This window comes from Cebus imitator, unplaced genomic scaffold, assembly GCF_001604975.1.
Source record: "Cebus imitator isolate Cc_AM_T3 unplaced genomic scaffold, Cebus_imitator-1.0 Scaffold112, whole genome shotgun sequence".
Classification (NCBI taxonomy): Eukaryota; Metazoa; Chordata; class Mammalia; order Primates; family Cebidae; genus Cebus; species Cebus imitator.
The window spans coordinates 2,409,948-2,465,169 of record NW_016107427.1 but is presented as its reverse complement, the minus strand read 5'-3'; the positions used below and the strand labels follow the sequence as shown (position 1 = coordinate 2,465,169).

The 55,222-nt window shown below is 59.7% G+C and overlaps 3 protein-coding genes across 4 annotated transcripts in view; 2 read left to right on the top strand and 1 right to left on the bottom strand.

Annotated features, from left to right (window-relative positions):
* AIRE (autoimmune regulator) overlaps positions 1-4,620 on the top strand; it is a 14,028-nt gene extending 9,408 nt beyond the window's left edge. Inside the window, exons 11-13 of the mRNA XM_037741989.1 lie at positions 304-406; positions 2,945-3,007; positions 4,278-4,620. Of these exons, the coding sequence (XP_037597917.1) occupies positions 304-406; positions 2,945-3,007; positions 4,278-4,358 (247 nt within the window). The 3' untranslated portion in view covers positions 4,359-4,620. The remainder of the gene's footprint in view (positions 1-303; positions 407-2,944; positions 3,008-4,277) is intronic.
* Positions 4,621-7,208: 2,588 nt separating this feature from the next.
* PFKL (phosphofructokinase, liver type) lies at positions 7,209-35,287 on the top strand. Of its 2 annotated transcripts, XM_017538650.2 has the most exons (22): positions 7,262-7,346; positions 13,507-13,580; positions 17,932-18,009; positions 19,305-19,494; positions 20,146-20,311; positions 20,813-20,857; positions 21,086-21,194; positions 23,338-23,433; positions 23,528-23,620; positions 26,420-26,545; positions 27,206-27,270; positions 28,081-28,144; positions 29,753-29,899; positions 30,156-30,226; positions 30,982-31,069; positions 31,705-31,857; positions 32,419-32,583; positions 32,762-32,823; positions 33,067-33,178; positions 33,879-33,978; positions 34,075-34,180; positions 34,643-35,287. In XM_017538650.2, the coding sequence occupies exons 1-22, from the start codon at positions 7,262-7,264 to the stop codon at positions 34,788-34,790; spliced, it is 2,343 nt and encodes a 780-aa protein (XP_017394139.1). In that variant the 3' UTR covers positions 34,791-35,287. The 2 variants fall into 2 exon arrangements, with proteins under 2 accessions (XP_017394141.1, XP_017394139.1); XM_017538652.2 differs by lacking the exon at positions 13,507-13,580 and having other exon boundaries at positions 7,209-7,346.
* Positions 35,288-37,836: 2,549 nt separating this feature from the next.
* On the bottom strand, positions 37,837-48,180 carry CFAP410 (cilia and flagella associated protein 410). The gene is made up of 7 exons (XM_017538683.2): positions 47,884-48,180; positions 46,041-46,059; positions 43,644-43,690; positions 40,996-41,225; positions 39,863-40,034; positions 38,613-38,706; positions 37,837-38,184 (listed from the first exon to the last, which is right to left on the bottom strand). The coding sequence occupies exons 1-7, from the start codon at positions 47,958-47,960 to the stop codon at positions 37,921-37,923; spliced, it is 903 nt and encodes a 300-aa protein (XP_017394172.1). The 5' UTR covers positions 47,961-48,180; the 3' UTR covers positions 37,837-37,920.
* Between the last annotated feature and the right edge of the window lie 7,042 nt (positions 48,181-55,222).

The window sequence follows — 55,222 nt, the reverse complement described above, 5'->3', positions numbered from 1 at the left end:
CTCTACACCCCATCCACACCCTACACCCAACACCCCCACCCTACACCGCACCCCACACCTCATCCACACCCACACCCAAGCCCTAAACCCCATCCACACCCTACACCCCACACCCCCACCCCCACCCTACACCCCACCCCACACCACAGCCCCATCTACAGCCCTCCCCATACCCCAGAACTCCTATCCCCCACTCACCAACCATGCCCACACCCTACACCTCCCACCAGCACCCACCCCTGTACCCCTGAGGGGGCACTCCTGCTCCCCACAAGCCTGGCAGCCCCTCCTCCTCTGCCTCAGGACAGGCCTTCGCTGCAGATCCTGCTCAGGAGACGTGACCCCGGCCCCTGTGGAGGGGGTGCTGGCCCCCAGTCCTGCCCACCTGGGCCCCGGGCCCGCCAAGGTCAGTGCCACAGGGACCCTCCACGTGTGCCGGTGGGGCGGGGGTGGGGATCCCTTGGGCTGCAAGTGGGGAGAGCACATCTCAGGGCAGACCCTGGGTGCCAGCTTCGAGGGTTTGTGCCACACCCATGTGCTCATTATTTGTAGAAAATATTTTCCCTTCTTGGCCCTGCAAGGTGGCTCACGCCTGTAATCCCAGCACTTTGGGAGGCTGACATGAGCAGATCGTGAGGTCAGGAGTTCAAGACCAGCCTGGCCAACACGGTGAAACCCCGTCTCTACTAAAAATACAAAAATTAGCCGGGCGTGGTGGCTAAATTTACAGGCGTCTGTAATCCCAGCTACTCGGGAGGCTGACGCAGGAGAATCGCTTGAACCCAGGATGCGGAGGTTGCAGTGAGCCGAGATTGTGCCACTGCACTTCAGCCTGGGCAACAAGAGTAAAACTCCATCTCAAAACATATTTATATATATTTTCCATCAAATGAGCTCTTTTTGGCAGCTTAAATGTAGTTAAAAAAGAAGCTCCCCCCGAGGGTTGGTGACGGTGAGATCATGGTTGGCTGTGAGGCCCTCACAGCACGGGCCTGAGAGTCTGCCAGGGCACCCTGGGTGGGGTGAGGGGAGAGCAGGAGCACCCGGCCTGCAGGAGCAAACCCCCACCCTGCATGACCCCTCCAGGCTGTCTCACCCGCAGTCCTCCCTGGGGCCAGGACCCACCCCATTTTGTGGCCGGAGCCCTCCCAGAGAGGCAAAGTGACGCCAGGTCCAGCCAGTAGCTCTTCCTGTCCTCCCGCTCTGGTGTCAGAGAAGGCCCGGGTGGTGGGGAGACCCGTGACGGCTGGGGTGGCCAGGCTTGCCCTGGAGCTGGGTGTGGGGGAGGCCCGAGTCCCTGCTGCACGACCCTCCAGGGGTGCTGGCCTCTTGCCTTGACTGTCCCTAGCAGAGGCCTCCTGAGCACGTCCCAGCCGCCGTGGAAACTTTAGGGATCCTGGGTGATTACATGTCCCACCCGCTGCATGTGGCTCCTGCTCCTTCCCAGCTGTGCCTCCACCCTGTATACACTGTGGGTGACAGGCCACCCGGCATGGTACTCTCCAGGAGGGTGACAGGCCACCCTGGCATGGTACTCCCCAGGAGGGTGACAGGCCACCCGGCATGGTACTCCCCAGGAGGGTGACAGGCCACCCGGCATGGTGCTCTCCAGGAGGGTGACAGCCCACCCGGGCATGGTACTCCCCAGGAGGGTGACAGGCCACCGGCATGGTATTCCCCAGGAGGGTGACAGCCCACCCGGGCATGGTACCCCCAGGAGGGTGACAGGCCACCCTGGCATGGTACTCCCCAGGAGGGTGACAGGCCACCCGGGCATGGTACTCCCCAGGAAGTTGACAGCCCACCCGGGCACGGTACCCCCAGGAGGGTGACAGGCCACCCGTCATTGTACTCCCCAGGAGGGTGACAGCCCACCCGGGCATGCTACTCTCCAGGAGGGTGACAGCCCACCCAGGCATGGTACTCCCCAGGAGGATGACATCCTGCCCCAGCATGCAGGCTCTGGCCTGGCATGGCCAAGCCTCAGACTAAGCCCTGCCCTTTGGGGCTCATGTGGAATACTGTCCCCTTCCTTCTGGAAGCCTCCCTCCGTGTGTCTGGGGGCCCAGCCAGGCCTAAAGCAGATGCCCCTCCCCTGCCCAGGTAGTCTTCCTGCGGCTGCTCAAGCAGCGGTCCTGGTCATTGACCTCCTGGGCTCTGTCTCTGAAGGGCAGAGGCCTCTTTCTCTTCACTGCGATGTGAAATGTGGTGCCATGTTAGAGGAAACGTCCTGCTGGCCTCGGCCCCTCCGCAGCCTGCGCCCTTCCCTGGGGAAGGTTGTGTGTAGCCCCGACCCCGTCTTGAGTAGGTCTCCCACCCCCTGACAGCATCCCTAGGACCAGGGAGCATCCAGGGACTTTCCCTCCAGACCCAGCAGCCACCCCGCAGCCAGGCAGGGCGGCAGAGCCTTGCACTGCCAGTGTTCACCGGAGTGGAGGAGCTGACATTTGGCTGTTTTGGGTTACAAATGGGTGATTCCATTAATAGAGTCTCTCTGCAGGGGATGCCCGCCTGGGGACCTCCCCCACTCTGACCGCTAACCCAGGGCATGGCTGGCCCTGGTGGTACCTGCTGGGGGTGGGGCTGGCATGAACCAGGCACTTTCCTCTCTGGGCCTCAGGCTTCCGCCTCAGAGTGGGGGGTCCTTGCTGGTTCCCTGAGTCCCCTCGTTTTCCCCAGGAAGCCGCGCCGTATGGAGGCTGTCTGGGGGCCTTGGGTAGCTGGTTTCCCAGTGGGCAGGACCCTGGGCAGGCATCCCCAGCCCCCTCATGCCCACGCCACCTGATGCCCCTGCCCCCAAAGGAGCTGGGTGTAAGAATTCCCATCTCAGTGGGGGAAAGCACCCCTGAGGCCCTAGGCCCTGTGGCCTCTGTGGGGAGTCCTGCTTCTGTGTCCCCTGAGGGCTGTGGAGTTGGGTTGACCTCTTCTCTTTCCTGGGTTCCAGGACGACACTGCGAGTCAGGAGCCCACTCCGAACAGGGATGACCTGGAGTCCCTCCTGAGCGAGGTAACTGATGCCTCCCCTGGCCTCCGAGGTACCTGCCATTCCTCCATTCCCCTCTCCTACCTCAGCCGCCACCCAGGCTCTCCACTCTGGGCACGCTGAAGACTGCAGGCCCCTGCCCCTCCTGAGCCACGGAAACTCAGGCTGTCTCTGCTCCACCCACCACCAGGAGCCCAGTGCTGCTGAGCCCCCAGCACCCCCCACAGGTGCCCCCCAGCCCCCCACAGGAGCTCCAGTGCTGCTGAGCCCCCAGCACCCCCTACAGGCACCCCACAGGAGCCCAGTGCTGCTGAGCCCCCGGCACCCCCCACAGGTGCCCCCAGCCCCCCTCACAGGAGCCCCAGTGCTGCTGAGCCCCTGGCACCCCCCATGGGTGCCCCCCAGTCCCATCCACAGGAGCCTCCCCGTCCCCTCCCCCTGCAGGAGCCCAGTACTGCTGAGCCCCCCGCGGCCCCTCCCCTGAGCACCTGGACACTGGCAGGCAGAGGCTGGAGCACCAGGCCAGCTCAAGATCCACTTTCCCTGGGGAGGGTGCGGTGTGGAGCAGTGGGGAGGGCCCAGCCCAGACCCTGTCCCTCCATCCCTCAGAGGGGTTCTTGCCCCTCCCTCTCCGGCCTCTCTAAGCTGCGATGGGGAGGTAGAATCTGGGGAAATGTGACTTTTTAAAGGGCTCTGTTTTTGACAAGAGGACGAGCTCCTCCCGCCTCCACGTGTTCCCCTCAGTGTCTGGCGTGGTGTCTGGGGGTCCTAGCCGACCATGGGGTGGGGGTCCTGCCCTGTGCAGTGGCGTGCCCCACACACCCTGATGGTTCCGGTGTTGAGAGAGCCCCAGGGCCCGGGAGTGGGCGAGGGGACCCGGTGCCGGGTAAGAGTGCTGCCTCTCTGGACGGGGTCCCCGGATATACCTGGAGAGAGGAGGGGTGGGCTCACAGCCTCCCTGGGGCTTATTCTGCTGGCACCGTGGGCTCTGTGGCCCCATCCTGTGGCAGCATCGGGCTCCTGAGCAGAACGAGAAGCAGCTGGCCCTGACCCCCCACCCTGAAGGAGCCACCCGAGGAGGCAGAATTGCCACGGGGTAGTGCCACGGGTTACTGGGTGCGGTGAAATCCACAGGATGGGTTCTCCCCAGACTGGCCTGTGCCGTGGGGCCTCGGGCCTGTTTCCCCACCTTTGAATTAGAGGGAAGGTTGGACGGTGACTTCTAATGAAAGCCATGATCCTGTGGCCATGGCAGGGGCACACCTGGAGTTCTCGCTGTTGCTCTGTTCCGCAGCACGCCTTTGACGGCATCCTGCAGTGGGCCATCCAGAGCATGGCCCGCCCGCTGGTGGAGGCGGCTCCCTTCCCCTCCTGACCCCGGACGGCCAGGATAGCCGGCGGCCTGGAGCTGCCCTCCCTCCCAGGGGCAGCAGACGGCGCTGAGCTCCCCCTCACGCCACGCATCTCTGATCAGAGGGCGCCGAGAAGGATACCTCCTCCCTTAGCCCTGGAAGCCGGCCGGCTGGGACCAACAAGAAGGGGCAGCACCACGTCTTGTCCTCGGCTGCAAACACAGCCCTGTGTTTTGCAGACAGCAGCCATCACGCCTGGAAATTAAAACCTGTGGTTTCGAGTTACTTGTTGGGGGGGCATTTGTTTGGGGCGTTCCTACACCTGGTGCCTGAAGTGTTGGCCATGCCGGCTGGAAGGGAACCTGCCTAAGAGAAGAGCAGTGCCCATGGGCAGGAGTCACACCCACAAGCCCACAGGCTCTGTCCCCTGCCTCCCTCTGCTCCCCAGCAACATCCAAGCCCTCGCTGTGGCCCTAAGACGCTGCATGATTCAGCCCCACCCCACCCCAGCCTCCACCCCTGGCTGTGCTCTTGGCCTCCCTCTGTTCCTCAAGCAGCCAGGCTCGTTCCTACCTGCCGGCCTCCACAGGGGTGTTCCCTCTGCCTGCACGTTCCTTCCCCTGGGGCTCTGAGTCCGGCTTCTCATCATTGACATCTCAGCTCCAATGTCATCTCCTCATTCATTCATTCATTCATTTAAGAAACCTTTTTTTTTTTTTTTAAGAGACAGGGTTTTACCATGTTGGCCAGGATGGTCTCGATCTCCTGACCTGGTGATCCACCTGCCTCAGCTCCCCAAAGTGCTGGGATTACAAGCATGGGCCACCACGCCCAGCCTAAGAAAACTTTATTATACAACTTCTGTACCCTGGGCATTTTCCTGGGACTTGGGGGATGCCTGAGGGACATTCTGGTGGGAGAGGTGGATCATGGAAAGAAGGAGGGTGACCTTGGACTGGGTGACTTCTGCAAAGCAGGAAACGGGCACGGCAGGCTGTGCGTGTGCTGGGGTTGCAGGGATCCCATGGAGGAAGAAAGGAGCTGGAGGTGTGCCGGCCAGTGCAAAGGCTGAGTGAGGGAGCCCGCATGGCAGGAGTGCAGGTGGATGCCAGGGATTAGGGCACAGCGGCCACGGTGGGGGAGGCGTGGACAGTGCTGTGCCTTACCCTGTTCACGGCACCTGCCACAGCTTGCAGCCTCTGCACCGGCAGAGGGACCAAGGACTGTGAGTCCTCGCCACCACCCCAGTCACTGCTCCTTCCTGTGCAGGGTCTCACACTGGCACCCATTCGAGGAGAGATCTTCGGCCACTCCCTGACGCCAGGTCTCAGAATTCTCACCTGGGGAGGCTGCGCCAGGAGCCCTGTGGGTGGGGAAGTTATGACAGCTCCGCCATCTCCTTCCACCGACGCTGACTGACCAGCTGAGCTGGCCTTCAGGTTGTGGCCGAGAACTGGACAGGGTCTTCCTCTCCCAGCTGCTGTCCTTAGGGAGATGGAAGCTGGTGCAGAGGCTGTGAGCCGTGGCAGGTGCTGTGAACAGGGTAAGGCACAGAGCTCGTTCTGTCGCCCAGGCTGGAGTGCAGTGGTGTGATCTTGGCTCACTGCAACCTCTGCCTCCCGGGTTCAAGCGATTCTCTTGCCTCAGCCTCCTGAGTAGTTGAGAATACAGGCATGCGCCACCACATCCAGCTAATTTTTGTATTTTTAGTAGAGACAGGGTTTCACCATGTTGGCCAGGCTGGTCTCTACCTCCTGACCTCAGGTGGTCATCCCCCTCAGCCTCCCAAAGTGCTGGGACTACAGGCATGAGCCACTGTGCCCGGCTTGTTTTTCTTTTATAGTAGCCATCCAACGAGTATGAGGTGGTATCTCATTGCGGCTAAACCACATAGGTTTAAGAATTTATGTGTGCGACACCCCCACACCCCACGATGAAGCTGTAAGAAAAGGGAGAGAACAATGACCCAAAATGTCAGCACCTGGCTGCCTCGGGGTAGACGCGGGTGTCTTCTTAGCACTTTTTGGCCCACACACATGTGCTTATGCAGTCTTTTGGGGTGTTTCCTAACATTTCACGATTAAATAAGGAGCAGTGGGTATTGGCAGCCACCATTTCCCGAAAATAGCATATGTAGAGAAAAACGCACAAACCCTAGTGATCAGCCCGCTGAGCTTTCACACAGCAGCCAGGCCTCATCCCAATACCCCAGGTGTGCCTGAGGGCCTGGCCCCAACACCCCAGATGTGCCCGAGGGCCTCGTCCCAACACCCCAGGTGTGCCCGAGGGCAGGGCCCACTGTGTGGCCCACGAGGGAGGCGGCTCTCACGTCCACCTGCTCTGCACTTCCAGGGCTCAGGGCCCGAGACCTTCCCAGGGGCCCAGCAAATGTGAGGGAGGAAGGGAGGGAGGGAGGAATGCGGGCTGCTTCCCGCCAGCGCCCCGTTTGGGCTCGGCCTCCGCTGAGGCCTGAAGGCAGCCCAACGGCCCCTGGGTGGCAGGAGGGCGGTGGCTGTGGCCGACGGCGAACCTCCGGAGAAGCGAAGCTGGGCCTGACGCGCCACCGGGGCCTCAGCGCCGGCGAAGGGACGCCTCGGGCCAGCCCCGCCCCGGGCCCCGGCGCACCTCGAGGCCGCGGGGTGGGGGCTGCCCGGGACTCGCTGCTCGGGGCCCGCGTTCCATGGCCCAGCTTTAGGAACGCAGAGCGGAAAGGCGCCCCGTTGGGCCCAGACCAGGATCCCCGCGCGCCCGGTCCAGGGAAGTCCTGCGAGGAGGCGCCGCGACGAGGCCGGGGCAGGCAGGGGCGGGGTCCGGGGCGGGTCCGGGGGGGCGGGCAGGGGGGCGGGTCCGGGGCGGAGTGGGGCGGGGACGGCGACGCGGCGCGGGCGGCTGGAGCGCGAGCTGAGTTCGGGTCTCGGCCGCCGCCATGGCCGCGGTGGACCTGGAGAAGCTGCGGGCGTCGGGCGCGGGAAAGGCCATCGGCGTCCTGACCAGCGGCGGCGACGCGCAAGGTGGGCGGGGGTCCCGGCGCGTCGCGGTGCAGCGGATGGGGGGCGCCCGGCCCCGGCCCCTCCCGAGCGCCCGCCGAGCCCTGGGACCCGGGCCTCCCTCCCGCCCCGGCCTCCCTCTCGCCCCGGCCTCCCTCTTTCCCCGGCCTCCCTCTTTCCCCGGCCTCCCTTCCGCTCCGGCCTCCCGCCCCGGGTCCAGTCCCCGGCTCCGGCTCGCGCGCTCTCAGGCCTACGTGCGGCTGGCCACGTTCCCGACCTCCGCCTGGGTCTTGGCGCCACCCGCGCCCTGCCCCGGGGGGTGTGTCCGACTCCGGGCCGCGGAGCAGGACCCCCGAGGATTCCTAGAGGCCACGCTGGGCGGTGGGCGTCTGTCCCGCGCCCCAGAACCCGGCCCTTCCTGGTCCTGAAGCGACCTGGGGACCCGGTGCTTCCCGAGGGCCGGCGCCAGGCTTCGGGCTTCCGGGACCTCCCCCGGCAGCGCAGGGCGGGCTCACCCCGGGACCGCGCCGCCTCCTCTGGCCCTCGCGGCGCCTTCCGTGCGAGTCTAGCTGGCGAAGAAGGCGGGTGGGGAGATGACCTGCCTGGGCCTTGAGCGCAGCATCGCTGTCCTCCTTTTTCTAGGGGTCCTGGGGGAGGCCCCAGGTGGTGGGGACTGGGACTTGGCAGGCCTGGGTGGGGGTCCGGCCTGGGGAATGACATGTTCTCGCAGTCTCCCTCCTGGAGGCCTGGTCCTGCCTACTGTCAGCCTCCAGGGTCTCTGGCCTGACATGTCCAGTGTGGCACCTGTGGCTCAGGATGCCACCTACCCTAACCCTCAGGGGGAGAGGGGAGAGGACTTAGGAACCCAGAAGGGAGGTCCTGCGCTGGGGAGGTGACCAGCCAGCAACCCCAGTCTGTGTAGCGTGGCTTGGTGTGTCTCTTTTCGGGTCCAGAAAATGGTTGAGAAAATGCAGACACACCCCACTCAGCTTCAGGCACCTGACCCTCCTTTCCCTATCTGGAAGCCAGGAAGAGGGAGGAGGAAGCAGGCCTTGATGGGGACAGAGCCAGGGAGTGGCCCACAGCTGTTTGAACTGCAGCCTTCGGAGGGGCTCCTTCAGACCTGGCTGAGCTGGGCCCGTGGTGGCAGCTGCCGGCCCTTCTCTGGGCTGTGGCAAGAGCAGGAGCTGCTGCTTGTTGCTGGCCACAGGCAGTGTCCTGGAGTGTGGCCTGGTGGGCGTGGGCCCAGGTGGGAGAGGAGGCCCATGGCCTTGGAGGGTGAACTCAGGAAGCCCCATCCCATGAGAAAGGCCCAGGTCAGGAGGCCAGACACCGAAGCAGGGCTGACCCCCCTGCCTACCAGGGAGGTGCTTTCTTGGTGAGGCTGGTGAAGCCCCAAAGCCCACCCTGTGAATCCCAGAAACACAGAGGGTCCTCAGCCTGCTTCCTTGTCTACAAAGTGGGGGGATGCCAGCAGCAGAGGTTTGGGAAGGTTCAGAGCCCAGCCTGCACCCCTCCCCCCTGCTGCCCTGTGTACAGGCTAAACAGAAGGGGGGCCCACCGGAGGTTGCTGAAAGGCCAGCTTGGCAGGTGGGTCTTGGGCCAGTTGGGAGGGGCACCCAGGGTGACAGACAGGCGGTTCTGGATGGTGGTGGAGGGTCTGGAGATGAAAGGCCCCTCCTGGCCCCCTGGGCCGGCTGGCCAGCCAGCCTGTCGGCTGGGTGGGCCTCCCATCTCTGCCTGAGCTGGGGGTTCCCACTGGCTAGCCTGGCCCAATTGCCTGACGTGGGGTGGGCAGCGCTTCCTGGCTACAGCTGGGAGGGTGTCCACAGTGCACCTGCTGGCCTGTCATGCCATCCCAGCTGGGCCCATTCCTTCCTCTATAAATGTCCTCCCTTACCAAGTCCAGAGGCAGCTGCAGTGTCTCTGTGTGGGGCCTCCCACGCGTGGACAGGGAACAGGTGGTTTTCTGCGAGGGAGGAGGACTCCACACACTTCCCTAGTTCAGGGCTGGGGCTGATGTGAGGAGGACAATCGGGGGCCAGTAGGATGCGGGAGCTGGCATTCTGGGCAGAACCAGAGCCCTTCTGTCTCATGAGTTCTGAAAGGCAGTCTACGGGGCTCTCCCTGGCCCCCACTGCTGCTGCAATGCAGCTCCCCGTGATGGATGCTCCGTTTTCCTTCTTGAGCCTCCACTGCCTTCCAAGAAAGGCCGACCCTGGGTGAGGGAAACCCATGGCCTAGTGTGCCCTTCTCTGTGCCCCCTGTGTCAGCCAGGCAGCAGGAGAGCAGGGACTGGGAGGTGCTTTCTGCCCCGATGGGGAAGCCTGCGTTTATTAGATGTGTGGGAACAGCCAGCCTCACCACTCCGCTGGTGTTGCCCAGTCCTGGGACTTCTCGGTTTCCCCTTCTGTGAAAAGGGGTGTTGGAACAAGACAGGCCACCTCGAGAGTTCCTTCCATCCAGCCCAGAAGTCCTGTCCTGTGTGGCTCTGGGTCATGCCCTTCCTGTTGGCAGGGGTCCGTGCTGTCGAGCAGTGGGAGGCATTGTTCAAGGATGTCTGTTGCACAACAGCCTGTGCAAAGGTAGCTAGAAGACGAAACAGGCCGGGCGCGGTGGCTCACGCCTGTCATCCCAGCACTTTGGGAGGCTGAGGCAGGTGGATCACCTGAGGTCGGGAGTTTGAGACCAGCCTGGCCAACATGATGAAACCCCGTCTCTACTAAAAATACAAAAATTAGCCAGGTGTAGTGGCATGTTCCTGTAATCCCAGTTACTGGGGAGGCTGAGACAGGAGAATCGCTTGAACCCAGGAGGCGGAGGTGGCAGTGAGCTGAGGTGGAGCCACTGTACTCCAGCCTGGGTGACAGAGCAAGATTCTGTCCTAAAAAAAAAGGGGAGGGGGCTTGAAATAAAAGACAGCCCAAGGCCGGGTGCGGTGGCTCACGCCTATAATCCCAGCACTTTGGGAGGCCGAGGCGGGTGGATCATGAGGTCAAGAGATCAAGACCACCCTGGTCAACATGGTGAAACCCAGTCTCTACTAAAAATACAAAAATTAGCTGGGCATGGTGGCACATACCTGTAATCCCAGCTACTTGGGAGGCTGAGGCAGGAGAATTGTTTGAACCTAGGAGGCGGAGGTTGAGGTGAGCCGAGATCGTGCCATTGCACTCCAGCCTGGGTAACAAGAGCGAAACTCCATCTCAAAAAAAGAAAAAAAAGAAAAAATAAAACAGCCCAGCCTGCCTGTGCCCACCTTCATCTCACCCTGGCCTGGGCACTTTTAATTCTCTGGGCCGTTTGTCAAGCACCCCCTTCCTGGCCCTGCGGAATACGGCACCCCGTCTTTCCCTGGCCAGTGCGGACACTGGTTTCCTGTCGCTGCAGGTGAGGACTTAGCTCCCTGGCCTGCCACACCTCCTGACTTACTCCGTGTTTGGAGCCTTCAGGCTCATGCTTACATCCTTAGCTGATCATTAAACTTTGTGACTTTTGAGCCTGGAACCATTTCATGATCACTGCTTTCTTGCCCGGGAGCTAATGGTGAGGAAAGGTCACCACGGGAACCAGCGCCCCAAACTCAGACATTGATTTCATTCCAGCCTTTTTTCCTGGGCAGGGTGTCCATCACCAGCTGGTAGGCAGCAGCAGGATCACCGTCCTTCCTGCCCTCTGACTGCGGGTGCTGGAGACTGCTGCCTGGGGTTTATTTTGAGAAGGGAAAGCCGATTAAAGGGCCATTCAAGAGCCCTGTTGAAGATTACAGCTTCCAATGAGGTTGACAGAAACCGCTCCTTCAGGCCATAGCCAGTCCTGTTCTAAGGCCAGTTTCCTATAACGGGCACTTTGTTCTTCTGAGGGCTCAGCACAAAGCTGGTTTTGGCAGCTTCATTGTCTCTGAGCGTCAAAGCATGTTTTATTTTGCAGAGTGCCTGAAGACATTTGGAAGCCAGGGAGACAGTGCCAGTGTCACCCTGACCCTGGGGCCCCTTTGCTGTTCCCAGGCCTCCTGACAAGCCCACCAGGCCGGCTGCTGAGATGGCTGTGACCCTGGGCTGGCCCGCCCAGCGGCACCCGGAGTCCACCCAGAGCTGGGGAGACAGAGAGGCTTGTGGTTGGATAGCGGCCTGGGCGTGCTGCTCCTGCCCTCTCTCCTTGCCCTGCCAGAGCTGCTGGCTGCCAGAGCTGGGCTTGGACCTGTGCTGGGACCAGCTGCGAAGGGAGGGCGAGGGAGCCACAGAAGCTTCGGCAGGCTGCGGCTGAGCCGATCTTCACTGTCCCCAACTCTCGCGAGGGTGGGATCAGGGAGCCTGCAGCTGAAGCACCTCCTTGGACGCCCAGCCTCAGGCAGCAGGACTTGGCTGTTCTGGGTGTTTCTGGTTGTCGGGTGCCTGGGGTGCTCGGCTCTCTGGTATGTGGGGGATGCTGGCTGGGCTCCCACCTGGTTTCAGCCGAAGCAGCCCTGCTGCCATCTGTGTGGATGTGAGGCAGGCACTGTTCCTTTAGAGATGGGGGTGCTTGCTCAATTGGGGAAGCTGCCAGTGTGGGCAGCTCCAGCTGCCTGCAGGTTCTGTGCTCTGCCCATCCTGATGTCTCTGCCCCTTCCTCCCAGATGCCTGCTGGGGCTCAGTATCCCCTGGTTCCTGGGTGGGGGATGGCTGCCTGCTGAACCCGAGGATGGGTCTGGGTGAGTCCTGGCTCTGCTGTCACCTGCTGGGCTCTGGAAGGTCCCTTACCCTCCCTCTGAGACTTCGGTGGGTCCCTGTAGTGTGGATGGGGGGAGATGCCCAGGCTGCTGCGTGGGAACCCTGCGCAGTGTGCCAGTCCCTGGGGCTTCTCCAGGCTTGAGGCCTCACCTCACACCTGCCCCCTCCCACCAAGCCCCTGCCCAAGCTGGAAAGTGGCTGGGAGGCTTGTGTAACCAGGGTGGAGGGCGAGAGTCCTCTGGGGGGTTCTCCATGTTCAAGGGCGCTGCGGAGGCTCGTGCAGGAGGCCTCAGCAAGTCAGCACCTTCACCCTCCGTGAGTGCAGAGGCGTGGGAGGGCAGGTGCTTTTGAGGGGCACATGGCTTGGGCCAGCTGACCTGCATCTTTGGGACGGGCATCATGGTGCGGGTACTGGGAGGGAGGCAGGAATAGCAGGGCCGGTCCCAGAAGCAAGCCCAAGCTGAGCACCATCTGTGACCCAGCCCGGCCCTGCTCAGCCTGGGGACGCTGGCCGCTGGCCTGGGATTCTTGCTTCCTCTCTGAGGATGGTGGTCTCGGGTGCCCCTTTTGTATGAAATCATGGCTGTCCTTTGAGATGGGGGCTCTCGGGAAGGAGGTGTGGGGTCCGTCAGCACCAGCCTTTCCTGTGTGCCACCTCCCCGTCAGTGTCGGCTTTGCAGGGCCCCCCTGCTGGGACGTGCTAATTCTTTCACTGTAGTCCCAGGTGCCCAGGACAAGGGGACAGGAAAGAGGAGGTGACCGCAGAGCCTGGTGACACCAGCGTCCCGTCCAGGCTGGGGGGCGAGGGTGCCTGAGGCCCTGGGGCAGGGCAGTTCTGTTTCCTGGGTGGCTGGGCCTGGAGGGGCTCTGTTCTCAATCTCCCATCTCATTGTGGGGGTAGGAGCCTGTGCCCAGTCCAGTGGGCACTTTCCTCAGTGCCCGGGGTGTTTCCTAGGCACCTCCACCCTGATGCTGTGGCCTGAACATCTGGGGCAGGGGCCGGTGTGGGAGGCACCGCCCTCTTTTCCACCTGCCACTTTTTACTGGTCTGTGGTAAAGGCCTGGCTCTGTGGCCTGTGAGGGTGGGGGCTCCGTGGCAGAGGTTGGGGCAGTGGGGCGTGGAGTTTAGGACGTGTGCACATGCCTGGTGGGCACGCCCCACGTGGGATGCTCCCAGTTTATCTCTGGGCACCACGAAGCCGATGTCTGGAGCCTGCTGGGTTCACCCGAAGCTCCACCCAGAGGCCCAGGGCTGTCTGCAAGAAGTTTCCTGCCTGGTGCCTTCTGAGATGGGGAGGGTGTCCAGGCCTCCCCCTGCCGTCTGAGATGGGGTGGGTATCCAGCCTCCCCAAACCCCTGCCCTCTAAGATGGGGAGGGCGTCCAGGCCTCCCCAACCCCCTGCCCTCTGAGCTGGGGAGGGTGTCCATGCCTTGCATCTCAGGTTGGACTGACAGGTCTGCCCTGACCTCTGCAGGCATGAACGCTGCCGTCCGGGCTGTGACGCGCATGGGCATTTATGTGGGCGCCAAAGTCTTCCTCATCTACGAGGTAAGGCCAAGGTGGGCTGCGTGTGTGCAGGGAGTGGGGCCTCCTGGGGCGTGGGCCGAGGTGTGTTCTTTGTGGGTCCCCCTGGAAGGCTGGGTGGTCCTGGCTGGGGGGAGCTGATGGGTACATGGTCTTGGGGAGTGCATGGGGGAGCGTGGGGCCCAGCCAGAGGCATCTGCAGAAAGAAGAGAAGACCTCATCCCCTGGGCTGGAGGCTTAGAGGCTGCAGGGGCTGGGCCTGGGGGCAGGGAAGGAGCCGGGTGGAGACAGAGCCCAGGCTCTGCCTGCAGTGATGGCTGGTCAGCGTTCAACCAGGGGCCTCCATCTGGGGGTTGGTCGGACATGATCTGTGCCAGGGGCCAGACCCCACCCACCACACCCCTGCCTGGTGTCCCTCAGCCTGGGCCCTTGTCCCGTCCTGAGACCTCTGTTAGTGGGGTCAGAGACCTTACCGCCTCTGCCCTCGTCTTCCGCAGCTTCCTGCCTCACCACCCAAGCCTGGGGAACAGCCGCCACCAGCCCCTGGCAGCAGCTCTGTGATGTCCACGTTTAGGGTGTTCCCGTAGGAGCAGCCAGTGCCCCCCTGCCTCAGCCCCAGCTCCCTGTGGGAGATTTGAGGCTCGCCCTCCATCTGGGCATTTATACACACACACACACACACACACACATACACACACTTGCACACACAGGGCATTCACACACTTGGGCCACACCAGGTTCTCTCAGCCTGTGCGGTCTGGCCTTGTGGTTTTCTGGTAGCCTTTTGTTATTTTGTTGTCACTTTTTACATAAAATGTAGCTGTTTACATAAAATGTAGCAACTTCAGCTCTGCCTCTGGTGCTGAACCCCATCTGCTCACTGCTGACCGCCCTGGATCTCAGTTCCCTCACCTTGGCCCCAGGGAGCAGCTGCCACTCAGCCCTCCCTCTACAGGGCTATGTGAATGAATGAGTGGGCGAAGGAAAGAATGAGTAAGCGGTCTGTGCGGGCTCCTCCGCTCCCTGTGGCCAGGCTGGGGTGCTGCTGGGGCCCTGGCAGTATGGGATTAGGAAGCAGGTCTCAGAGCCCCAGGGACCTGGGTGTGGGGGGAGCTGGATGTGGGGAGAGCTGGGTTTGGGGGGAGCTGGTTGTGAGGGGAGCTGGTTGTGGGGGGAGCTGGGTTTGGGGGGAGCTGGGTTTGGGGGGAGCTGGGTTTGGGGGCCAAGGCCTCCAGGCAGGATGGGCTGTGTCCCTACAAGCCCCTCCCACCACCTGCTCGACCTTCAGTTTCTTCTTCTAAGTGGCGAGGGAGAGAAATTAGGGTTTTCCTGAACCCCCATACATTCGTGGTTGGGACAGACTCCTGCAGCAAAGATAGAAAACAGGTTCACAGTGCAGGGTGTGTCCTGGAAAATCGAGGAAGAAGCGCTGAGCCGTGCCTGGAGTCCTGGCTTCTACAGAGCCCCAGCAGAGACCAGTGCGCTGGAGAAGCTGTGGGGCACAGGGGCGCAGTGTGAGGCTCTGGGAGGTGGGGAGATACAGGAGGGTGAGTTTAGGGAGGAAGGAATGAAACGGGGTGGGCTCAGGTCCTCAGGGCTGTCTCTGGGTGGGAAGAGTTGTGAGGGCATTTACGTCCTGCCCAGGAGCAGGAGGAGCCTTAGTCTGGGCATGCTCTGTCCTGCTTTTCTACGGAAGGGAAGCAAGGCTGAGCGCCTCTCTGCACCTGCTGCCTGGTGGGCTTAGCTCTGAAACATCCACATCCAAGAGGCATCTTTGGAGGTGAGATATTCGCTGTAGGAGCCACGGGAAGACTTCCCCTCCGTCCTGTGGAGGTTCTTGGAAAAACCCACTTGCGAAAGTCAGATTACTAGGGAGAAGGTGCTGGCACTGGCTGTGAACAAGCGTGGGGAGGTGGGGCGAAGATGCTGACCTGCCCTCCTCCCAGGGGAAAGGGGCATGGGTAGCCTGGTTGATTCTAGGGGGTTAGTAAGTGTTTTTCTTCCTCTTTTTTTCTTTTTTGAGACAGAGTCTCACTCTGTTGCCCAGGCTGGAGAGTGTAGTGGCAAGATCTCAGGTCATTACAACCTCCGCCTCCTGGGTTTAAGCAATTCGCCTGCCTCAGCCTCCTGAGTAGCTGGGATTACAGGCACCCACCACCATGCCCGGCTAATTTTTGTATTTTTAGTAGAGATGGGGTTTCACCATGTTGGCCAGGCTGGCCTTGAACTCCTGGCCTCTGCTTAATGACCTACCTCTGCTTCCCAAAGTGCTGAGATTAGAGGCGTGAGCCACTGCACCTGGTCATCAAGGATTTTTCGGGGATTCAGTGGACTTGGCCAGCATCTGTTGGCCCTGGTGACACCTGCCCAGGTGTGCTGGCACACACGAGTCTTTCTTCCTGTGATGACCTCAGCGCATGGAAACGCAGGGAAGGAACTGACTGCCATCATGCTTTGCCCAGCAGCTGTGGGCTTGAGGCAGATGTGGGGGCTTCAGGGAGCAGCTGTATCCCCAGCTTGGAGGAGGCGGAGGGTCGAGTGGATAGGCAGGAGGGGGAGGTTGGGGACACCTGTGCTGCGTCAGTTCACATCAGACTCTGCATTCTGGGTCTCATTTGAGACCCAGCACTGGTTTCCTTCAACAGGGAGATCGATCCCTTCCTCTTGGGGCTGTCGGGGCAGAAAGAGGGTGGTCTTGCAGGTGAAAACCCTTCTCAATTCTGACACAAAGGAGGGCTCGGGCTGGGGCTGCTCTTATCGTCCCAGGTGGAGCCCAGAGGCGGAAGGTGAGCTGGGCCTGGGAGGACAGATACAGAGGCAAAGTGAGTGGAGCGGGGGCAAACCTAGAGCTTCCAGAAGGTTCCAAGAGGAGGAGGAGGTTGTGTCTGAGACTGATTCCAGCAGACCGGGCCCCTGGCCTTGTGGGGTCTGTGGGGACTGCTGGGCTGGCCATGCCTGCCCTCTTCTCCACCCAGTGGGGCAGGAGCCTGGTTGGCGCCTGGGCTGCATGTTGGGTCCTGAGTTTTGCAGGCAGCTGTGTGTGGTGCCTCCTGCTCAGATGGGGCTGTGGGTTTGGAATTATTTTCCGGTTTTCCTTGTGCCTGGCTGGGGGCTGGTACGACCAGAGGGGGCCAGGCTGGCCTGGCCTGAGCCAGAGGAAGTAGATCTGTGGTCCCTCAGATAACCCCTGAGATGCGGCGGGGGCACCTGTCCCCCCAACCCAGCTGGTGAGGGAGGGAGGCTGTCAGGCTGCGAGCCCGCCACGGCCAGAGTGGAGCCACTCTTGCGCCCCTCGGCATGCACTATCCCTTGACCTGCTGCCTGGTTGAGGCACTTCCCTCCTGGCCCCCAGAGCCCTGACACCTGGTTGGGGAGGAGGCAGAGGGAGGAGCAGAGGCACAGAGTGGAGCTGGCATCGCCCCGGGCTCAGAGTGGTGCCTCCAGTGCTGCATCTCTCGGCCAAGAAGCTGCTGCTCTCATGAGGGGCTGGGGGCTGCACGGAGGAGGCCGCCCTTCTCCTCTCCGCACCCTTAGTGCAACAGCCATGAGAGCCTCTCTCCTTAAACAATGAGAGACAGCGAGCCCTGCGGCAGGAAATGGGCATGTGGCATGGAGGCTGTGCAGGCGCCATCTGGGAAATCCCGGGCAGAGCCGCATGAGAGGTGGGTCCACAGCCATGGGGTGGGTGGCCCTGTGTGGCCAGTGTGGTGGGACGCAGAGCCTGGAGCCCTGCCTGGGGTGTGGCCGGCCCTATGGACGGTGGCCACTTGGTCTACTGGATCCATGACACCCCTCAGGCGGGGCCGTGGCTGAAAATGGGCGCACCCCTGCAGGGAGGTGTGTGTTCTCAGCCGCCCGCTCTGGTGCGCACATGGGAGCCTGTGCTGTTCATGTGGTCGCCACACAGCAGGAGCCCGCACCATGCACCTTGCCGGTCGCATGTGCAGGAGGACTCCAGGGGCACAGAAGGAGCCAGACACAGAGGTCTCTGAGGCGCCATTTCTGCAAAGCTCAGAGCAGGCGGACCTAGGCTGCACTCCCAGGAGCCAGAGGGCACGTTCCGCTGGGGGCTTTGGGGTGCTGGTCTTGCCTGTGTGGATCTGGGGGTTGAGGGAGCTCAACCAGGCTCCTGCACCAGAGCGCTCAGGAGCCATACCCTGGACACACAGACTTGCCGGCCGTGCAGAGGGTGTCTGGAGCCCCATGTGGGGTACCCGGTCCCCTTTACCCCAAGCCCTGGGAGCGGTGGGGCCTCAGTCAGCACCCCCACCCCCGACCTGCTTTTTGCTGGTGGGGTGACAGTCCTGCTGCTGGACTACCTGCTGCCGGCTGCCACAGGGCTGCCTGTCTCATGCCTGCCCCTCTCTGATTTCAGGGCTACGAGGGCCTCGTGGAGGGAGGTGAGAACATCAAGCAGGCCAACTGGCTGAGCGTCTCCAACATCATCCAGCTGGTGAGGCCGGGGAGCTCGGATGCGTGCGTGCATACGGACTCGCACATGGACAGACACACAGAGACAGATGTGCACATAAAGACACACACAGACGTGTGCATGCAGATAGACATGCACACACACACAGACGTGCACACAGATACACAGACAGGCACACAAAGATGTGCACACAGACGCACACAGACCACATGTGCGCACACAGACACAGAAACCTGCACACACACACAGACATGCACACACACAGACAAACACAGAGACAGACACATGCACACACACACACAGAGACAGACATGTGAACACAGACACACACAGACACATACCCACACATAGACATGCGCACATACACGGACAAACAAACCCAGAGACAGATGCATATACACACAGACACAGACACGAACACACACCCATAGACATGCACACACACACACAGACACACAAACCCGGAGACAGACGCACACACACAGACACAGAGACAGACTCATGCATACACACAGACACACATACATACACACCCCCAGACACAGACACGCACATACAGATATGCATACGGACATGTACAGACACAGAGTCACACAGTGCCGTGCACACACACATATACAAAGAGAGACATACACCCAGGGATAGACACATGCAGACAAATATAGAGATACACACATAGACGTACAGAGATGCACACACAGGTACACATACAGACACATTACAGACACATGTACTTGGAGTCACACGCACACATACCCCATCCCACAGGGGCTGAGGTTCAGGCCAGCCATGTCATCCGCTGCCATGGAGTGGTTGGGTCATAGGGTCATGGGGTTGCCAGGGGCCAGGAGAGCCTGGAGATGTGGCTGTGCTGGGTTCTGGGGACACCCCAGCAGAGGCTGGCGGTGAGGGCCGTGTGAGCGCACCTGGAGCTGCTAAGGCTCCTGCCCTGGGGGCCCCAGCCAGTTCCTGGAGTTGGTGCAGGGCCTGTGTGTGCAGTGTGCGTGCACGTGTGTGGGGGCCTGCTCATGCAGTATGCACGCAAATGTGTACTGCGCTGTCCATCTCAACGCCTTCCACTCCATTACCGTGGGCTTCCAGAGCCCAGGACCAGATGTCGTCCTCCTCTTGCTATCCAAGGAGTGGGGCACAGGGAGGTGGGGCCCCGTCAGGTTTCTGGAGATCCCTGGGCCTCTCCGTCTCCCTCTCAGGCCTGCCCATCCTTTTGTTGCCAAGTCCTGGGGTCCCTCTGCTGACCCACAGGACCTGCCTGCTGCCGGCCGTCCCTCCTGAGGTTTCCGGCCTCTTCCATGCAGGGCGGCACTGTCATTGGCAGCGCCCGATGCAAGGCCTTTACCACCCGGGAGGGCCGCCGGGCAGCGGCCTACAACCTGGTCCAGCGTGGCATCACCAACCTGTGCGTCATTGGTGGGGACGGCAGCCTCACGGGCGCCAACATCTTCCGCAGCGAGTGGGGCAGCCTGCTGGAGGAGCTGGTGGCGGAAGGTGGGTCTGTGCCCGGGCCCGCTGAAGGCCCCGGGTTGTTTTGCCACTGCTTGCAGGCATGGGAATGGGCAGGACAGAGGGAGGAGGGAGCCCTGGGTGCCCTGACGCAGATGAGGGGCTGTGTGGCTGCTGGCCGGGGAGGTGTGGTGCATGCCAGCCCGAGCTCGGACGTCTCCCAGAGAGGAGGTCAGTACGTAAGCCTCAGGGAGGAACCCGGGCAGTGCCTGGCCTGGTGGAGGCTGGCGTGGGTCACCCATGTGGCTCACCCTGTGTGGCGCAGACAAGTCTCTGTGATTGATCCCAGAGAGATTCTGGACAGGCATGGTCAGAGTTCGCAGAACAGAGTTAAAAGTTCTGGTAACAGGGAACACGGAGTCCTGAGGCCACTGCTTGGAAAGTGGCCTCTTGGAACCTTGTCTGTTCCATGTCCCTGGTGTGGGGGACCCTGAGGTGAGGCCGCGGCCACTCTGCAGGGCAGCCCACAGGTCCCCGTCTGCCCTCGGCCCCAGCAGGTCCAGCCGTGCTGCTGCAGGGTTCGGGCAGGAGGAGGCTGCATGCCTGGGATGGGGAAGGGCGGCAGGAGAGGGGTCTCTGGCCCTGCGGTGGGGCCCCTGGAGCCTCAGCCAAACCCTCCCACTGCTCCTGGCCCAGGTAAGATCTCCGAGTCCACGGCCCAGACCTACTCACACCTGAACATCGCCGGCCTGGTGGGCTCCATCGACAACGACTTCTGCGGCACCGACATGACCATCGGCACGGACTCGGCCCTGCACCGCATCATGGAGGTCATCGATGCCATCACCACCACTGCCCAGAGGTGAGCGAGGCTGGCGCCAGCCGGCCAACTCAGTCCCGTCCTCCCTGCTTGGCGAGGTGGCCTCGGGGTGATGGCCATCAGAAGGGCAGTGGACTCTGGTGGCCCCAGCATCCAAGCCATCCGCCCTCAGCCCCCAGATGGGGGGATGCACAGTGGGGTCCACGTCCACTCTCCCAGGCTGCCAGGGGCCTTTGTGAAGCCCCCTCTGTGGGGCAGCTGCTTGCCCTGGGGTTTGATGGCCCCAGAGGGAGTCCTGGTCTGGGCTGGCCTGGGCTGTGCTTGGCGAATGACCTTCAGCCTTGGAGCAGATCAGTGGAAACCAGCCCAACGGCTGGAAGAAGCCCAAGGTGTCTTAGCTCAGAGCCTGAGCAGCCCTGTTGTGAGAAGGGGCTGTCTGCTGCCTGCTTCTCCATCTGCTGAGTCCCTTGGGCACCCCACAGGGTATGGGGCTGGCAGGGCCGCGTGGCTGGCACTGATGCCTACTCCTGTTTGTCTCTGCAGCCACCAGAGGACCTTCGTGCTGGAGGTGATGGGCCGGCACTGTGGGTGAGGAGGGGCTTCCTGGCCCGCTGGGGTGGGCTGGGCGCTGCTGGGGACTGCAGTGATGGGTGTGGCATTTTCTAGGGTTCAGTTAACACTACGGATGTGAGAGAGCTGGGGGGTGCCGAGAGAGATCAAGAAGCTGTGGCCCAGAGTTGGGCCTGCGGGGGGCAGGGATGCTCCCCCCAGCGACTCCCCGCAGGGTCCTGAGCCGGCAGGTGCCCACCCCTCCAGGTACCTGGCGCTGGTGTCTGCGCTGGCCTCGGGAGCCGACTGGCTGTTCATCCCTGAGTCCCCGCCTGAGGATGGCTGGGAGAACTTCATGTGCGAGAGGCTGGGTGAGGTGGGTGCCGTCGTCCACAGGGGCGCAGGTGTCCTGGGGTACTGGGTGGCGCCCTGGGGTTTGGGGACCAGCTTTGGCCAACTGATCCGTCACTCCTTGGTTCAACAGCAGCTGCAGGTGCCCCTTAGAGTGGGACGTATAGCCCGGGGCTACAGGCTTGACCTCCTCGAGGCACTTGTGGTCCTGCCCCCAGTGGGCAGGAGGTGGAGAGGGTCACTCAGGCCGCCGTCCCAGGCTCAGTGTGGGGAGCGTGGTGAGGCTGCTTACTGTTGGGGGGACTGCTGGGCCTGGGCCGGTGGGAGGTGGCTGATTGTGAGGATGAGTGGCCCCAGTGAGGTTCAGATGGCGGGGCCCTGGGGTGGTGGGGTCAGGAGCTGGGCAGGTGGGGAGCAGGGACTTCCCCTGAGGGTGGTCAGTGCCTGGGGGTGGGTTCTAAACTGGGGATATGTGCCTGAAAGTGCCTGTAGCCCCTGAATGGACAGGAGGTCCTGGAGGCAGGAGAGGGTGGAGAGGCTGCTGGGAGGCCAAGACCTGCCCTGGGAAAGGTGGGGGATGCTTGGCGGGGAGGGGTGTGCCTGGAGTGGGTTGCTGGAGTGCTGCCCTCTGGTTCCCTTGGGGCAGGGTTGACACTCTGCCCTGTGGACCCTGAGACCCTCAAATAGGGGCCCCTCAACTAGGCAGGCTGGCCCCTCTGTGGGCTGGGGTCAATGGTGGAGCAGAGGCGTGGTCCGTGCAGGCTGTCCTGGCCCACGCCCCGCCACGAAGGGCAAGCCCAGGGGCCCCATGGCTCTGTCCTCTGTGCTCTGAGGCTGAGGCAGGACCACCGGCACCAGTCCTGGGGCAGAGGGTAGGTCTGGGCTGACAGGGTGTGCCCGTCCCCATGTGAAGGTGGCAGCATCACTCCCATCTGTATGGATTCTAGTTCTACCTCTGCCTGGCGGAGGGCAGTGGGTGAGGCCAGGGGTCATGACCTGGCTTCTGGAACCTTCCTCAGTGGAGCTCAGAGGCTGGGTGGAGTTGGAGCCCTGCAGGGGAGGCTACCTGAGGGCAGATCCTGTGAGGGGCCTCGTCTCCTAGGGTGGGACCTTCCTCTTGGGGTGCCCCCCTGCCCCACCGGCTGCAGTGGGACCTTGGCCTTGGCTTATGTCTGTGACTCAGGTCGGGCCCTTCTGGAAGTGGCCTGGATGAGAGGTCGGCCCGCCTCGATCCTTCCCGCTCTGTGAGCGGCTCAGGCCCTGGCCGAGAGCCTCCCCCATAACATGTGGGTTCCCGCCTTGCCCACTGCCCAGAGTGTACTGGGGCAGGGAGGGTGGCACAGCTCCCCTGCTGCACCTGCAGCCCAGCTTCTGGGTGTCTGACCTCACCTGCACTGGTGCCGCCTCCTCCAGGCAGCCCTCCACTCCCACCACACCCAGGCTGTGCCTGAGCTGCTCCAACCCTTTCCCTGTAGGAGGCTCTGTGGCCCATGGTGGGGCAAACATGGGGCTTGTGGCTCACAGTAAGTCCCACAAACGTTTGTTGGGTCATTGAAGAAGTGGACGGCTGGAAAGCCCTTTAGTTCCCAGAGAGCTGGGCCATGGCTAGGGTGTGAGGTGCTGAGGCAGGGGCCTGCCACGTGTACCAGCATGGACCCACGGTGGCTTCAGGACAGGGTGTCCAGGGAGCCCTGGCTGGAAGCAGCGATGTGAGGCCCCCGGTTGTAAGGATGAGCAGATGGAGGTTCACGGAGCTCCGAGTAGCGCAGGCTAGCCTGGGCAGGCCCTCTGCCCTCTGCCTTGCACCCCACGGAGCTGCAGCCCTGAGTATCTTCCTGCCTGGAAGCCTTCACCAGACACGGGCCCCACCCCAGCTGTGTGTGTGCTGGGCCCAGCCCCGAGGCCCCTTCCTCCCTGCTGCCCTTCCCAGGGTTTCGGGCAGAGCTTTCTGGTCACCACCTGCAGGAAGGCAGGGGTCCAGACTGGTGGACCACAGCCTCATCTCTGTCCCGGCTCTCCAGTCGTGCTTTCCTCCTGCTGGGTGGGGGTTGTGCCCTGGCCCACGTGGGTTGGGGATGGTGGCCCCAGGGGGGCTCTCAGGCCTGGGGGCTGTGTCCGGGTCAGATGTCCCCACCTGGCGGCTGAGCCTTGTCCTGCCTTTGACCCAGACTCGGAGCCGAGGGTCCCGACTGAACATCATCATCATCGCCGAGGGTGCCGTCGACCGCCACGGGAAGCCCATCTCATCCAGCTATGTGAAGGACGTGCGTGTGGGCCTGGGGGCGGCCATGGGGCAGACCCCCTGCACATCGAGGCTGGATGGGCTGGGCTCAGGCTGGTCCTTCCCCTCTCCTGCAGCTGGTGGTTCAGAGGCTGGGCTTTGACACCCGAGTGACCGTCCTGGGCCACGTGCAGCGGGGAGGGACACCCTCCGCCTTCGACCGAGTCCTGGTAAGTGGCCATCACCCCGCCCTGCTGGACGCGTGCGTGAGCAGGGTGTGTGTGTGAGTGTGGGCAGCGTGCCTGTGAGTGTGGCATGTGCACTGTGTGTCCATGTGGCTGTGGGTGTGTGCCCACGTCTGTGTGCGTGTGGGTGTGCGTGGGGGCTTGTGTGATTCTTGTAGGTATGTGTGTCAGTGTGGGTGATTGTCCATGTCTGTGTGTGGGGGTATGTATGTGGGGTGTGTGGTTCTTGTGGGTGTGTCTGTGTCTATGTGTGTCGTGGGTGGGTGTCAGTGTGGGTGTGTCTGTGTGGTCCTCGTGGGTGTGTCTGTGTGGGTGTGTGAGTATCCACATCTGTGTATGTATGGGTATGTGGTCCTTGTGGGTGTCCATCAGTGTGGGTGCGTGTCACTGTGGGTGTGTGTCAGTGGGGGTCTGTGGTCCTCATGGGTATGTGAGTGTAGGTGAGTGTCCATGTCTGTGTGTGGGCATGTGTGTGGGGTGTGTGATCCTCAAGGGTGTATCTGGTCCTCGTGGGTGTCAGTGTGGCTGTGTGTGTTCGTGTCTGTGTGCAGGTATGTGTGGGGGTTGTGTGGTCCTCGTGGGTGTGTGTCATTTGTGGGTGCAAGTGTCCAAATCTGTATGTGTGCAGTTATGCATGGAGGGTGTGTGGTCCTCGTGGGTGTGTGAGTGTCTGTGTCTGTGTGTGTGGGTATGTGTGGGGGTGTTTGGTCCTTGCGGGTCTGTCCGGTCCTCATGGATATATGTGTGTGTCAATGTGGGTGTGTGAGTGTCCTTGTCTGTAAGTGTGGGTATGCATGGGGGATATGTGGTCTGCACGGGTATATTATGTGCTAGTGAGTGTGTCAGTGTGGTTGTGTGTCAGTGTGGGTGTTTGTCAGTGTGGGTGTGTCAGTGTGTATGTGTCTGTGTGTCAGTGTGTGTATTGTGTCAGTGGGTGTGTGTCTGTGTGTCACTGTGTCTGTGTTGGTGTGTCAGTGTATATGTGTGTCAGTGGGTGTGTGTCTGTGGGTATGTGCATTAGTGTGTGTGTCTGTGTGGGTGTGTCTTTGTGTGTCATTGTGGGTGTGCATCCGTGTGTGTGTGTGTGTCTCAGTGTGTCGGTGTGTGGGGCATGTTTCCTCAAGCTGTTTCTCCTCCTGGGGGAGAGCGAGGCCTGCTTTTCCATTCCCTGCAGGTGTAGGGAACTCAGACCTGGGGACCACCCCCACCAGCCTGTGCCTCCTGGCGGTTCTCCTCCCCACCCCCTGCCAGCCCCACATGGCAGGAGGCAGGGCCACAGACCCTCCTGGCAGCTGGGGGCAGGCCCTGGGAGAGGGGGCTGGGTGGTCAGAGGGCGGTGCCCGTCGTGCCCGTAGTGTGGTGGTCTAGGAGGCCGGCACTGGGAGGGAGCGTGCCGGGTCTGGCCTGACCTCGCCGCCCTCAGCCATGATCACCGCTGGGTCTCACTTTGTCCTCTGGAAAATGGGAATCAAGTTGGAGCCAAATGGAACGGGTCTGGGGCCAGGAAGGCCCGATGGAAGGCAAAATGCCAGCGTGTGAGGGTGGTCACCCTCTCGGGTGGGGCCAGAGACTGCCAGGCAGGGGGGACTTGTGCTGAGGCAGACCTGGTAACTGCGCCTGGCCCTGTGATTCCTGTGCCGAAGCCTTCCCAAGGAGCCCACAGTGCTGGATGGGGCCCACTCTACAGAGGGGACGCCTCTTCAGTTAGAGGCCCCGCCGACCTGGCCAGGCAGCTGCTGCCGCTCTGTGAGGCCTCAGGCTCACTCAGAAGAGCCTCTCAAGGGGCCTGGGACATCAGGGCAGGCCAGCCACTGCTGCATCGCCTGGGTGGTGGAAATGCCGCTGCCGTGACTGGGCGGGCCGTGTGCTCCCTGCCTGCAGACTGCTGGGTTTTCCGGCCAGAGTCTTGGATGCTTAATGCTGGGTCTGAAACAAAGGACAGTTGATTGCCCTCAGCCTTGGCTGTCACCCAGAGCACCAGCGTTTTTGTGCTCCCTGAGCCTGTATTCCCACTGGGTGCCACCAAGGGGGCTGGTGACCTAGCACACGCAGTGGTAACTGGGACTTTTCCAAGGAGCCTCAGCCTGTGTGAAGGGTGTCTCTGAGACTGCATCTCCCGGAGAGAGTGCCTGGAACAAGGAGCTGCCTGTGCGTCACTTGCAAGATGAAGAAACCCGTCTGGACCACGGAGAGCTGCCTGGGGCCCCGTGGGTCCAGTGGCTGGGCTGCTACAGGGACGCATTGGCGGTCATGGGACAGCCACGGAGATTGCAGGCCTTGCTGTCTTGCCCACTGTGGGCTGTTCCCTGGGTGGGGCGGGGACTGCCTTTGCTGTGTGTTCCCAGGGGCAGCTCCTGGATGTGTCCACTGCCCAGCCCCTTGGCTGGCGCTGACACACACCAGGAAAGTCCCGACATGAGGACATGTGAGTCTCCATGCAAGGAACCATCGCAGCAGAAGGGCCCTGGGGACCCGGCCCCACCCTCGCCCTGTGTGCCCAGCGATGGCACTGAGTGCTGGTGGGTGGTCGCATTGCATGGCACCCTGCAGCCCGAGGTGCGGCCCAGGCCTCCCAGCAGGGCTGTGGGGACCCTTTGACAAACAGTGGCCTGCATGCTGCTGTGAATGCAGGTCAGACACGTTTCCATCGCTGGTGCCACCTGTTCTGGAAGCTTCCGTCATCGTGGGGGCTTTGGAAGCTGGGTTTGCGCGTCTGCAGAGGGCGGGCATGTGGCTTGGGGTAGAGGAACCACGTGGGTGTGCTAGCTCGAACTCTCCCCACAGAGCAGCAAGATGGGCATGGAGGCAGTGATGGCGCTGCTGGAGGCCACGCCCGACACGCCGGCCTGCGTGGTCAGCCTCTCGGGGAACCAGTCAGTGCGGCTGCCCCTCATGGAGTGCGTGCAGATGGTAAGCCCTGGGCCGTCCCCTCACGACCACCTGGCCCCGCTCCCAGTCCCCACTCCTGGGCCCCAGCACAGGGAGCACCAGAGGGCAGGGCCTCATGGCTGGCCCAGGGGATCCCAGGCCTCCAGGAGGGGAGGGGCGTGAGCACATCTCCCTGGGATGGTCCCCACGAGATGTGTCAGAGCTGCAGGGAGGCTGGCACTCGGGAGAAGGCACAGGGCCCATGGTCACTGAGCTTCTGTGGGCAGTGCTGGGAGTAGGGTTAGGATGGGATGGAGGAGGAGGGGCCGGTGGTCAGAGCTGAGTTCTGGAAGGAGCTCGGGCAGGTGGTGGGGACACTGGTGTGGCTGGAGCAGGGACCCTGGGAAGGGAGGTGCGGGGAGGGCAGAGGCCAGGAGGCCAGGTGTGGGGGCGGGCCCAGCTCTGGCTCAGTGGGTTCGGAGGCCTGCAACTGGGGCAGCTGGGGCCGCTGGAAGGAGGGAAGGGCAGCTGGGCAGGGTGGGCCTCTTGGCCCTGGCTAGCCCCCCAAGACCTGACCTTGGTGGTGACCACTGCTCCCAGGGAGAGGCTGCTAGGCCAGGGCCAGCCCCAGGGCAAGAGATGCCGGCAGCGGCCATGGCTGTGCGGGCAGCACCCCCCACACCGTCTTCTGTTTCTCTTAAGACCAAGGAAGTGCAGAAAGCCATGGACGACAAGAGGTTTGACGAGGCCATCCAGCTCCGCGGCAGGTGAGCACCCTCAGCAGACCCTGCATCCTCCACGCTGGGCCCTGGTGCCAGCTGTCATGTGCCATGGTGGCACTGTGCATGCTTGGCCTGGGTTGTCCTTCCGGGCACAACGTCTGAAGATGGAGGGAGGAACGAGCCTTCAGGTGGTACAGGAGGTGGGCAGGGAGGCGTGGTGCTGCGGGAGACCCTGGGTGGCAGCTTGGACAGGGCCCAGTGGCCAAAGATTGGGCGTGGCAAGGGGCTGAGAAGCTGTCGACACAAGCCCAGGACGCATGGGGCTTGGAAGGCTGGCAGGTGGTGGGTGTGGGTGCTGCCCTCCTGCAGGTCTGCTGGCACCTGGGGCAGTCTGGATTTGACATCTGGTTTCCCATCCGTGCCTCTGCCTGCTACCAAGATGGCCTGCCCTTCTGGAGCTGGATGGCGGCCCTGTGCTTTGGTGCACGGCTGACGCAGCCTCGTGTTGTGTGGGGGTCTTCACCTTCTGTGGAAGGAGCCCTGCTGGGCATGTGCGCTTGCCGCGGCCTCTTCTGGGGCTGTGTACCTGTGACCAGCCTCCTGGGCTCTGTCACGGCTGCGCTGTGGCTGTGGCCGCGCTGTGGCTGTGGCTGCGCCTGTGCTGTGGCTGTGGCTGTGGCTGCGCTGTGGCTGTGGCTATGGCTGCGGCTGCACTGTGGCTGTGCTGTGGCTGTGGCTGCGGCTGTGGCTGCGGCTGCGCTGTGGCTGTGGCTGTGGCTGTGGCTGTGGCTGCACCTGTGCTGTGGGGCTGCGGGGATGCAGGGCTGTGCAGGGCATGACCTGAATCCTTTCCAGGAGCTTCGAGAACAACTGGAACATTTACAAGCTCCTCGCCCACCAGAAGCTCTCCAAGGAGAAGGTGAGGCAGGGAGCGGCCTGGTGGGGACACTGGTGTGGCTGGAGCAGGGACGGGGCTGGAGAGGGAGGAATGGGCTCTGTTATTCTGCAGCCTCTTCTCGCCGGCCCCTGTAGCTGGGCCTGCCTCCACTGCCTTCCCTTCTGCTGGGGTCTGAGCTGTGAGCTGGGAGGGTGGGCTCAGCCTCTGTCTGGGCTCAGGCACCACTGTGGCTGGCAGGTCCCAGGCACTGGGACCCTGGCTACAGGGCTGGCGGTTGCTTCTCAACGGTTGATGGAAATAAAGTCAGGCCCATAGGATTAGCTCGGCAGAGGAGGGAACCATTGTGGGAAAATGTCTGCAATGGCCCTCGCGGTGGCTCACGCCTGTAATCCCAGCACTTTGGGAGGCCGAGGCGGTTGGATCACCTGAGGTTAGGAGTTTTCGAGACCATCCTGGACAACATGGTGAAACCCTGTCTCTACTAAAAATAAAAAATTAGCTGGGCGTGGTGGCGGGTGCCTGTAGTCCCAGCTACTCAGGAGGCTGAGGCAGGAGAATCACTTGAACCCAGGAGGCAGAGGGTGCAGTGAGCTGAGGTCCTGCCATTGCACTCCAGCCTGGGTGACAAGAGTGAAACTCCGTCTGAAAATAAAATGTCCCCGAACAGCTGAAAACCTCAGGAAATGGGATCTCTCCATCACAAGGATGAAGTGGCTTGTTTCTAAAGTCCTGGGGTCCACCAGGTCCTGTAGAGAGTCAGGGCCAGTGAGGTCTTGAGCCATGGCCAGAGCAGCAGGCTGGGGCAGGCAGCGTGGCCCAGCCTGGGACTGTCCTTCCATCTGTGGCCATCTGTGGGTGTCCCTGCTGCTCCAGCCTCCTGCTGATCCCAGAGCTGGTCAGTGTGCTGCACCCTCCATGGTGGGGCAGCGCAATCCATGAAGCACCCAGAACCTGGCTGGGGCGTGACGGGCTCTGGGGACAGCAGGGCTGGTGGTGGCTGTGGAGCCCTTGGGTGTGGTTGCTGCCAAGTAGGCTGTGCTGCACGTGACGGGTGCACACCAGGTTCAGAGCCTCGGCACAGAGGGTGGCAGAGAGGAGGTGGCAGCCGTCACTGGATTCACATGGACACAGTGGGTTCGGGGTCTATTGGGTTAAATTAACTGTAGACCTAACGGGACTGTCTTCGTGTCTTTGTGCCTTCCTGTCCCTTAACGTGGCTGCTAGAAAACAGGATAGTCAGGGCCCCCTTCCTTCCTTGTGGCTGTGCCACCCTGTGCCGCCGGCCCGTTGCGTGAGCACAGACCCTGGCTCAGACCTGTGCTCCTGCCCCAAACCTGGCTTCACTACGGTGCCTGCCCCCTAGCCCCCGCTGCCCCCCACGCTCCCCTGGCCCCCTTGGCCCCTCCGCCCCCTCCGCCTCCTGTGCCGCCAGCCTGCTGGGATTGCACTGTCTCTTTCTGTCTTCACCAGATTCTAGAGTGAGGACAGATGCTGTATTCCCATGTGCTGGGCGGTGTCCAGGCTGGTGGCAGGGCCCGGCCCCTTTTTCTAGAACCTGCTGGCCTCCTGTGCAGGTCTTGGTTCCCCTCCCCGGCCGTGCCTCACGCTCATCTCCCCTTCTCTCTGAAGTCCAACTTCTCCCTGGCCATCCTGAATGTGGGGGCCCCAGCGGCTGGCATGAACGCGGCCGTGCGCTCGGCGGTGCGGACCGGCATCTCCCAGGGCCACACGGTCTACGTTGTGCACGACGGCTTTGAAGGCCTGGCCAAGGGTCAGGTGGGTCTGGCCAGGGCAGACGAGGGCTTGGGCCTCCTGCATGCAGACTAGGGGCGTCTCCGGTGGAGGACGGCTGCCTGGAGGAGGAGGCTGAGGCCTGGGTCTGTGTGTCGGTGCCCACCCAAGCCTGGATACACAGCTCTCCCTGTGGCGTGACGCGCAACACTGGCTGGCCCCTGCCCCCGGGCACAGGCCCACCCCTGGGGGGAATCGGCGAGAGGCATGGACTGGCCCCTGAAGCTGCATCTCCTGACAGGTGCAAGAAGTGGGCTGGCACGACGTGGCTGGCTGGTTGGGGCGTGGTGGCTCCATGCTGGGGACCAAGAGGTAAGCTGCCTGCTGTGGGTGCCTGGGAGCAGGAGGGCCAAGGTGTGGTCTCTGGGCCCTGCAGTGCAGCAGCAACGGAACCCAGCCCGGGTCCCTGGGGTCGGCCCCTCTTACGGCTAGTGGCCTGCCCAGAGCAGGCTTCACGCCCTCCTGCCTGGGACGTCTTGGCCCGAGCTCAGCTGTGCAGGGCAGGCTGCTGTGGCGGCCCCATGCCCACAGCGGGCTCTCAGTGCCAGAGAAGCTGGCCAGCGTCTGTCCCTGCCCGGCTGGGCCAGGCAGCCTGCACTGTCACCGCTCTGGCTGTGGCTGTGAGCCTGTCTGATGGCCCTTGTCCCAGGGTCCAAGACCCTTCTGTGGAATGGGCATGAGGAGGGCATAGTCACCCTGTGTGACTGCAGGGGAAGCCATCCTATTCCAAGCCTGAGTGGCGGCAAGGGCCAGAGGGAGCATCCCCTCCTGCCGTTGAGTGTTGGGAGAGAAAGTCTCAGGCAGGAAGGAGTGCCCGTGGGGAGCCTGAGGAGGGCTGGGGGTTCGGTCGGGTTGCCCGGCTGGTGCCTGGTGACGCTGAGTGGTGCCCAGGCAGCTCGTGCCGGGCCTGCCTGTCCCTCGGTGTGCAGCCACAGCGCCACCTCCAGGGAACCGTGGGGACTGCAGCCTGGCTCGGGAACAGCCAAGGCATGCGTTTTCGTGATCAGATGCGATGTGAACGCGCGTCCTCGGACGCCGTGTTCATGCTGATGAGTCTGTGACTGCAGGACCCTGCCCAAGGGCCACCTGGAGTCCATTGTGGAGAACATCCGCACCTACGGCATCCATGCCCTGCTGGCCGTCGGCGGGTTTGAGGTGAGAGCTACCCGCACTGAACAGAACCCTGGGCGACCCAGGTGTCTCCTCCTGCCGAGCGCCCGTCCTGAAAACCCGGGTGCCGGCCGGGCTGATGCAGGGGCCACAAGGATTGGGGTTTCAGTGTGGTGGTGGGCTCGCGAGGGTTCTTGACTTCCTCCAGAAAGCTCCACAAGGTTCGAATTAACCCCAGTACTGGGGACGGGCACGGGAGGAAGGGGACTCAGCAGCGGGAGGATGAGGGAGGCAGAGGCGGCAGGGCGTAGGTGTTGGATGTGGTGTCCCGGCACTGGGCAAGCTGTCACCAAATAATAAATACATGACAGGCCTTCCCCCTTGTCCTCCAAAGCCGACCCCACTTCATGCTTCATGGAGTGGATCTGAGGCCAGAGTGGGTTGGATGGGCCTCCTGACCCCCATTAGAGACCAGTTTCCCTGGTGGGCATCCTGAGATGACAGGCTGACTGCCTGGCCCAGCCCCAGGGGATTGAGCAGGTGGGTCCCGGCACCCAGCACGGGGTGTGTGGCAGGTTAGCGGGGAGGGCTGGGTGGCCACTGGCACGCTGGCAGAGCCTGCTGCTGTCCCACCCTGGCCTCGGTGCTGCCCTTGACCTGCCCCTGCCCCACGGCTGCAGGCCTACGAGGGGGTGCTGCAGCTGGTGGAGGCGCGCGGGCGCTACGAGGAGCTCTGCATTGTCATGTGTGTCATCCCGGCCACCATCAGCAACAACGTCCCTGGCACCGACTTCAGTCTGGGCTCCGATACCGCTGTCAACGCCGCCATGGAGGTACAGGCTCCAGACCTCTGCCTGCCAGGCCTGGGCCCTTGTGGGGTGGGGCTGAGCCCGAGGAGGCTGCTGCGGGGGACAGTGCATGGTGAGCGCCCGGGAGGGCTGCCAGGGTGGGGGTGTGTGGGGCCCGGGCCCGGGTGAAGGGCTCAGCTCCCTGCCGTAGCCACTTCCGGGGCCAGGGGGCCCTGCGTCGCTCCTCACTGCTGCGATGAGCTCAGATGGGGAGGTCGAGGTGCAAGTGTCCCTCCTGGCCGCAGTGCTGGGTAGCCTGAGAGCAGCGCCTGGCCTCTGCCTGTGGGTGCAGGGACACCCCTGCTTGCCAGCAGTCAGTGTGTGTGCGGGCCACTGTCCACTGTGCTCTGGGTGGGGCCGGGTCGGCCTGTTGAGAACCACTGGTCTGGCCGGGCCTAGGCGGGAGGTGGGCCCAAGCCTGGTGCTGCCGGCTTCCTGGGTGCATGTGCCCGGCCTGGTTTTGGAGACATGGCTCCTTGCAGGGTAGCCATGCCCACGGTAGCCTCCATGGCTGTGTGGAGGACCCCGACCCCCCTTTACCTGCAGAGCTGTGACCGCATCAAGCAGTCCGCCTCGGGGACCAAGCGCCGCGTGTTCATTGTGGAGACCATGGGGGGTTACTGTGGCTACTTGGCTACGGTGACCGGCATCGCCGTGGGGGCCGATGCCGCCTACGTCTTCGAGGACCCCTTTAACATCCATGACTTAAAGGTGAGCCCAGCTGGTCTCTGCTGCAGCGGACTCACCGGTGTGCCAGGCTGGGCCAGCACAGGGCAGGGCCCAGGCAGGCGGGACTCACAGTCCAGTGCTCCTGCTGGCCCGGGTCGCTGGCCGGCCTGGAATTCCCTCCCCGAAGTCTCCGGCTCATCCACGTCTGCCCCTTCTGCAGGCCAACGTGGAGCACATGACGGAGAAGATGAAGACGGACATTCAGAGGGGCCTGGTGCTGCGGTGAGGCTGCTGTGGCCCAGCCTGTGGGAGGAGGAGTCCCGGGCCACAGCGGGGCTTCCGACCCTTGGGGCTGCTGAGGGGCGGCCGGCAGGAGGAGGCCTTGGAGAGGGTGGGTGAGGGTGGGTTTCCTCGGAGCTGCCACAACCTCTCCCAACCTGGCCTGGAGGCCTGGCCCAGCGGGGACTGAGATGAGGGGGAAACCTGAACTCTCTCCCCTGACTCGGGCCCTGCTGTCCCCTTCAGGAATGAGAAGTGCCACGACCATTACACCACGGAGTTCCTGTACAACCTCTACTCGTCAGAGGGCAAGGGCGTCTTCGACTGCAGGACCAATGTGCTGGGCCACCTGCAGCAGGTGGGGGGTGGGGCCGTGGAGGGGCCCTGGTGCCAGTCGGGAGGCCCACCCCTCATCCCTGCCACCATCTGTCCCCAGGCCCAGGAGTCCCAGCCTCACGGGTACCCAATGGCACTCCTGGCAGGCCCTCCTTGGCTGGCTATTCTGTTCTTACGCCCTGGCCGGCACGTGTGCCCTTCAGTGGTGAGGGGTCAGAGGCCCATAACTGGGTGAGGTCTCGCTCCAAGAAGGGGTGGGGCTGGGGCACAAGCCAGTGCGCTCAGATGCTGAGCAGAGCTCCGCAACCCTGCGACCAGGCCTCCTGCGGCCACTCTGCTGAGCCCCTCACCTAGATCCTGGCATGCTACCTGCCTTGTGGCCCTATGGGAAGCCCTCGTCCTGGGTTTTCTGAGCCAGGGAGGGGGAGTCAGGGTCGCTGGGCCTGGGGCCCAAGGCAGGGGCCCAGGGGTCAGTGTACCTGGCCAGGAGGCAGCCGACTGTCAGCCTCAGGAGGTGGCTTCTAGCCTGGCTTGGAGCTGCAGAGAACGGGCGGGGGCCTCCATTCAGGAACAGATGGGAACTGTTCAGGGTTGAAGGGATGGGTGTTCAGAAGCTGCGTGGGAGGCTTCCTGTGGGGACCCTGTCTGCACCAGGGCTGGGCCTCTCTCCTCGGCCCAGGCAGCCCCGGCAGCACCAGGAGCTGGGCTTCACCTGTTTCCAGGGTGGCGCTCCGACCCCATTTGACCGGAACTATGGCACCAAGCTGGGGGTGAAGGCCATGCTCTGGGTGTCGGAGAAGCTGCGTGAGGTTTACCGCAAGGGTAGGTGGTGGGGGCGACCTGAGGCCTCACCTTGCCCTCCCCTGGGTCCCTGGGGTGGTGCCAGCCTCGGGGGCCACCACGTGCCTGTGTTTACAGGACGGGTGTTCGCCAATGCCCCAGACTCTGCCTGTGTGATCGGCCTGAAGAAGAAGGCGGTGGCCTTCAGCCCCGTCACTGAGCTCAAGAAAGACACTGATTTCGAGTGAGTTCCATGGAAGCCTCATGGAGGAGGGTGGGGCTGAGGGGTGGCCCAGACCTTCCCCAGGGCAGGCGTGCCAGGCCCAGCCCCGCTCTCACCCCGATCCCGCAAGGCTTCCTTGTCCCCCATGCCCGGTCCCCGCCAGGCCTCGGAGAGCAGGGACCATGCCCACGTCTTCTGAGCGTGACCCTGAGCGAGACCCTCTGGTGGGCATGGGGCACAGCCTGGGCAGTCAGGACTGGGCATGCCTGAAGGCGGCTGCGGCCGACTCTGTGCTGTGGCTCTGAGGGATGGAGACCCTACACCTGACCCAGACGCTGCAGGGCTCCGTGGATGTGGAGATGCTGGGGGGGGGTGGGGCATGCACAGGACGGAGGCGTGGCGTGGCGTGGGCGTGGTGTGGTGGGGGCGTGGCCTGAAGAGCTGCCCTGACCCCTGACTCCCCATCACCCGCCTCCTGCACAGGCACCGCATGCCGCGGGAGCAGTGGTGGCTGAGCCTGCGGCTCATGCTGAAGATGCTGGCGCACTACCGCATCAGCATGGCTGCCTACGTGTCGGGGGAGCTGGAGCACGTGACCCGCCGCACTCTGAGCATGGAAAAGGGCTTCTGAGGCCACGCCCATGCCCCTCCCGGCGCCGACCACGCCAGCTGGCCCCAGTGACGCTAGCTGTAGCGCAGGACTGCATGCCAGCTGGGGCCTGGGCTATTGTGTCTGGAGCCTGCAGGCAGGTGGGGGCTGTGGCCCTGCTCACCCCAGCCACGCCTCTATCCCTGGCCACCCACCAGGCCCCCGCGGCTGGTGCCTTGAGACCAGCCTGCCAGGCCCTCCAGCAGGATGACAGAGTGCCCTGGGACATCCACCTTCCTGCGCCGGGACGTGGGGCTGTTGGTGTTTGGAGGCTGCTGCCCTGGCTTTGGCGCCCCATGGGCCCTCAGCCTCTCCCTACGATGGGCTCACTCACATGGGCCAGCCGACGCCCATGGGTTGGGTTGAGATGGGGAGGCCCCAGCCCTGCCTCATTGTGACCTGTTCCTGCCTATGTGCAGCACCTGTCACCTTTTCTAGAAATAAAATCTCCCTGATGGTGGGGTGCATCGGTCTCTGGAGAGCACAATCCTCGGAGGGAGGGGAGCGCCCCTCGAGGCCAGCCCAGTGGGCAGCCGCCCCCAGGGGCAGAGGGCCCTCTGGCCAGAGCCTGGGCCAGGTCAAAGGGACGTGTGCCCTGGGAGGCCACCAGGTGACCTGAGCCCCTCCTGGTCCAGCCCTGGGGGCAGAAGGGTACAACCTCACTCCCCTGTCTGCCCAGCCTCACCTGAGTGGGGGTCTCTGATCTGCAGATGGCTTAAGCCAGCATCCAGGAGACACTGATGGTGGACGTGCCAGAGCGGGAGAGAAGGCAGTAGGAAGCTGCTCCCGCCAGGGGCCAGGCTGAGTCCTGCAGGCGGTTCTGGGGTGGCGGATGCCTTGCTCATGGTTTTCCTGTTAACCTGCGGGTTGAAGTCACGCTCTGTAACACCCACAGCTCTGCAGCACCCACTTGGCAGGTGATTGCCAGAGAGGGCTGCTTCCTGCCCACAGTGCCACCTGGGTATGTGGTTACGGGACACAGGAGGTGTCCAAGGGGAGACCCTGGCTTGGAGGGGCCTGTAGGCCACATTGAGGGCCCCAGGGCAGTCTTCTGTTGGGCTTAGCCAGTAGGGTGGCTCTAGGGACCAGGTGAGAGTGTTGGGACCCTCCTGCCCTGGGGCACCTTGGTATTCCCAAGGCAGCCCTTCACTGTGCTGGCCCCAGTGCCAGAGGCCTCCAGATTGCTTCATTCTGGAGCTGGGAGGAGGGGCCCACACCTAGGGGCCTTCCAGTTCATTCTGAGTGGGGGCAGTCCTGGGGCCAGGCCCAGGAGGAGACAATCGTCCAAGGACACTGCTCCCGGGGTCTGCAGCTGTCTCAAAGGAACAGAGGCAGGTGCACAGGCCCTGGGAACCATGCATGCATGTTCTGGGAGCTATGCTGTGTTGGGATCAGGACTCAGTTCCGAGTAGACTCCCTCGGTCTGCCCTGCCTGATGGTGTTAGAACCTGCTCAGCTGCCACTCAGCTGCTGCACCCAGGTGGCCTGTGGGTGATTCTGGGGACAGTGGGTGCTTCCCTCCTGGGTGACATGCTGTGGTGAGAGCCCCTGCATCAGGCCCATTTCTGGCTGCACGGAGCTGGCGTTTCAAGTGGAGTGACGCGGCCTCCGGGCCCTCGGTCTTCCCTTGTGAACTGGGTTAATGGGACGTGTGTGATGCCAGTGCCTGCCCGGCTTGAAAACCCAACTTTTGGGATGACGAGGAGTGGTGGGACTGTGGGGTGCCTCAGGCTGCAGTGCTTCTGGCTGTCCTCCATGGCTGCAGGCTCTTCAGGGGGCAGTGGGTGAGGAGTCGCCAAGAAGGGGAGTGGTGAGTGGGCAGAAGGCTGAGGGTGGAGGCAGCAATGGTGTGGGCGTGGGGGAGCGAGGAACCGAGGGCCGAGGGCAGACAGCTGCCCCCACAGGTCCCCTCCAATAGTCCTGATTGAGGTGTGCATGGTGTGGTGCAGGAGGGTGCTGGTGTAGGCCCCGTGTACCCCCAGCAGCCCATGCCAGGGGGCACAGAAGGGGACACAATTTTAACAACCTCAGCCGTTCCAACAAAGCGCTTTGCTGAGGACACCCCCCACCACCACAGTTACAAGGAGGCAGACAGGCCTGAACTGCCCACCCTCCACGTCCCCAGCGGCGACCCCTCACTCTGCACCTCTCAGAGTTCACACTCCTCCTGGAGAACTTGCATGTGTGAGCAACTGTCTTCACCCTGGATTTCCCCAAATCCAGGGATGGTGGCTGTCCCGGTACTGCAGCCGGCTCTGGTGGCAGTGGGCAATGAGACTGCATGGCCCAGGCTGGGGAGAGTGGTGGCCTGTACATGCAGCCACCCATCACCACTCGGCGACAGACGGGGACATCTCACGGAGGTCTGGGTCCCAACCCCACTCAGGACAAGGGCCCAGGTAGATGGCTTTCCTACGCACCAGCTGGAAGGCTGACTCCCCCTCTCACATGAATGCTCCCTTGATTTTTGGGGGCACTGGGAAGTTTCCCCAGGGCTATGGGTCACTGCCTGGACCCTGGCATCCTCGTAAGACTTGTGCCTCTTCCCAGAGGAAGGAAAACCCCTCTCAGTTGCTTCACAGACTCCCCCAGCCCAGCTGCTTCCTGTGCCAGGCCCAGACCCCAGAGGGAACAGGCCTGTCCATCCACAGCCTCACTGGGACAGCAGAGGGCCCCACTGCAGCTCTTCACAGGAGAAAGGAAGGCGCACCTGCCCCGCCCAGCCAAGAAAACCTCCCTTTCCCGAAGGTGCTGCCTGCCTGCCGACAGCAGCTCAGGGCAGGAGTCCCTGTGGACGCCTTCTGGAAGTCTCCCTTGCTCAACAGGAATCTATGCAATGACCAAGGGCTGGAATCAGCCAAGCCACCTGTGGACACGTCCCTCATGCGGCTGAGAAATGGCCCTTGCTTTCAGGAAGATCGTCAGGGCCATGCCTTGGGAAAAATGTTGCTTCCAAATGAGACTTGGGAAAATCCTTTATTAGGGAGACAGCCTGCAAAGCCCTCCCTTCAAGAGTCTGGGCCAGCCCAGACCCTCCTGACCACAGAAGGGGAGTCCTGGGGACATCCTGGTGTGGACAGGCGTCTCTGCCGCCTCGGCCGGCAGCCAGCACCTAACACCCCTCCAGCGGGAGGCTTCTGTGTGGGGCCGGGGCTTTGGCTGTGGTAGCTGCCCTCCAGCTCCTGGGGGCTGGGGAAGACGCTGGGATTCCCACGGAGTGTGGCACGTGCTCAGGTCCTGTGGGTGGTCCCTCGGCCTGCTCCTGCACCTCCTGCCCGTGCAGGGCCTGCAGCCGGCCGCTCACCGTCTGCTGTACGGCCTCCAGCCCCTCGGCGTCCAGCTCCCGCAGCAGCAGTAGAATCGCGGTCAGGACGTTCTGGGGGCAGAGGGGTGCAGACTAAGCCCACCCGGCACCACGGGGCTGCTTCCCACCACAAGGGCCGGGGCCTGGCCAGCGGCACCCAGCAGGAGCAGCTGGTCGGGGGCTGGGGTGTGCCCAGGTGACTGACCGTCTGGAACACACAGAGAATCTGAGCAGAGGAGCCGCGCCTGTCAACACGTGTGTGCTGCTTCCTCCATGCCACTCCTGTTGCCCTCACCCCAGCAGGGCCCAGGCCCACATTCCACAGACCAGGAGACCAGAAGAGGCTGAGGGTCAGGACGGCCGCGTGCGGGGCACGTGTTACGTGTGTGCACACTCACGGATCCACACATGCAGCTTCCCTCTGGGGCGCAGCTTTCTGAGGTTCCACCCTCCCCCATGATTTCTGTGCGGTGGGCCCCCTAATGGCCCTTGTCACTCACCCTGCTCCTGTGGCTGCTCGAAGTATCCCTGGGTAAGAAGGAAGGAAACTGGTCCTGGGAACAGGGATTCAGGCCAAGCTCACCCTGGACGCTGCTGGTGAGAGGGAGACAAAGGTGTGTGAGGGTCGGGCGGCTCGTGGCCCCGGGGGCCTCTGCAAACCACATCTGCAGGCCACATCCAGGCAAGGGAGGGCTCATACAAATCCCACCCAGCATGCAGGGGGAAGAGGAGTCAACTCCGATAACGTCAGCGGCTCCTGATGGCAGCTTCTGGAGAGCCCAGCAGTTACGTCACCTGTGGGGCACCCTCCCTGCATCCTGGGGCTCCCCAGCTGTAATACCTTTCACCCAGGGCCTTGGGGACAGGGCAGGGAGCACCTGAACACACAAATGCTGCAGGGTGAGCTGCTGACCACAGGGTCAGGCCCTGTGCAGGACGGCGGCTGCCCGACCGAGGTCACATCTGACACCCCCATGGCAGGCCCCAGCAGCGGGTGTGACCTGCCAAGCAGGAGGGAAGTACCCCGCTTCTCAAATGTATTTGTGACCCGCTGCCAACTGCCTCGGGAGGCGCCCGTGCCACACCACGGAGTCAGCCCTGTGGCCCCTCCATGGCCCCTGGGCCCAAGGCTGTACAAACACTGATGGCCACGCCACCAACCATTCCAGTGAGCGTGGCCCTAGGCTGCACCCCCACCAGGGACTCTGCCCCTCACAAGCTCCCAAGCCGAGAGCCTTCTCTGTCAGGGCATGGGGCCTGGCTTACCCCCTCTCCTGCTCCCTGGTATATCTGCTGTTGGGCAAAACATGAACCTGCCACTGAAATCACTACCCAGACCCCAGGTGACTCTCAGTGAGTACAGAGAACAGACACCCACTATCTGGACCCCAGGTGACTCCCAGAGAATAGAGAGGAGAATGGACACCCGCTACCTGGGCCCTGAGTCACTCCTAGAATACGGATGACAACAGACACTTGCTACCTGGGGCACTGGGTCACTCCCAGAGAGTACAGAAGAGAACGGACACCTGCTACCTGGGCCCTGAGTCACTCTTAGAGAATACGGATGACAATGGACACCCGCTACCCAGGTTACTCATAGAATATGGATGAGAACAGACACCCGCCCTGGACAGTCCCTCTCCCTCACTTCCAAGATGCAGCTCACTGGGAGCCCCACTCAGTCCCCGTGGGAGGGCCCTGGGGGACAGGGACAGGCTGCGGAGGCCCCGCTGCCCTCCAGCCTCACATTGCCTCCTCCTCGCCATCCAGAGAGTCCTGGCCAGTCTCGGCGGCAGAGCTGAGGGAGCTCAGCGCGAAGCCCGGCTTGGGGCAGCCGTTGCCCATGCCCTCTCCCTCCGGGGCGGCGGTGATCTCCTCTCCCTCCATCAGTGCGCGGGACAGCTCCTCCTCTGTCACAGCTTTGGGTGAAGGACAGAAGGCAGCATGAGTGGCCTCACCCCTGTGCAGGCCACACGCACGCTCCCATCCTCACTGCGGCCTCAGCACAGTCTGCTGGTGAAATGCAGCATGTGTCCACCTCCACGGCAACTCCCAGAGTGGGGGCCGGTCCCTCACCGTCCCATCCCCAGCCCGGCACGGGCCGACACAGCAGATGGTGGAATCTGAATGCCAGCCTCTGCCAGAAGCACGTACTCATCACAGCCTCAACTAAGACACAACAGAAAGAGGAACAGACTACTGAATTTATTCCATTTCACTCATGTTATCAATTTCCCTGAAGTTTATTTCTATTATGAGTATTAATAAAACGGTCTGGGGGAAAGTATTAGTGCCCACATGACTGACAAGGATGAGAAACGCGTGCTGAGAATGGCAGGGATGAACAGTAAGGAACGGAACCGCCGCCTGCAACCGCACCGGAGCTGGCACTGGCCAGAGGAGGCGCGCGGCCGCACGGAGGCTGATCACGGAGAGCCCTAGGTCTCCAACAGGTAGAGCGCAGCGGTGGGCGCTGCGGTGTGGGCAGCCCCTCCCCGCGGCGGGTGTGCGACGGCACCACCACCCTAGGTCCACGGCAGCCCGTGGAGCCCGCCTGGTCCCCGTGGACCAGCGCCAGACACTGACCCCCATTTGCCCCTCACAGCAGCTGGAGGAACCCTGTTGCTTGGCTACGCCATCCTGCAGTTGCGGGGTGAGGGATAAGCATGTGGTGGCCATAGGAGGGACCCAACACTGCGCTGCTGCATTCAGGTGGCGGGACTGAGAGGAGACACTGAAGCCAGGGAACGGCCTCTGGAGGGGGAGCCACATGACACACGTGTCCCGCCAGGCCAGACATTTGCAGAAGAGAAAAGAGGGCTGGAAAAATCCCCCACCAGGCTTGCTTCAGAGGGTGGCGACACCGCCGCGGCCACCTACCCTGGTTGTCCAGCTTCTGCAGGCGCGGCAGGGTGCGCAGCACGGTCATGCGGTAGCGGTGAGGGCTGGCGCCGCAGCACGGGTTCTCGGCCAGCCACAGCACCCGCAGGCGCGGCAGCCCCTTCAGGTAGAAGAGTTCGGCCAGGCTGGGGATGCGGTTCCTCCGCAGATACAGCTCGCTCAGGCGCTGGCACCGGCTCACAGGCTCCAGGGTGGAGATGCTGTTGACACTGCATGGAGACCAGCACAGTCAGCGAGGGGTGTGGCCAGTGCTGCCTCTCCATCTCCAGTCCCAGGAAAAGGCACTCATGGGACCTGTGCCCCTGCCCTCTCCCGAGAAGCCCAAATCCGCTATCACGGGTCACAGGCGGCAGGACCTGCGCCAAGGAGGGATCTTCTAGGAAGGCTGGGCCCTGAACATGAAGGTGGACTGGGATGGACCCCTCGTTCCGCATCTGGCTCCTTAGGGCATCCAGTGGGGGGCAGAGGATGAGCCTCCTTCACAGGCGAGGAAACTAAGGCCTCTCAAGGGACACGTCATGTTGCCCCAAAGAAGGGAGTGGCCAGAAAAACTCAGGGCGGAACATTCGAGCCAGCTCCACGTGACGTGGAAGTGAGCACGGAATTTCCAAAACCCCCACGTGAGAGTAGAAACCCTGGGTATGGGCTTCATGTCCATTCCACCAAACATGGATGCATCAGAGGAAACACAGGCGGCTGAAAGGCTTCGTGGGGTCCATCCCCCCACAACCAAACAGGCAGAGCCACTCCCACAGGCCTTCAAAGGGACAGAGCGTCTGCCTCCGGGAGCCAGGGACCTGGCATGGAGGGTCTGGTAGACGCCTTAGAAGAGGGGTCACCAGGGCCCCCCAGGCAGCGCCTGGTGCTCAGCTCCTCTCCCTGACGCCACCCCTGGTACTGTCCCTTCACTCAGCGTTTCCCAGGTATCCTCTCATGCGGCTTCTAGCTAGGAGGCTGCCCATTTTGCCAAGAGCAAAACTAAGGCCGTGGGACGCTTTCCAGGACGGAGTCTGCCTGTGCAGCCTGACATGTGGACCCACGGCCTCCTCGATGCTTCCTGCCTGCTCAGTGGCGCTCCCCACTCCACTCCAGTGCAGTCAGGCATGCAGGCACCACGCACGCACCTGAGCTTGGTCAACACCCTTGGGGGTCCTGTCCCTCCTGAGATGTGACAGAAATGACCCTGCACACGAGTGGCCTGGCGCTCGGAGGGCTTGTGCCCCCTGGGTGACTCGGTGCATGGCAGGGGTAACGCTAGACCCATAGTCCTGCTCCAAGCCTCCTGCCATCGTAGGAGCCATGAGCTCCAAGGTGACCTGTCAGGTAAGGCCTTCCAAGGCAGGGCTGAATCCCAGCGTCACCCTAAGTGTGAGCTGACTGATGAAGCAAGCCCCACAGCGTGCACCACAGCCCTGCTAAACCTCTGCACTGGGCTGCATGGCCTCCTCCTCTCCCTGTGGGGTGGGCACTTATAATACCTACCATGTTACAGGAAGGAAGCTGAAGCACAGAGAGGGCCATGCCTCGCCCAAGGTTAGCCAGCCCACAGGTGGGAGGTCTGAGACTTGACCCAGGAGCATGCCTCCAAGCCTGTTTCATTCATTCGTTCATTCAGCAAGGCTCAGGCAGGACAGGCTGGTGCCCACACTGGGGATGCCTGAATACCAGGTGGACTGGCCTCCGCCCACGGTAGGCAGCAGGCTGGGCATGGGCATCACCATGGCAATGCCAACCTCAGAAAGCATTTTGGAGGATGGGCAGGGGCTGGCCTACTCTGTGGCTGGCTGTGAGATCAAGAAGGTAGGTCACACTCAGGGACCGGGTCCTGCAATGGCCACTCTCAGAGGGCAAGCCCCGGAGCCTTCTGAGCTGCCAAATGGGGGCGGGGGTTTCCCCGAAGGGTTTAGACCCTTGTGAGCTTTTAAATGCAGAAACCCACAGAAGGCCCCACCCAGCGTCTGGCAGGCAGCAGTGAGCCATGAGTGTCCACCCCCTCCCGGGTCCCACAGTGGGTAGAAGGGAATTTGGGGATAAAGGGAGCTCTTCTCTTCCCCAAAGCCCTCAAATACTCCCCATCTGCCTGAAACTCCAGTAATGTTTGCTTCATTCAAGCTTTCCTTAGTCTGTTGGGAGGGCAGTGACCCCAGAAGGGGGGACAGGTCACGGGACGCAGAGAAACTGGGGAGCTCCTGCAGTGGTAGCACGGGGTGGGGGGTTGGGCAGAAGAGGCCAGGATTCTGGAGTCCTGGGGCAGGGCGTAGCCACCACTGAGGGCAGCCAGGGCGGGCCACCAAGCATCCTTAGGAGGGCCCCACGACCGACTGGCCCAGCAAGACAGTGATGGCTTATCGGAGCACACAGGCCGAGGGTGGGCAGGGGCACTACAGGGCAGGCAGAGGACAGGAGCCATTGGGAGACCCAGGTGAGGCCCTGAGGAAGGCGGGCTGAACTTGGGGCCACAGGGTAGGCCCAGCTCTGGCTGCCCTGGCCCCTCCCCTTCTGGAAGCTGCCCTCAGTCTGTGCTGGAGGCTTCCAGGTTATCTCACAGCTCTGGGTCCACGGGAGGGACGTGAGGCTCTGCCCAGCTTCCAGGCCCCAGGCTGAGCATGACGGCAGGAGCGAGGTACCTGAGCGTGATCACCTCCAGGCTGGGCATCTCCCGGCAAATGGAGATCTAGGAGGGAAGGAGCACGGCTGGCAAGCATGGCCCAGCAGGGCACTCGGCCACTGCCACCAGCCACAGAGAGCTGTCAGAGCCACAGCCAACTCCACTTCTGGGCCGGAGGGGAATGCCCACGAGCATGCTGGGCTCCCCCCCCGCCCCACCTTGCAGCCCAGATGCCCCACAACCTGAGGGAGAAACTGAGGCTCCTCCTTGCATGTGCTCTCTCCTTATCAAACTTTACAACAGCACCGTTCTGTCAGATGCTGCCAGCAGTGCAGACAGGGCATTCGTTACTTTAGATGCCTCAAAGGACATCAGGTAAGGGGCCCCCAGTGTCCCCTATGCAGGGGCAGAAAGCAAGGAAAGGATGGAAATCACTTCTTGACAAGGATGGAAATCACTTCTTGACAACAGGGCTGGGCCGAAAGGCAGACCGACCACACTGGGACTGTCAATTCCGTGGCAAGGTGCCCAGGGTGGTCCACAAAGCCTGCACAACCTGCTGGTCACACCCACATATGTGAACACCCACCATACGCCAGGCACGGTGCCAGCAGCTTGGGTGCCAGGCAGGGCCCCCACCTCAGTGAAGCTCACAGCCTGGTCAGATGCATCCCATGTGTAAGGGATTCGTGTCTACGGCTGTGGCGCATTTGTATATTCACTGCTAAACTTACAGTACTTCAGCTACAGCACAAAACAGATTACATGCAGGTGCCATGTGTCTGGCTTTTTGTCTTTAAGGAAAAGTACCGCTGCTCAGTTCAAATGAACTGTTTTTCCACCGGGTGTGGTGGCTCACACCTGTAATCCCAGGACTTTGGGAGGCCGAGGCGGGCAGATCACCTGGGGTCAGGAGTTCGAGACCAGCATGACCAACATGATGAAACCCTGTCTCTACTAAATTAAAAAACAAAGGAGAATAAAGAAATAAATAATTGGGCTGGGCACAGTGGCTCACACCTGTAATCCCAACACTTTGGGAGGCCGAGGCAGGCGGATCACCTGAACTCAGGGGTTTTGACACCAGCCTGGCCAACACAATGAAACCCCATCTCTACCAAAAAGTACAAAAATTAGCCAGGCATGATGGTAGGCAGGAGGCTGAGACAGGAGAATCACGTGAACCCAGGAGGCAGAGGTTGCAGTGAGCCAAGATGGCACCAGTGCACTCTAGCCCGGGCAACAAAACAAGACCATCTCAAATAAAAGAGAAATAAACAATTGGTATGCAATCCCTGTGTAAGCTGGGGTGTTCTGGACTGAGGAGAATGAGACAGAGGAGAAAGAAATCACTTCACAGATGCACATGCTCAAGTTCTCCCAGCAGGGCTGACTCTCTGCCTGTCTTTTGGGTAGTGGTGGGGGGCACCAAGCTAGATGTGACAAAGAAGAGGGGGTGCAGTCAGGAGGCTGGGGAGACCTTCAATGTTCCCTTAACAAAGGAAAACAAACCCTCCTGGGATTCCTTTCCAGGTGAGAGCAAGTTCCAAACTGACTGCTCCCCTCCTCTGTGACCATGTGACAGAGGGCGTTTCATGTATACGGGTGTTAACGGGAACTGCAAAATAAGCCTGGCACTAGAGAATTGTTTTTCCACCAGGTGCAGTGGCTTACACCGGTAATCCCAAGACTTTGGGAGGCTGAGGTGGGCAGATCACCCGGGGTCAGGAGTTCAAGACCAGCCTGACTAACATAATGAAACGCTGTCTCTACGAAAAATGCAAAAATTAGCCAGGCGTGGTGGCGCATGCCTGTACTCCCAGCTACTTGGGAGGCTGAGGCAGGAGAATCGCTTGAACCTGGGAGGTTGTGGTGAGCCGAGATCACACCATTGCACTCCAGCATGATCAACAAAAGCAAAACTGCATCTCAAAATATTAAAAAAGAGGGCTGGGTGTGGTGGCTCACACTTGTAATCCCAGCACTTTGGGAGGCTGAGGCGGGTGGATCACGTAAGGTCAGGAGTTTGAGACCGGCCTGATCAACGTGGAGAAACCCCTTCTCTACTAAAAATACAAAACTAGCCAGGCGTGGTGGCACGTGCCTACAGTCCCAGCTACTTGGGAGGCTTAGGCAGGAGAATCGCTTGAACCCGGGAGGCAGAGGTTGTGGTGAGCCGAGACTGCGCCATTGCACTGCAGCCTGGGCAACAAGAGGGAAAATCCATCTCAAAAAAAAAAAAAAAAAAACTGTTTTTCCATTAGTGATTTTGCATAATGAAAACCACTAAGTGAACAAAGAACCAAGTGTGGGACTGAACTGATAAGTGCAGTTTTGTGAACTCAAAAATTCTCTTGGGGAAGAAGCTACAACTTTTAGGGATCGGCCACTTGGAGCTGATCAGCACAATACTTACATCTGTGAGGCGGCTGCCCCTGGGGAGAGAAGAGATACATACTTTAATATTGTTAAAGTTGAATAAAAAACATCGAAGACAAAAATTTCCAAAATTACCAATGACTGCCTACAAACCTAAAGATTCTAGGATTGTAATGGCATGGTAAGAAAGGAAAGTTGCCCATATAACTGGCAAAAGTGTAGAAAATTGTTTTTGTTGCTTTTCAACAAAAACTGTATGTTTGACGGGGTGGTACTTTTCAGATAAGGAGTAGCAGGGATTGCTCCATTTGTAAGACACAAAAATACTATTTGATTTGGACACTGGTTGCAATACTAGACCAAATAGGAATTCGTATATTTTGGAATGTTATGGATATCAAGTAAAACTCTTGTATTTTTGTGAGACTTGGGCTTAGCATCTTTCATTACTTTTTTTCCATTTAGCCTCATGAAATAGCTTTCATGCCAAGTTTAGAATTAGCCAATGAAATGTAAATAAACTTTGGACAGAAAATGTATTTTTTTAAATATAATTTCATTATTCACAAATGAAGAATGCAATTCCATAGCTTATTTCTTTCTCCTAAATTTAATGTGCTAAAGTGTACATGGATGATATCGCTTATTGCTGTTTTTGTTGCACAAGAGCACATTAATTATATTCAATATTCTCTTTGTGAAGTCATGCCCAGAACTGTAACACTTTCCTGCTATCTTTTTCTATTATATATAGGTTCATAGCTAGGTTGCATTGTTATGTTTTAAATTTACTAAATACAGTTTATCTTAAAATACAGTAACCATGAATTCAAAAATGGTTTTTGTTTTAACAATATTAATTAAATTCTCTTGAAAAAAAAAAAAAAAAGACACAAAAACATGAGCTCTTCCTCATGGTCCCCGAGTAGCAGAAGGTTAGTCTCCCTCACTGACATAAACAAGGCAGTCTTTATAAGAGGCCAAGTTCAAAGGCTGAGCAGGCAACTTATCAAGCAAACTCGGAAAGCCTGAAATAGGCTTGTTGTTTGTCCCTGCTTAGTGACAGCATTGACCACCCCATGCAAAACAAAGAAATGCATTACCGAAAGCAAATCACACAGGGGAATTGTGGCCAAAACACCAGATGTGCCAGGGCAGAGAGAACAGCTTTTTAATGAACAGGGAAGAGCTCACACACTCCGGGCAGTCTGGGGACACCCCTGGGAGGAAGCGTCTGCTCTCGCTGATCCCCACACCCACCTGCACGGTGCCACCAGTTGACAGGGTGCAGTGACCCCACTGAGCCCCCAGGGAGCCCTGGAGATCCTGCAGCCTTCAACTCCAGGCTGCCTCTTCTGGAAGACCCTGGTCTTCCTTGGCCCAGTGAGACCCGGCATTACCCGCCTTTGAGCCTGCATGGATCCCACCGCACCCACATCCCTTCCTGTCACCTGCCAGGAGTCCCCTGGGCACGGCCGCCCCAGTACCGATTACCAACGTGTTTCCTGACTCAGTCTTCAAGAGTTCAGTTCTGTCTCCTATTCGACTTGGTCCCAGTGACTGCTGGCATGCCAGACATCAGACCCAGCCGTACAGGGCAGCAGGGGACAGAGGCCGGCCGGGAAATGTGGCGCCCCGGGTGACCCCAACCCCAGCGTCCTCCCCCCTACCCCTAGCTCTCCGCCGCCCCCGCCCCTAACACCTGCCCCCCGCCCGCTCCGGCTCCGCCCCCACCCCGACACCTGCCCCTCGCCCGCCCCGGCTCTGCTCCCGCCAATGACACCTGCCCCCCACCGCCCGCCCCCGCCCACCCCGGCCCCGCCCCGGCTCCTCCCGCGACCCCGGGGCGACCGCGCGAGAAGGCCGCTGCCCCGCCTCACCAGCAGTTGAGCTTGCGCACGCTGTGCAGCTCCGACGCCTTGGCCCGGGTCAGGACCATTTTCCGCGTCAGCTTCATGGCGGCCGCGCCGCGGACCCCAGGCCCGACCGGCGGGCGCCCCCGGCCTCCAGCTCCCCGACAGGTGACGACTTCGCAGCGCGCGTCTCCAGGGGCGGGGCCCGCGTCGTCAGGGGCGGATCCTGAGAGCCCATTGGCGGCTTAGCGAGGAGGGCGGGGCTACGCGAGCGCCCTGGGGCCCCATGGGCGCCTCTGACACGTTGTCTCCGCTTCTGCGCATGCGCGGCGTAGGGCGCCTGGCTCTGACGCCATTCTAACGTGACCGCGGAAGCGCGCAGTGAGCAGTGCGTGGGTGTCAGCGGCAGTGCCTGAGTCGGCGCCTTGAGGGCTGAACTTAACGCTTCTAAGAACCGAGTGGGGTGGGCTCGGTCCCACGCGCGACCGTGGTGGAGCGCCTAGGCCTGTCTGAGCGCGGGCCTAGGGTGCATGGGGTGGACTTTGCACAGCTCCAAGTTACGATTCAGATAAACCCAGGGCAGCCCTGGGGCTGCGTTCCTTCCCTGTCTCCCTCCCTCCCAGCATTTACAAAAGACGCGTTTATAGGAAAGAGGCACGAGCAGGTCCGGCAGAGCCCTTACCTGCATTTCAGCCTTTTATAGGTCAGAGAAGACCCTCCCTAAATATCGTTACATGGGCCACAGTTACATTAAGACAGGCATTCTGAGACCGCCTTTGCAAAAAATTGTGTCAGTGAGAGAATGATGGCCCTGAAGGAGATCTGGCCAAGCCCCGTCTTGCAGTTGGCGTTATTTATTCCTGGATAAGCAAAGCTAACTTTGGGAGACATTTACAATTTAAATAATAGTCAAAACAGCCTTTGTAAAGCTAATGAGGAGACCACGGAAACCGCCTTTGCAAAAATCATAACTGAAGAAAAGATGAGAGGGAAACATCTCCTAACCCACCCCCATCTTCCTTCTAAGCTTCCTGTGTTCATTCCTGGATGTACACTGAACTAGCTTTGGGAAGGAAATTATGGATTAAGCCCATTCCCCAAAAAATCCATCTTGTCTGGGGACAGTCTGCTTTTGGAGGACTAACACATTAAGCTACAAGAGTAAAAATTACAGTTTAGGGGCCACACAACCTCTGGCTGCAAGAGTCTGAATCTTTGCAAGTTGCTCCTGGGAATAACATCCCTGTTGCAAAACCTAAGATCAGTGCTTGAGATATTTTCTAGACCCTGCATTGGGATTCAGCAGATGACGCCACCCAGATGGATAATCTGGCTCAACCACTTCTGTGATCCCACCCAGGAACAGAAATCAGCGAACTCATTTTGACACCCTGTGATTTTATTTTCAGCCTGACCAATCAGCACTTACCACTTTCCAAGCCCATACTCACCAGTTTATCCTTACAAACTCTGATCCCCCAAAAAAATGAAAAAAAAAAAATATTTGAACAGACACTTAACAAAAGATATACAAACGGCCAATATGCACAAGAAGAGATGCTCAAGATATTAGTCATCAGAAAAATGCAAATTAAAAAAAAAAAAGCTGTAGTGAGCTATGATTGTGCCACTGCACTTCAGCTTGGGCAACAGAGCAAAATAAAAAAAAAAAAAAAAAAAAAAAAAAGTGGAAAAAAAAACAACCCTGATCTCTGAATGCCCAGGGAGACTGATGTGGCTATAATAGAACTCTGGTCTTCCATACAGCCAGCTCTGCGTGAATTACTCTTTCTCCATTGCAATTCCCTTGTCTTGATAAATTGGTTGTGTTTAGGCAGTGGCAAGGTGAACCTACTGGGCTAGGAGGATAGAGGAGCCTGAATTCCACTAAGGTGTAGACATAAACTTTCATCAGCCATTATTCTGGAGGTCACAAAATAACCGACTTCCCCAGTTACTCGTGCAGATAATGTCACTATTGTGGAACCTAAGATTGGCCTTTTGAGATACCTTTTCAGGTTTCTTGCATGTCTGACATGGATGGATCCAGCTAGACTGCAGCTCCTGTGGCCCCACCCAGAAGCCACTCAGCACAAAGACAACTTGATTTCATCTCAGACCCAACCAATCAGCACTCCCCATACCCCAGCCCCCTGCCCACCAAACTACCTTTGAAAAACCCCTAACCTATGAGCCTTCAATTGTAACCAAGCAGCTTAGCAGCTGTGAATCCAAAATATCTGAGAACATTTATTTTGCCAAGGTTAAGAACAAGCCCATGACACAGTCTCAGGAGGTCCTGAGGACATGTGCCTAAGGTGGTTGGGGTACAGCTTGCTTTTATACATTTTAGGGAGACATGAGACATCAATATGTGTACGATGGAAAAAACAGAGAGAGAAAGAAGAAAAAATATATATATAAGATGTACATTTGTTCGGTCCAGAAAGGTGACAACTTGAAGTTTGGGTAGGGGGCTTCCAGGTCATTGGTAGATAATGAGGAAGGAGACCCTTAATCCTTTTCAGCTTTCTACATTGCATCTCAAAAGGAGAAGTTAGAAGTCAGCCAGAGGAGGGACTGGTTGGTGCCACTAGCCAGGTTAAGGATAAGACCCCTACTGCTAACCACAGTCCCATCTATAGAGCACGGATGTGGTGTGGAGAAACCTTTCCGGAAGGTGTTGTTTTCACTTACGCATGATCAGACCGCCACCTAAGTCACATACCCCACACCTACTTCATGGATCAAGACCTTTTCACATGTAATTTCTAGAGCTGTAATCCTTTAAAAGGGTGCGGATTTTCTTTGTTGGGGAGCTAGGCTGTTAGGCAGCTATGCTGCCCGCTGCTCCCAGCTGAATAATTCACCACTTCCTTCCCAGTTCTGTGTTGGAGAGGTTTGTTTTGCTGCCTTTCCTGCTACAATAAGAAACCAAGATTGCATTCTTTTGAGTCCTTTCACTGAATATACAATTTGGTCTGACTTAGTGAATCTGTATTTTTACATAAACAACAAGGCAGAGAAAGCAAACAGGCATGTGTCTCTGGTGAGCAGGGGGATGACCTGTCCCACACCTGTGAAGATCAGCTGTCGTTTACATTGCCAGGGTGAAATTCAACAGAAGTGTTTTAGGGTGAAGATCTTGAAGCCCACAAGGAATTTCCTTGTGGCCAAATTGTGAGGGAGCTTCCTAGCTTTTTATCTTCGCAGCATCTTATTTAGGAATAAAATTGGAGGCAGGTTTGCCTGGCACAGTTCCCAGATGACTTTTCCCTTGACTGAGGGATTTTAGGGTTCCGAGGTGTATTTCCCTTTCACACAGCTAAAGCTCAAACCACGTTTTAAAACTTTTTTGCCCTTTCCCCTTGCCTCCTCTCCCACCCCAGTCTGAAGATGCAGCTTTGAGACAAGCTACGTTGCCTTTCTTCTTGAAATCCAGCCTGGGAATGTGAACCTCCATTCCTATCTGTTCCCAGCCTGTACTCCCAGGCCTTCTGCATATTTATTTTACCTGGATGCTTGTTCAGCTCACACCATGTTCACTTACCTGGTCATCTATTTGCTTGGAAGCTTCAGGGGTCAGATCCTGAAATGGACCAGATACTGACCCAAGGAATTTCCAGGACATTAGGAAAACAGCATCATCTCCACTGTGCTTGGAGGCCTCAGTGTTCACGGAGAATGGAAAAGATGAGTGAAATTCTTTAGAGACACCTAAAGAAACTGGCACAGGAAACCCACCTCTCGTGGCCTTCTCTATTACCGACAGCACTTTTTTTTTTTTTTTTTTTTTTTTAACTCTGCGCCCTCCCCACTGATAGCACTCTTAAGAGCTGGAAACTCTCCTCGGAAAATAGGACTCAGTCCCTGTGAGATGCTTTATAAACAGCCCTTTCTTACTAATGATCTTGTATTAGACAAGGAAACAGCAGATCTCCTAAAATATATAACCTGCTTGGCTAAGTACCAACAGGCTCTTTGGACCTTACCTGAAGGACACCCTAGGGAAAAGGGGAAAGAGCTGTTCTGCCCTGGAGACCTGGTGCTTGTTAAGGCTCTCCCCTCAGACTCTCCCTCTCTAGACCCACCTTGGGACGGACCATTTTCGGTTATTCTGTCTACCCCAACGGTAGTTAAGGTGGTGGGAACTGACTCGTGGATTCATCACACTCGGCTGAAGCCTTGGACGCCTCCTGAAGAGAATCATCAACCCTCCACTCCACGGCCTGAAGTTCCAGGAGACGGCCCTTTGCACACATGCAAGCTGTTAGAGGGTCTACGTTTGCTCTTCCAATGGGAGCCCCAGGAAAGTCATTGCTCCTGAGTCTAATTTACATCCTGGCGTTCACAAGACTATCACTCTTAACTTTGCCATCTGTAACCGGACCTTCAAACCCCAACTATTCCTTTCATAGTGCGGGGGGATAATAGGAGAATTTGGAACTGGCATTGGAAAAGTTATTACCTCTAATCAGTTACTATAAGGTATCTCAGGATTTAAATAATAACGTGAAAGAGATTGCTGATTCTCTCTGCAGAGGAAGCTCACTGCAGAAACAGCTCAACTCTTTAGCTGCTGTAGCTCCTCAGAGGAGAAGGTCCCCAAATCTGCCAGCAGCAGAGAGAGAAGGAACCTGTCTCTTTCTGGGAAGAAATGCTGCTATGTTATAAACCAATCAGGTATTGTCTTAAACAAAGCTAAAGAATTCAGGGATCAATCAAACACGGGCTGAAGACTTTCAAGAAACAGGAGCATGGGGCTTGTTTAACAGCTGGCTGTCCTGGCTCTACCCTCTCCTAGGCCATTTATAACCATTCTGTTATTGCTGGACTTCGGGCCTCTCATCTTTAACCTTCTTGCCAAGTTCGTTTCTTCTAGAATTAAAGCCATAAGGCCACAAACGATCCTGCAAATGGAACCCTGGATATCCGTGGCTCAGAAGCTCTATTGTGGACCTCTGGATCAACCTGCACCCCTAAAAGACTCCCCTCTGGGGGAAACCTCAACTGCAGGGCCCATTCTATGCCCTGATTCAGCAGGAAGTAGCTAAGAGCGATCAATGCCCCTGTCCCAACAGCAGCTGAACTTTCCTGTTAAGAGGGGGGACTGAGGGGCTGTGTTAACTCTCTGCCCCATCTCCCTTCTCACAAGGGGCGTGGTTTCAAAGGCAAGAACTTTCCCAGCAGGCCTCCATCCACCTCCCCATCTGGAAACCTGGAGTTCCTTGTCTAACGTTCTCGAGTACAGGCTGGGTAAAGTTTCAGGTGAGCTTCCTTTGTTTAGAAAGCCCCCCAAAAGCTCGGAGGGAGGAGGCTTTAATTGTGGGTCAGGCAACCAATCCAATATCAAAGTTGAAGATCAGTCACTCCAGAGGAAGTTTGAAAGAACTCCTCTCACTGGACAAAAACTTAAATGGGGCGGGAGTAATTCCAGGATTAAAATCCCCCTTGCTCCTTTACCTATCTCTGCATCTCCTCCCATGACAGCGCAGGAGCGCTCTCTCTCTCTTTCTCTCTCCCTCTCTCTCTCTTGCTGTCTCTTTCTATTTCTCTCTCTCTCTCTCTCTCTCTGCCTGTTAAATCGCTTTTCTGCCAAGCTCTTTGGGTCCAGTATTTACTTGAACAATATCACCGAGCTGCTAGGTTTCTTCTCCCCGTTCTTGGGTGAGTGAAAGCCCAGGAAACTCAGGGCACATCCCACCGGGGAGGGAGCCAAGCCTCCCCCACATCCCACGACCCCCGACCCTGGTTACAATACCTCTGGAATTTTCTCTCCAACAAAAGATTACTTTAAGGCTGGAACTCACTCTCCACCTTGAAGTAATTGAGGACTAAGCACTGATTTTTTTTTATCTTGTCCAAATTCCTATCTCAGGGGTCTGGGGAGTCATGCCCTACACACCGTAAAGTCTCCTCATATGGGTTTTATTAACCCTATGTATCATGATGTTGATGAAAAGAGTCAAACTCTGTAAAATATATATATATTTTAAAATATTAGAAGGCATTTATTCTGAGCCAAATCTGAGTGACCATGGCCTGTGACACAGCCTTCAGGAGGTCCTGAGCACATGTGCCCAAGGTGGTCAGGGCACAGCTTGGTTTTACATATTTTAGGGGGGCATGGGACATCAATCAAATACATTTAAGAAATACATTAGTTTGGCTGGGCATGGTGGCTCACGCCTGTAATCCCAGCACTTTGGGAGGCCAAGGTGGGTGGATCACCTGAGGTCAGGAGTTCGAGACCAGCCTGGCCAACATGGTGAAACCCCATCTCTACTAAAAATACAAAAATTCGCTGCGCATGGTGGCTCATGCCTGTAATCCCAGCTACTCAGGAGGCTGTGGCAGGAGAATTGCTTGAACCCAAGAGGCGGAGGTTGCAGTGAACCCAGATCATGCCACTACATTTCAGCCTGCGTGACAAGAGTGGAACTCCATCTCACAAAAGAATTAAAAAAAGATATACATTGGTTTGATTCAGAAAGGTGAGACAACTCAAAGTGTGTGTAGGTGTGGGGGGGGCGGTTCAGGCTATAGGTGAATTTCAACATTTTCTGGTTGACAATTGGTTGAGTTTGTCTAAAGACCTGGGGATCCATAGAAAGGAAATATTCATGTTAAGATAAAAGATTGTGGAGACCAAGGTCCTTTGAAGTCTTATAGTGACTGTCCTTAGAGACGATAGATGACAAATGTTTCCTATTCAGATCTTTAAAAGATGCTAGACTCTCAGTTAATCTCTTCAGGATTGGGAGGGCCTGGGAGAAAAAGAACTAGCTAAGTTAACAGAGATTCTTTACACACGCAAATTTTCCAAAGGACAGCTTTGCAGGGCTATTTCAAGATATGGCACAGAAACATATTTTGGAATAAAATATTTCGATTTTCTTCCTTGTCATGTTATGCCGGTCAGATTGGAAAGTAAGTCATGATATGCAGGGTTAAATAAAACCCATCTGATGAGGATTTATGGTTTGTAGGGCATGACTCTCCAGACCCCTTAGATAGGAATTTGGGCAAGATAAGCAAATCAGAGCTTAGTTCTCAGGTTGGTGTGAGCTGTGGGATGATAAAAGTCTCAGAGCAGTGCCTTCTGAGCTGTTCGCCACTGAGCGGGCAGGGAGCGATCGGCGCAGATGAGGCCTGAGGAATGCAGAGGCTGGAGCTCGACCCTGCCAGAGTGGTAGGAAGCTTCTGGCAGGCTCAGGCTGCATGTGTTTGCAGGTGCAGTGTGACGGCCTGGCCTCAGAGCTCTGGTGGGCTCATGAAGGCTTGGCTGGCTCTGCATCACAGCCTGCATGCCCTGCCCAGCCCTGGGGGCCGCCCCCCTCCTCCTCCTCCTCCTCCTCCTCCTCCT

Excerpts from the sequence above, each read along its gene's own strand:
- PFKL (XM_017538650.2), top strand. The coding sequence starts at position 7,262 with ATGGCCGCGGTGGACCTGGAGAAGCTGCGGGCGTCGGGCGCGGGAAAG. Across the intron at positions 7,347-13,506 it reads CAGCGGCGGCGACGCGCAAG|GCATGAACGCTGCCGTCCGG; the intron begins GTGGGCGGGGGT and ends TGACCTCTGCAG. Across the intron at positions 23,621-26,419 it reads CCGCCTTCGACCGAGTCCTG|AGCAGCAAGATGGGCATGGA; the intron begins GTAAGTGGCCAT and ends CTCTCCCCACAG.
- CFAP410 (XM_017538683.2), bottom strand. The coding sequence starts at position 47,960 with ATGAAGCTGACGCGGAAAATGGTCCTGACCCGGGCCAAGGCGTCGGAG. Across the intron at positions 40,035-40,995 it reads GCAGAAGCTGGACAACCAGG|CTGTGACAGAGGAGGAGCTG; the intron begins GTAGGTGGCCGC and ends CTTCACCCAAAG. Across the intron at positions 38,707-39,862 it reads GATGGCGAGGAGGAGGCAAT|CAGCGTCCAGGGTGAGCTTG; the intron begins GTGAGGCTGGAG and ends CCCTCTCACCAG.